The following is a 72089-nucleotide window of genomic DNA, read 5'->3' as shown; positions in this document are numbered from 1 at the left end:
CCTAAAGCAAACTGTTAGAATTTGCAAGAACAATTTGGGCAAAAAAACACACCTGTGAACCCAAATAAGCACAAAACCACAAAAACAGCAAAGGGAGTCGCTTCTGTTGGGCAGCTCTTCGCGAACATCTCTTTCCTTCCTTTCTTATGGTTCTTTTGGAAAACCTCCAAGATCTGCTTTAAGCACCAATTGTACCGGTCATGCCCACAGCTGGAATATTGACGCCAGCGGAAGAATCTGTAGCGTCTGGCAAACTGGGAGGCTAAGGAAGGTACGTGGTTGGAGCCTGAGAAAATGGCGGCCCTTTTTCCTTCCAGGAAAAGAGACTTCATAGGAGATAGTAGGTTTTACTTCTGGATTGTTACCAACGTCAGAGCTTTGCCTCTTCTCGGCCCCTTCTTTTGAAGGGAGAAGACAGACAGCCACTATTTCAAGAATGCAGTGAGCCAGAGGAGCTGTTACCCTGGCCAGTTGATGCTGATGTTGGTGACGATTTTAATGATAGTAAAAATGCCATCTAATATTTATGGAACAATCACAATATGCCAAACGCTAGCAGAACAGCTCTCAATCAGGAGTGATTTGCGTGCTCCCTGCATTTCCATCTGGAAATGTCTGGGGACATTTTTGACCGTCGTGAGGGAGGAGTGGTGGTAAGTGGTGGGGTGCCACTGGCATCTCTCTGGTAGAAGCTAGGATGCTGCTAGACATTCTGTGATGCAGAGGAAAGGCCCCCACAACAAAGGAGAATCCCGCCCGAAATGCCAAGAGTTCAGTAACCTTGCAGCAGACTGAGGTTTTTCCACATATTTGACTTTCAGAATGACCCCGTTAGACACATTGTCCCCACGCTACAGAGGAGAACATGGGCTTAAAGTAGCTCAAAATGTTTTGACCTTTGAACATACATTTTTAGGTTTCTTTTTGAGATCTATTTGGTCCTTTGATAACTGCAGAAAACTTAGGTTTGTTCTGTGGCTGAGAATTGGCTCCCTCACATGTCAGCATGAAAGTTTTCCAGCTCAAGCTGACTCAACTCCCATCCCGTTCTGGGAGGAGACTGCCTAACAGTTGGTGATGGGGGCAGGGGGAAGAATATATTATATAATGTCTACAAAAGTCATGAAAGGCCAAACTTAACTGCAAAGACAAGCAACCAGTAAGAGAGAGAATGCGAATCCACAGTGATTTAAAAATACGTTTTTGGGGCGCCTTAGTGGCTCAGTTGCTTAAGCATCCGATTTCATTTTAGCTCAGGTCACGATCTCAAGTCATGAGATCAAACCTGGTTGGGATTCTCTCTCCCTCCCTCTCTCTGCCCCTCCCCTCCCATGCTCTCTCTCTCTCTCTCTCTCTCTTTCAAAATAAATAAATAAACATAAAAGTAAAATTAAAATAAAACAAAATACATTTTCAAGCATGGTATCCAGCCTAGCACCCCACATCCCCTGCATTCTACTCCTAATCTCTGATAGTGGCATCTCTTTTGAGAAAACAGAGGCCCCAGCGCCATGACATTCAGACAAGGGAGGCCATCTCTCTTCTGCAACCTTGCACAGAATTAGGTCATGGAATTTCAAGAGTGTTGGGTCCCAACACTTCCAACACGTCTTGGAAGACAACTTCCGCTTTTCCTTTTTTTCCGTTTTGATAAATGCTAAGCTCCGTGTCAAAATATTTAGGATCAGAGCCAGGAAAATTGGACGTTTTCTTTTGACTTAGTTCTCTGCCTCTGGTTGGGTGTTCTGGCCACTTCTCTTCTCACTGCTCATTCCTCTTTCCTCCTTTCCACTTTTCCAACTTTTCCTCAGTTCCCGCTATTTCCATCTTTTCCTCTCTCTTTATAGTATTTCTCACAGCTCATGTACAATGCAGAACAAGGGAATGGGGAATAATTGCCTAAATAAGTAGACTGTCCAGTGGACAGGTTGTAATGGTTGGGTCAATGAGGGCCATGATCTCTCTCATGTAGTTAGGAGGTACCCACTTTGAAGACTTTTTTTGAAAATGAACTAAACCCTTTGAAAGTCTAAGCTGTAAATGGGTAACACTAAGGTACAAATTCAAATATTTTTTTCCCTCATGATCTTCAAAAACTTTCTGCCCTAACCAGCTGCCTACTCTGTCCTATCACTGATACGTATTTCAATTCTGTTGTTTTTTTTGAAGATTTTTTTTTTTAATTTTTTTTTTTTCAACGTTTATTTATTTTTGGGACAGAGAGAGACACACTGTCCTATCACTGATACGTATTTCAATTCTGTTGTTGTTTTTTTTTTTTTTTTTTTAATTTTTTTTTTTTTCAACGTTTATTTATTTTTGGGACAGAGAGAGACAGAGCATGAACGGGGGAGGGGCAGAGAAAGAGGGAGACACAGAATCGGAAACAGGCTCCAGGCTCTGAGCCATCAGCCCAGAGCCTGATGCGGGGCTCGAACCCACGGGCCGCGAGATCATGACCTGGCTGAAGTCGGACACTTAACCGACTGCGCCACCCAGGCGCCCCAATACTGTTGTTGTTTAAATTGACTGAATTCAATGAAACCCAAACTATAGGTCAATTTAGCAAACGTTTATAAACTTGTTTTATTGGGCAAGATGAGTATGATGTAACTTAAGTCCTGCCCTGGAGGAACTTCACATTTTGGTGGGGAGAATAAATAAATATATATCCATTTAGATAGATAAATGTATTAGTTATCTATCACTGTGTAACAAATTACCCCAAAATTTAGTGGCTTGAGATAATCCACATTTGTCACTGCACAATTTGTGTAAGTCAGAAATATGGGCATGGCTTAGCTGGATCCTTTGCCTCAAGTTTTCTTATAAGAGTAAAAAGTGTTGGTTTAGTGTCTGTGGTTCTTTCTGAAGACTCAACTATAGGAATTTTCATTTCTTAGTTCACCAATGGGGTTGTTGGAAGGGTTCAGTTCCTTGATGGTTTCTTAAGCTCAATTTCTCACCAGCTGTGGGCTGAAGGCCACCCTTAGTTCCTTGCCACATGGCCCTCTCCACCATGGCAGTTTGCCATCAAAGTATGCAAGCTGAGAAGGCAATAGAGATTCTGCTGACAAACCAAAGTTACCATCTTATATAAACTAATTCTAGCAATGACAGCCCATCACTTTTGTGTATTCCATTGTTTAGAAGTGAGTCATCAGGTCTAGCCCACACTCAGAAAGAGAGGATTACATGAGGGTCTTTAGACCAGCAGGGATGACCACTGGGAGCTATGTAAGAAGCTGCCTATTACACATGAAGGTTAAGAGATTATTAAAGTGAGGCTTAAAGAAGCCATGATTCTGTCAAAGCAGGGAGTGGTGGAAGAAATCTTCTCTCTACAAAAGGAGGTGTTTTCTGACTACACTGGGCTTCTCTAGGTTTTGGCATCTACCCAGTGATTTGTGGAATGATCCTTGACTTGCAGAATTTGTGACTGGAGCCTTGATAGCTAACCACTTAAGGTGTTATGTCCCTAATCATGGAGAAACAGGGTGCCTCCACAGGGTCCCGAAAGCCATATTTATAGTTGTTCTATTCAACATCTGTCTCAAGGAAAGTTTCGTAGCCCCTTGGTCATTTAGTTGTTTATTTATTCACTTATTTATGTATCGGTTAATGCTAGACAGTGAAACTCAAAGATGAATTACCTTTGAGGCACCTGGGTGGTTCAGTCAGTTAAGTGTCTGACTCTTGGTTTTGGCTCAGGTCATGATCTCACAGTTTATGAGATGCAGCCACATGTCAGCCTCTGCACTATCACTGCAGAGCTTGGGATTCTCTCTCTCCCTCTCTCTTCTCCTTCTCCCCAATCTCAAAATAAATAACTAACTTAAAAAAACCTTAAAAAAAAAAGATGAATTACCTTTGAGGTAATCAAGATCTAGATCACAGGACTCAGAAATGAGGTAATCAAGACTAGATCATGGGACTCAGAAGTGAGTAAGATTTACTTTTGAGGGTCTCTCCTCAGTCCAGACAAGGGTTCAACAAACTACATCCTGTGGATCAAATCTGCCCCTGCCCTCATCTGTTTCTGTATAGCTCATGAGATAAAAATGGTTTATACGTTTCTTAATGTTTGAAAGAACAAACAACAGAAGAAGAATATTTTGTGGTACATGAAAATGGTATGAAACTCAAATTGCAGTACCCGTAAAGCTTTATTTGGACGCCGTCATGCCCATTTATTTACATATTGTCTATGGCTGCTTTTGCAGAGCTGAGAACATATGACGTATAAAGTCTAAAATATTTGCAGTCTGGCTCTTTAAGAGGACGTTTGCCTACCCCTGCTCCGGAGAAGGATGGACATACAAACAAATGATTAACCGCCTTATGATACGTGATATTCTAGACACACATACCAGGGTCGTCAGGAGCACACAGGCACGAATTCTGTTCATAACTGCTTCTGGGTTGGTGATGAAAGGCTTCGTGGAGGTTTCCTTGAGAATAAGTAAGGGTTTTCCTGAAATGGGAGGTGTTAGAGAGAAAATTATTCATGGCGCTTGTTAAAGATGGTTCAGGAAGACTTTACCCAAAAGAGACTGCTGCAATGTGGATTTTGTAGAAAGGGAGATAGAGGGGACTCAACCCTGAATACAACAAGGGCTGGCAGAGATGCATAGCCAAGGAGCGGGGTGGGGTCCCTTGGTGGAAAAGTACTAGGAGGAAATATCAAGACTGGGGGGATTCTGGCTAAACCAACCCAACAAGATTTTTGCTGAAGACTGGCCAGGGTGATAAGATATCCAGGGTGCAGGATGAGGAATTTGATCAGATATCCAGGGTGGGGGATTTTTGCAAAACTGATCCAGCAGGATTCCTGCTGAAACTAGACTGAACGATCCAAGGACAGAGCCCAAGGTTGGGGCCGGGTCAGAAAGAGGATTCAGAACAGTCTGACTCAAGTTTGGTCAGAAGAGAGAGTCTTTGAGTGTCTGTCAGTAGAGAAAAGAGAGAAAGGACAATCTCTTTCAATACCCTTAAATTGGTGACTACGGGATCCTTAGAGGGTTTAAGGTACCCCTGAAATTGTTTGCCAAACCTGTGTTTATATGCATATGTGTGTTGCTTCCCCGCTAGGGAGAGGGTCCGGTTCTCACAACAGGTTGTTTTTTTTTTTTTTTAACTGTTTAAGAATCACTCTTGCGGGCAGACATGGCAGCCTGTGCAAAGCCACAGATGTGGAAGACACAATAATACACTTTTAGGGGTCAACAGTGAGAATACAAAATAGGTTTCTATGGGGTGTAGATAGAAATAAGGCTAAATAAAGCTACTCGCCATTGGAGGGATAGCCCAGGACCTGAATGGAGCAGAGGTCTGAGGCTGACTCAATATAGTTTAAAGGACTCACTAGCACAAGGATATTGACCAAAATCAAGTTAAACAGACTTGGTCTCTGCTCTCAAGTGGCCACTCCATCGAAAGCAGCTGATGGATAGGCTAGAAGAACTCAGTCACCTATGGAGAGGCTGTGGGTTGGCAGTTCACTGTAGTAACACTGGGGAAGTTGGCCAGATATCCAGCTCTGGAGTCAATCCCTGATCAAACCCCATCTCCTATTCCCCTCCAAACCAAAACAACATGGACTAAACCTGCCGTGGCCCTGTGAAAGTCTGGCCAAACAGCAAAAGGCAGGCACAAGAACCAGCTTCCTCTTCAAGGGCGGTGTGTGTGTGTGTGGGGGGGGGGGGTCTTTGTATTTGATGGTGCTGGGGGCACACAGAACAACAGAGAACTCTCCAGTACTGGCAGGGAGAGTCTGCAGGCTCTGGACGTGAGGTGTGTGGGGAGGAGGTAATGGTTTTCACTGAATTCCTTTTTATATTTTATTTAGATTAAGTTCTGCTCAGCGGGGTGATTTCTTAATTAGAGCCGCCCAGCCAGGCAGACCTCCAGCTCAGACCCCTGTGCTGCCTTCTAAGGTTTCATGAGGGACCTTGTCCTGCCTTATTTCCTGAGTTCTAATATTTGAATAGTGTGCAGTGGATTTCAATGGGAGGAAAGACATGTAATTTAATCATCTTTATTAGATTTTGCCTGTGGATGGGGAGAGGGGAAGGAAGGAGGAGGGACGTGTGTCCTCTCTTTGTTAATTTTTTTTCCTTTTTCTCTACCTTTCTTCCAGTGGTCAAAGAAGTTGGAGACTCAACGGCTGTTTCTTTTTCCTTCATTTTTCAAACAAAGAAGCTTCATGAGAACATTAAGCCCCAAAGAGAATTGTGTTCATTGCAAGACTTGTCAAGGATCGGTGGAGAGATTTATATAAACAAATCATTCAGTTCTTCCTTTGGTGACCTTGGTCCTGAGAGTGAATGCGATGGTCCTACAGCTTTTTGGCCCTTCATCAGTACAGAAGCTGCAGTCTGTGCTCAGCAAGACCTCACCAAATGCAGGAAAATTAAAGAGAGAAATGGTCCATGGCGTATTCTTACCCACCATAAATTGGCGTCATTTTGGCCACCATCCAGGGGAGAGAAACCAGCCTCCTGAAACAGAGAAAAAAGATCAGAAGCTGCTGTAAGGAAGGGAGGTTTGTCGAGTTGCTTTCCTCAGGATGGGAGAGGAAAACTGAGAAGGAATTAACAGGAGCAAATAGTCAGCAGGGGTCTTTTAGGGGAAATAAATCTACTGGAGTTTTCCAACAAAGAAAGACAGAATGCAGCATAGCACATCAAAAAAGTAATAATAAATAATAGAAAGAAGGAAAGAAAGAAGGAAAGAAAAAAGAAATAATCATGTCCAGAATTATCCCAATTGTCTTGCTCAATGCAAACACACACACACACACACACACACACACACACACACACACACACACCCTGCAGCCTATAATCCTCCCTCATGCCCCTATCCTGTTGATCTTTCTTCACTTAAAAATTATCGGCAAAGAATTTATTCATTTGGGAGAATTCCAGGCACTACATTTATGTTCGGTTCAAATGAAATGGGATCCAGACTTTTCAAACTGTGCTGTTCTGCAGATAAAACACAAAGGCAGGACCTCATTATCTGGAGACATGGTCCTTTCTTTTTCCTCTTGCCTTTTGTTTTTAAGCAATTTTAGGCTTGTTTGGAAAGTCTCATAACAGGGGCAGAGCATTTTTCACCACATCTATTTCAGGAGGGTTTTTAGTTAAGAATAATGAATTTACCTCTAAACAGATGGAAGAGTTTTACTAAAGCTAGAAAAGACACTTTTACTAATATCCCCGATAGGCTGATCTTAATCCTCTCATTGTTAAAAATGCTTGGTCTACGAGAGTCTTATTTATGTGCCAAATGTCTTTATTAAATCATTAAATTAACACAGAAAAAAAATCCTATTACAATGAGTTTCTGTGTATGATCAAAAGTTGTCCATGGCCTTGCTGATAGCCTACTTATTCCAAAATTTAAAAAGGTGAAATCCCAGGAAAGCCCAACGCTTGGCCAAGTTTTTAAAATTTCATTGTAATATGGCCGGAAGGGTTACTAGGCCCCCGCCAAGAAAAGTCCTAAATTTTTATCAAGGCAGTAGTCCCTAAAAAAAAGAAAACTGTGAAAAATAGGCTTCCCATTCACCCATAGACATGAACTCTTGGCAACATTGCAATATGATTTGACCTGTAGAAACACGAGTCTCTGATATCCACTTTGATTTAAAAAACCCAAGGGTCACATTCAAAGACCAATTGCACTAGTGAATCCAGGGCTGTGGGATTGTGAAAAGAGTTTAAAAAGTCAAGAGAAGCAAAGTTTGGTATATTGGATTTTGAAATTGAACTAAATATATATATATATATATATACATATATATATATATATATATATATTTGAATGCAAAATTAGTACATGTTGACCACAGGAGAAAAAATTCACTCCTGACCCTCCCACTGAGAAAGTACATTTGTTTTGGATTTCTAGACTTGATTCCTGCCTTTATGTGGAAGTGAGCATTAAAGATTCTGTGTTAGGGCATAGCCTAGAAGCACGGGGCCTGATGGACATTAGGAGAACCTAAAAAGAGAAGAAGAGATCCAACTTGGAGGGTCCAAGGCCTATGGCCTGTCAAGGGGATTCGGAGGGCTAGGTTAACCAAGTAATGGAAGGTGACAGGAGGTCCAGATGAAGCAGTACACGAGTTGAGACAATGCAGGGTGCGAGATCTTGGGTAGAACCAAGAGGTAGTGGGGGGCCTGGGTGGCTCAGCTGATTAAGCGTCCGACTCTTGGTTTTGGCTCAGGTCATGATCTCACAGTTTCATGAGTTCAAGCCCTGTGTTGGGCTCTGCACTGGCAGCACGGAGCCTGCTTGGGATTCTTTCTCTCTCTCTCTCTCTCTCTCTCTCTCTCTCTCTCTCTCTCCCCCCCTCTCTCTCCTGCCCCTCCCCAGCTTGTGCAGTCTTGGTTTCTCTCAAAATAAATAAACAAACTTAAAAAAAAAAAAGATCCGAGAGGTAGCAAAAGATATGTGGCTGATGTCGGAGAAAGAAAGGAAGCATGCAACGGGCTTGGTCCTGGAGATGCATTTAAAATCCTTTAGCCTTTTGGGGCCCCTGGGTGGCGCAGTCGGTTAAGCGTCCGACTTCTAGCCAGGTCACGATCTCGCGGTCCGTGAGTTCGAGCCCCGCGTCAGGCTCTGGGCTGGTGGCTCAGAGCCTGGAGCCTGTTTCCGATTCTGTGTCTCCCTCTCTCTCTGCCCCTCCACCGTTCATGCTCTGTCTCTCTCTGTCCCAAAAATAAATAAATAAACGTTGAAAAAAACATTAAAAAAAAATAAAATAAAATCCTTTAGCCTTTCAAAGACTGTTAACCCAAATTACTTTTCTTGGTTCTTCCAGATGCCTTAGTATCTCACATTATTACTAAGTACCTGCTATGTTCAAAATAAACATTTGGGAAGCAAGGGTGATTTTTCTCTTTTCTTTTTAATTGCAATTGTGATGCACTCGTGGCCTGACGTTACATGAAGTCTGGCTTAGATTAGCCCCTGGCTGAGAGATCCCTGCTAATTTAGTGACTGCAATTATGCCTGCCTCTAACCGTGGTCTGCTTTTTGTGGGACATGGCCTTGGAGTCATTTTTCTCCAACAGAAGCAATGGTTATGCTGGCCCTCTACACGTTTTTGCCCCATCGGTGAGACAACCGCCAGGATTAGGGGTATGATCTGTGACCCTGAAACAGAGTGAAATTAATTGGCAATGAGGGGGCTGATTCCATGAAAAAGCCCGAGCACCCGTAAGTACTCTCATAAAAGAGCCCAACTAATACAGGTGCACACCTGCCTTTCAGCCCTAACGATTCCTCCAATAAAAGCAGCAAAAAGGAACAAACAGACAAACATACAACCCTTGCTTTCAGTCTGCAAGGTTGGCAAAGAGGAAACGCTCGCATAATTTAATGCTGGCAGAGGTGGTGAGTGGGTGAGTGGGGGAGGGGGTTGGTGTCTCCCCTCTCCTTGTACTAATAAACTGCAGGAGCTCTAAGTTTGGGGTTTACACAATTTGACTCCAGAGGAAGGTAGAGAGCCTGCACGTTAAAAACACATTTTTTTTACACCAGTTCTAAAATCTAAATTAAAAAGCAATTTCTCCCCGAGTATTATTTATTAACAGAAAGAAGTGTATGCCACGTGCTATCTGTGAACCCACCTTCACGCTTCTAGATTCACAAATGATACCAAGGAAAGCCACTGGTTGAGTCTGTGCGTTTAGCGGCAACTAGGGATGTAGACTGAAGCGCGTTGAAAGCTCACTAAAAGTCAGCTCATCTTGCTCTTCCTGAGACGAGGAATGTGGCTGCGAAGCCACGGGAGGCTGGGGGTGTAGAGGCTGCAAGCAGGAAGAGGGGGAAGTGAGCAGGGGGGTGGTGCCTGGGAGGGCTCCGGGCAAGTAACCAACTCCTTCACTGGGGGCAGGTGCAAATCTCCAGGGTCAGTACAGGGCAACTTGGGAAGGCAAGGGAGGAAAGAGATTTCTGGAAGTCTCCCGCTGTCCCTCCTGCCCGCTTCCCTCCTTTTCCTGGTGGTTGATTGCAAGGAGCCGCGGAAGGAAGGATGTATCAAACCCGAAGAAGAAAGAACCCCTACCATGTTGCCCCCCATGACACCAACTCTGAACTGCAGCAACATCGTGGCAGCGGCACGTTGCAGATTAACAGCAGCAGGGGCAGGAGGCAAGTCGGGGCTGACTGTTTTCTTTAGCGCCAGTGTAGGCACAGGCTCCATATCAAAGGGAGAGGGGAGCGAGTCTGTGCAATCTCGCATCAGGTCCTGGACTAGGGGTGGGGGTGGGACCAAGTCCCAGAAGATGTCAGTCAAACACGGGCTGGATTTCTAGACCTCATCTCTGTGACCCTTTGAATGTGCAAGGAAACTTACAGTCCATCTGCTACAATTAGTTTGGGGCAGGGGAGGGGGTGGGCGTGCTGAGCAGCTGGGAGGGGCACTTCAGGCCTGCAAGTGTAACTTTTGTTTTATTCTGCTTGTTTTCCCCCTGCGTGGAATTTCTCCCTGGGGGACAGAGTAGGAGGGTCCCAGCTAGCATTATAATGGGTTTCCGCTGGCTCGCCTGGGTGGCTCAGTCTAGCTGAGCATCTGACTCTTGATTATGGCTCAAGTGATGATGCCAGGGTGGAGGGATCCAGCCCCACATGAGTCTCTGCGCTGAGTGTGGAGCCTGCTTAAGATTTTCTCTCTCTCTCTCTCTCTCTCCCTCTCTCCCTCTCTCCCTCTGTCCCCTCCCCTACTTTCAGACTCTCGCTCTCTCTCGCTCACATACAAATAAAAAAATAAATAAATTAAAAAAAATGGGTTTCCCCAGAACACAGGATGAAGGCACGGGAGAAAGTGCCCAGAGCCAACATCAGATCCTTTGTGGGGGATAACTACGGGTCCCCAAACTTGGCCACAATCAAGGGACACCTGGTAACATAGGTGACCGTGTACTTTTTATTTCCAGCTCTGTCATCTCCCTGAGCAAACGTTAGAGGGATTACACATCTTGATCCTGAATTATCAGGTGGCGTAAGAGAAGCCCCGCCAGGGTTGCTATCGATTACTTAGGATGAAAAGGAATCGCTTTGTGGTGGGAGTACTTCTTTATTTTTGCACGTTCTTGAGGACAGCTGGGAAAGGAGGGGGAAAGGACATTTTGGAATTGGCCATTTCTCATGGCTGTCCTGTTCGCCGCTGAGAACATTTTCTCCAGACCCCAGATCTCACTGAGAAGAAATGAGACTTGTGATCGGGCATCCTGGAGCCTGGGTATTTATTTCTAAGCCTTTCTATGTCTGCCAGGTCCCCTGAAGCTCTTACCACTGTAACTCTTCCAACTTTCCATTGTAGATGCAACTTTCCTGGGAAAGAATTATCCTTTGCTCCATTGCTCAGTCATTCAACAACCACCACCCAGGACATACATCGAGTGGAATAAGGCCTAACGCTGTCTTTCAGAGGTACGTTTCCCTAAATATCATCTCCCCGGCCCCCAAGACCCTGCCAAGCTTTTGAGAGAACTTCTTTGAGAAAGGGTGAACAAGGCTCGCACCCATCAGAAGAAACTCCTTCTGGCATTTCCATTCGGAGGTCATTACTGGCTTCCGTGGAACCACTCTGGGACTGGGAGGGTACCTCAGGGGATAGGGGATGTGAATTTTGAAACTAATAATAAAGACAGCTTATGTGCAGATAGCTCTTTGCAGTTCACACAGAGCTTTCACGTGCTTTTAACCTGTTACACAGCCAGGCATGAGCTCAAAGCCACGATTTCCCTCTCGCTGGGCCCTGTGATGAGCGCTGGGGCTCAAGTTGCCCAAGGCAGGCCTCCTGGTGACTCGGCAGCCCCACGGTGCTTGTGAGGCCCTGGGTACATGGTATGTCCTACTCAGAACTTAGCAATCACTCATATTTGCGATCTGTGTGACACACAGCCCCCAACGGTCAGACTGCCTCCATGACACATGAGGACAGCACCGAAATCCTCTCTACCTGGCTCCGTCTTCCTGTTAGCTACTCACCTAGCATGGCCGTTCACTCACAAAACAAAACCAACAGAATGAAAAAACGAATTAAGAAAATCACAAGAATGATGATTTTAGGGATCGAGCCTGGTTTCAGGATTTGGGGTTATTTCTGTTCTTGTGGGTGTTTCCTTGGACCGAGAATCAGCATTAAAACAAATAAAAAAAAAAAAACAAAGCCCAAACAGCAAAACTATAATGGTTCTCAAGTTTTGACCTTTGTGCCATTTACCATCAGAGGTCATGAGAGCCACAATTACAGGACCCAGAACGGAGTTTATCTGTGAGGGACAGATTGCAGCACATTCTGTTTTCTGGGGCTTTTTCAAATCTAAATATCTTCGCCAGTGATATATGATCGTCTGTGATTGTTTATTTAGTTTTGTCTTTTTTTATTTTTTTTTTTTTTTTTTTTTTGCTTTTTTTTAAAGGCAGCTTTTAGGGTCAGCCTTCACAAACAGTGGCTCAACATCTCTACAGTGTCAGCCCAGCCCCGGGCTTCTGCCTCGACCAACCCATGATGACCAGGCATGTGACCTGTCCCCAGCCAGCCAGGACACGCTGCTCCTGCCATTATTTCTAAAGCTCTGGGCGGGGGGCGGGGTGTGGAGAATCAGCAAACCTGACTGGTTCAAATGGATTTCCACTCTTCATGTTCAAGCATTTTGGGTTTGAGGAAATCCCAAACATTTTGAGCCCTGGGCACTTTTTCCATTAATATTTTAAACTGATGTGTATGTCAGGGGAAATTTAATATGTAGGTTTCTGATTCATTTACACTTAACCCATCAAAATATTGTTCTGCAAGAGGCATTTGGTGTCCAAGAAATCTTAAGAGCCTTTTTATAAGCTTTTAAACTTCTTTTAAATGTTAAGAAGCAGAAGTTACCGTCTCCCCAGTGTAAACACGAGTGAATCCCCGGTGGTGGGAGGGGAAGGGGAGGGTAGAGGGAGGTGGAAGGAAGGCGCCCAGACACACGGACCTCAGTCCCTGAGGGACACCAGCCCGGGGCGCCCCGTGCTTCGCAAGCCCCCTCCTGGTGCTTCATGCCTCCCCCACAATCTGGGGGAACAACTGGGCCTACCTTTTGGAATCCTGAGGGCAAAGGCAAGCTCTTTCAGGGGTCCCGCTGTTGGCAGAGAAAGCTCTCGAGTGTTCTCCAGAGAAGGATACAGACTCCAAGATTTTACTTCCAGGCAAGACCCTTTTTTTTCCCCTTCAAAGAAAGTGCTCATAATGTGTCCTTTCATTTATAATTTTATGAACGTCTCAATTGAACATGTAAAGAAAGTGGAAAAATTCTAAGTTGCCGTGGATGTTTGGCATTTTTCCTCGCTCTGCTAAAATTTACTTTCACCCCCAAGCGAAATGGTTTCAGAGCCTCTCATGAAAGGGGGGGAAGGCCCGTGGGGGCAGCCGTCTGGAATCAGAGTCTTCGTGAAAGACATTCGTATTTTAATTATTCCAGTAGGATCTGCTTGGGTTTTCACCCTCTTTCACTTGGCTTTCCATGGTGAAAGTGAACGTTACATTTCGCAATGCCTGTCACTTCCGTAAACAGGCACTCTCGTATTTTATCCTGTTTTACCAACAGAAAGCGGTAAAGGCTGCCGAACCTAGCATCCATGGTACAGGTTTGTTTGTTTGTGGCGTATTGTTGTTATCTTTCTGTTTTTCTAAAAATAGGGGGGAAACTTGAGACTAAAAGAAATCATCCGTGGGGCGCCTGGGTGGCGCAGTCGGTTAAGCGTCCGACTTCAGCCAGGTCACGATCTCGCGGTCCGTGAGTTGGAGCCCCGCGTCGGGCTCTGGGCTGATGGCTCGGAGCCTGGAGCCTGTTTCCGATTCTGTGTCTCCCTCTCTCTCTGCCCCTCGCCCGTTCATGCTCTGTCTCTCTCTGTCCCAAAAATAAATAAACGTTGAAAAAAAAAATTAAAAAAAAAAAAAAAGAAATCATCCGTGATAAAAATTTTGTTCCGTTTTTGGAATTTTTTTACGTTTGCTTATTTACTTTGAAAGAGAGAGAGAGAAAGTAAGCGGGTATGCAAGTGGGGGAGGGGCAGAGAGAGCGAGAAAGGGAGAGAATCCCAAGCAGGCTCTATGCTGTCAGCACAGAACCGGATGCAGTGCTTGAACTCACAAACCATGAGATCATGACCTGAGCCAAAACCAAAAGCCAGACACTCAACTGACTGAGCCACCCAAACACCCCTGGATTTTTTTTTAATCCTCATAGTTTCAAGGAAATACAGAAAGCATTCATATTCAGAAAAGAAGCCGAGGAAAAATGTTAGACGGCACTTCTCTTCAGATGTATCAAATATATTATTATACGGAGGCTTTTTTTTTTCTGGGTATCAGCGATATCTGTTTTTCTCCTGCCTCGTTTTAAAAAGATTCAGGCCCTCTAAAAACTGATGTTTTACAGGGTGTCTGGGTGGCTCAGTCAGTTAAGCGTCCGACTTCAGCTCAGGTTCGAGGCCCGCGTCGAGCCCTGTGCTGACAGCTCGGAGCCTGGAACCTGCCTCGGATTCTGCGTCTCCCTCCCTCTCTGCCCCCCCTCTGCTCATGCTCTGTCTCTCTCACTCCCAAAAATGAATATATGTTAAACAATTTTTTTAAAAACTGATGTTTTATTCCCATCAAGATATATTTTCTTCAGTTCTCTTACGTGATTTCAGGTGCAGAGACAAGATCGTGCGTATGCTGTAGGCGTTGGTGCTATTGGAGCTGGTCAAGAAATAAGGGAGGATAGAGAGGGAGCCAGGCAAATCCCTGGTCGCAAGAGTACAGGCAGAATGCGTTTGGGGAATGCCATGCCTTACCCGTTGGCTCCAATGCCGATATAGATTCTGTGCACTCATCCTTTGCAAGGACCTTTCGAATAGAACCTCTTGAGACACACGTTTTGTACCTGATCAAATGCGTGTTGCTGTCCTTCCAGCCTCGTGGGTAAGGAGTGCCTTACCCTGTGTTGCCCGTGTTATCTGACATGGATGTCGATATTTTTGAGGAAATCAGATTTAGAAATTCTTCCAGAAGTTCCAAAAGGAACGTGGAAAACATCCTTCTGAAAAGCAGAGTAGACTTTTGGGTACCTTAAGGTAGTCATCTCTCTCTTATTGTGAAAGTGTCTCTTTCTTCAGTAAAATTTCAAATAGCATCGTTATCATTATAGGGCCTCCAACTATGCTATAGTTTATTGCATTGTTAAATTTTTTGTGTTCTTTTGATTTTTCTTCTTTTGAGAAAAAGGTAATATAACTTGTGTACCTTTATAACTGCTTTTGCAGTTTTAAACTCTTTTGACTATTTAATTTTACAGCATCCCCCAAAGCTTGGCTGGAAGGTGTGCCTGTGACCATGACAAAATAGCAGAACCGTGACCTCCCAATATTGCATTTGTGCGACTTGACTTACGGGTTGGCAAAGGAAATTCTTGTCTAGGAAGAATAGGACTAGACATATGTTCGTCAAGTTTTTTTATTTACTTGATTTGTTAAAGTTTATTTATTTGTTTTGAGAGAGACAGAAACAGTACAAGTGTTAGGGTGGCGGGGGGGGGGAGGGAGAGAGAGAATTCCAAGCAGGCTCTGCGATGCCAACACAGAGCCAGATGGGGGGCTCAACTTCACAAAACTGCCCCTCCCCTGCCCACACTCTGTCTCTCTGTCTCTCTCTGTCTCAAAAATAAATACACATGAAAACAAAACTATAAACGTCACCTCCACAAAGCATCAGATGAGCGCAATTCAAACTATGATTCTGAATTCTGGAAATATGTAAATGAACCAAATAATATGCTTCATTTTCAGTTCTTTCATGGCTCTTAGTTACCAGCAGAGGAGGGAGTCGATTTCCAATTTACTTCCAATTTTAAGAGCTTTATTTGAACGTCGAACATTGTTTTCCATTCTAGTTAGAGCTACAATCCTAAACTTCTCTTAACAGCTACAGTAGAAGACCCTTCCCCAAATTACCCTCTTTTTTATGGACCATTAAAGGAGCCGAAAACACTAATTAAATGATCATTAGCTTGAGGATGAATAATTATACTTAGATTTACATGTTGCCTCTTATGTTCAAAGAACTGCTTAGGCACAAGCTAATTAATCTACAAATGAAGAATACTCCAGCATTATTGTATAATTAGACAATCTCAGGAGGAAACAAGAGAGTTGCCAGGGGGAGGCAGACAGTTTTGCAGGGCTCCGTGGCATTTATTTTTTCGTTGCTCAGGTGAAATGGTCAGACCTGAATTCAACTGCCAACTCATGACTTCTATTTACAAATATATTCTTTTTTTTAAATTTAATTTAATTTAATTTAATTTTTAATGTTTATTATTGAGAGACAGAGAAAGACAGAGCATGAGCACTGGAGGGGCAGAGACAGGGGGAGACACAGAATCTGAAGCAGGCTCCAGGCTCCGAGCTGTCAGCACAGAGCCTGACGCAGGGCTTGAACTCACAAACTGTGAGATCATGACCTGAGCTGAAGTTGGATGCTTAACCGACTGAGCCACCCAGGTGCCCCTAAATATATTCTTTTTTAAAAGATTGAAGTTACCCAAATGATGAGGAATTGGAAATGAAAAAACATGAATAACCCAAAATATTGCCTTTAATATGAACTTTTTGGGCTATTTTTTAAGACTTTGTTCCCCATGAACAGTGAGTCTATTTCATGATATGTGGTGAGTCTATTTCATGATATGTGGTGACTGTACATTCTTTTCTTCACCAGTGTACTCATTTGCAAAAATTATTGCTGTGTGTGTGTGTGCACAGGCGTGTGTGTGTGTGTGTGTGTATATGTGGTGGGGGTAGAGAATTGCCATTTCTTTCAAATCTTGATTTTCTGAGAGTTAAGGATTTCAGATAGCACAGATTCTAAATATATATGGAGAAAGTGACAAAATTTTGAAATGGTTTTGGGAAACAAATGTCTGTGGTCATAAAAATCATTTATTTGTATATTTATATGTTGGATGTTGGGCATCCCTTTGGTGCAATGATGAATACAGATGAAGTGGATGATATATTTATAAATTCTAGAACAAATTATTAAAAACAAGGACTATTACTAAAAGCAAGTTACTATTACTAGTAACAAATGATGGTCCTCAATGTTCTCATCTGTATGTTGGGTTGGTGGGTATGTAATATTAAAATGTTTGCCCTCAAGGTGTCTGGGTGGCTCAGTTGGTTGAGCGTCCAACTTTGGCTGAGGTCATGATCTTGCAGTTCATGAGTTCGAGCCCCACATTGGGCTCGTGCTGACAACTCAGAGCCTGGAGCCTGCTTTGGATTCTGTGTCTCCCTCTCTCTCTGCCTCTCCCCGACTTGTGCTCTCTCTCTCTGTCTCTCTCTCTCAAAGTTAAATAAACATTTAAAAAAAATTTTAATGATAAAATAAAATATTTGACGTCTGTGGTCAAATGGTTATCAAAGTTTCCCTGAAGCACAATTTTCTCAGCTTCGAGAAATAGAGGGGTGTAACAAGTGAATTCGGTTCGATTGTCTGGTTTTGGTTGATTTCAAATGTGCTTGTATTGAATGCTAACCCTTCTTCAATTCAGCAACTAGCTTATATATGAAAATTAAACGTTTGGGGGGGAATTTCTTCTATTCATTTTTAAACTTGTAGCTCAGCACTTATTTGTATTAAATTTTCTTTCCCTCCTTCACTCACTTGCAGTAGATTAAAGTGTTGATCTTTTCTTTTTGAAATCATAGTTTGGTAAGTGGATGTCTTTGCAAATAGTAACTTAATTTTCTCTCTGGGAGTTTGCAGTTTCCAATCTGCGGAGACAAACACAGAAACACCGTGCCACACAAGCATTCTGATATGAAATTTGGAAAACTGGGATTGTTGAAAGAGCTAGGAAGCACAGATTGCACTCCCTTTGGACAAAGGTAAACAGGAAACATGCTTTTTTATAAAGTCAGAGATTAAATGAGTAAGTAGAAGCAAGCCTAGACATCCACATAAGCCAGAGTCGAAAACCATACACTAAAATACATCTGATAGCAAAGAGAATGACCCTTTGCAAAAGCCCTCACTTTTTATTTGAATCAAGGATTCTTCGTAAGTTCAGCAACCTGCAGGATTTTAAAAAGAAAACCAAAATCCTCAGAACAGCAGGCTTCCATCCAACACTTTTGCGATTGTCAAATGACCAGATTTGAAACGGTCATCATCTCACACCTAGGGATTTTCTTTTTTTTATGTATGTTTTAATTTGTGAGGCATATCCACAGACAAAATGACTCGTGAGAAACAGAACCCTCCAGTGCTCCCAATTGGCCCTATTTCTCTATCAAGTCAAGAAGGTCAATTTTGCCTTGGGATTTTAGAGTGTCCTCAGGTAGCCCTTAAATGTACGCAGTGTTCATCTCGCAGCTATGATCACTGGTTTCTTTTGAGATGTACTTAAGCTTTTCCGGAAGTTGTTCAGGAAACTGGAAAATCCTTTTCTACAAGGAAACTTTCTTCCTGGGCCTTCTTATAACTTGAGATGATGACCCCTTTGGGTCACGCAACCCATGGATCCCACTCTGTGAGTCTGTTTTATAAAGACAGTATAGTAGGTGATATCTATGAAATACATTTGGAAAGTGGGTAGGAGCTAAGATAATGTCTTTTGAGAGTCACTGGTGGCCTCTGAAATTATAATTCACAGAAAGTCACTGCTAGCCAAGATCTCTTTTGAGTGGAAACCAGAAAAGACAATATAATAGAACTCATCTCTTATGAAGCAAGTCTTGATTCTCTTGGAGTTGCTAACACTAACGTCATTGTCCTTTTTCCTCAAAGATGGAATGACACTGGTTAAAAACTAAAGGTCTATTAATTAGCATTTCAGATATGCCCTAAATCACTTGGAAGTATAACAACAATGGAACAGAAAAAGAAGAATAGTATCAACAACAGAGAAATGCTGCCTAACAGAATATTAAACCCTTTTTAACAAGGAAAGCCATAGCTAAATTTACTCATTTGCTGATGAGCCACAACTTCCCCCATAGGAAGAAGCTCTTTCTTAGCTAGTATGTTTTTTTAAGTTTTTTAAAGTTTATTTATTTATTTTGAGAGAGATACAGACAGTGCAAGTAGACGGCAGAGAGAGAGGGGGGGAAAGAGATCCCAAGTAGGCTTTGTGCTGCCAGCACAGAACCCGACATGGGGCTTGAACTCACAAAACCGTGAGATTGTGACCCGAGTTGAAACCAAGAGTTGTATGCTTAACTGACTGAGCCACCCAGGCGCCCCCTTAGCTAGTATCTTCTAATGGTTTAAAAGCATAGGTTTAAAAATCCCAATTAACAAAGTGCCTGGATGGTTTAGTTGGTTAAGCATCCAACTCTTGATCTCAGTTTGGGTCATGATCTCATGGTCCGTGGGATAGAGCCCCACGTTGGGCTTAGTGCTGACAGCTTGGAGCCTTCTTGGGATTCTTGCTTTCCCTCTCTCTCTCTGCCCACCCCCACTCATGGTCTCTCTCTCTCTCTCAAAATAAATAAATAAACATTAAAAAAAAAAATCCCAACTAGCCAGCTAGCTGTGTGAGCTTGGGACTCCTTAAGCTTCAAATCTTTCATCTGCAAAATGGGGTGCAGAAAGTACTTAACCTTGTGTAGGGTTGACCAATTGTCCCGGCCTGCCTACACCTTTCCCAATTTTAGCACTGAAAATCCCAGGTTTCAGATAACTCCTTGGTCCTGAGCAAACCAGTACAATTGGTCACTCTATTTATGAGAAACAAATGAGAAAATGCATGTAACTTTTATGGCATCATGCCTGGCACACAACAAAAATTTAATTTATTTTAGCCATGGATTGGAAGGGGTCAAATTTTATCCCTTTTCCCCCTCATACATTTTGGATGTGCTTCTGCCAAACAAGAAGGAGATATAACCTCCCACGACCAGCTGTCAGATTTGGTCAGAACCTTGCCGTGACCATGAGGGACTTGGGGCAGCATGTCATCTACCCTTGTGCAGATATTCCAAGGTAGAGTGCGGGGTATAGACGGCACAGGAATGGAACAGCTATAAGATAAGGGCATGTTGTTTTCCTTGTTTGCTTTCTCAGTGCAAGTATGATATGGATTTCACCTCAGCTCAAGTCTCCTTCCCGTGGATATTTTCATCCCTAAGTATCTTGGGTCCCAAATTTTCAACTTTTTCCCCTTCCTCGTATTCACAATAGCCAACACACATCAAACACTTGGTGTGTCACAAATCATCTTTAAGCATTTTTACACTTCTACATTAACTCATTAAAAGTAACAGCAACCATGAAGTTATGGCTGATGTTCTCCCCCATTTTCTGAGGACACACAGAAAGATGGAGAAATTTGCCCTGGGTTTAAGAGTTAGTGGGTGGGAGCTGGGATGCAGATCGAGGTGGGCTGACCTCCTTCTGCCTCACTCTCCTCACCTGTAAAATGGGCTAAGAGGAACTACTCATGTAGCTCACAGGGTTGTAGAAAGAATCAAGTGATTTGGTACATTTGAAAACACACGGTCAGCTTGCAAATTTTAGGCAAATGTGCCTTCATTATTCTTCTATTACACTCTTATCTGCTCATCCTTGCTTCCTAGTCATGCAAACATTTTGAGAGCTAATGAGATTATCCTAAGTGTAATCAGGGTCCCCTCTGTGATCAAGGATACAAAGACTTATTTCCATGGAAGCCACTCCTTGGGATGAAATTTAGAGTGGAGAATTGCCCTAAATTTCTCAGATCAATGATGACCCCGACTTTCCCCCCTGTTAAGTAGCACTTGTTGCCGAGACACAGAACATGAAATGAGGTCCCTACCGTCACTATCGTGCAGTACAAAAATGGACCCTGCAGCTTTGAAGGCGGGGAAACAGATGATGTGGCTAGGCGGGCGCTGAGTTCCCATTACGCAGACTCCCACTGCAAGCTAATTAGAATGCAGGACTGTTCCAAAGAAGCCAACCAAGCCACGGTGTCCTTAGAACACCAACTAAAAGGAGCATGACACGGGAGCTTGGGTTTGCTTTGGATGAGAAGGCTCAGAAGAGACGGTGTGTTCACGCTGCAGATCATTCACTATCCTGCAGCCCCGGGGTGAGCACGCACCCCACAGCATCACTCTGATTAATGGAGGCCCTATATGCACACTGACATCAGTATCGGGGCTCCAGAGCGTTAGGAATCTCACCAGGTGTGGCTAGTTTATTTTCAGGTGTGGACAGGATGGTCATTAAAAACAGAGCCAGATTTGGTCTCCTACCTAAACTCAACACCTCGGCTGCCCCGCCCCTGGCAGCATTTCCACGCCTGCAGAGGCTGCCTTTTTCTTGTTGGGCATGCAAACCTTTCACTCATCAGAGGCCCAGAGGACTTTGGAAGACTCCAATGTGTCAGTATCGGTCAACTAATGGAAGCCATGTGTTTGCAGAATGGAAAAAACCTGGCATCCTAAGGATCCAGACATGTCTCATCATAAATGGGTCTAAAGCAGAGATGCTTTTTTTTTTTTTAGTTCTTTTTTTAGGATGTTGGCCCCCCCCTCCTGATTAGCTATGGATAATGCTATCCTGAATGACCCCACTCCTAAACACGAAGCGCCCTTTCACCAAGGGCAAGGGAAGCAGCTAAGATTTGTTGACTACATACAAGGTCCTATGCAATTTCTTAATGTAATGCTGATCACAATGGTTATATCAATGGCTACAAATTTAGTGCATAGACCTGCGAAGAGCTCTCTATGTTGGCCAATTTACTTACCAGGTGGGGAAGTAGGTATTGTCATTCCCATTGTATGGAAGGGAACTGGTATCCTAGTTGTATACTTTTCCTCCCATGGCACAATAAATCAGAGATATAGGAATTACAATTAATTTTCTAGCCACAGAGGCTGAGATTTAGAGAGTTTGAGTAAACTTTCCAAGGACACGTGATTGGCAAATGACAGTGGAGGGATCTCAGTGTAGTGTTTAAAAGTCAGGGAGGGGGAGCCTGAGTGGCTCAGTCGGTTAAATGTCCAACTCTTGATTTCGCCTCAGGTCGTGATCTCATGGCTCATGAGTTCGAGCCCTGCATCAAGCTCTGCACTGACAGTGTGGAGCCTGCCTGGGATTCTCTCTCTCTCCCCCTCTCTCTCTCTCTCTGCCCCTCCCCTGTGCTCTCTCTCTCTCTCTCTCTCAAAAAAAAAAAAAAATGAATAAACTAATAACAACAAAACAATATCAGTGAGGTCTGCTGTGCTTACCAGAGGATAGAATTTCTAAGGTGAGAAGGATTTGATTGCTCAACAGACAGGTACGTTGCATACTTGACATACCACTGTCGTAGCATAAGCATCAAAAGAAGGAGAGAAATTCTTGAAAGAACTTGATTATCTCATGGAAGTGCCAAGCTATCAAAGTAGTCACTTGGGAAAGGAATCCTGCAGACTCCTTTCTTACGATTTTATATTTTTGCATCTTCAGTAAAAAAAAATGATGTCAAAATCTCCATGGCTGAAAGCAATAAAGGTGTATTTTTAATTTGTATTACACATTCACTGTGGGCTGGCCAGGAGGGACAGTGGATCCCGAGACGGAGGGGGCGGGTGGTTCTGTACTACTCAGCCTTCGCTCAGGGAAGCAGGACGGTCACAAACAGCCCTGGCCTCAGTGGCAGAGGGGAGACAGCATGGGCAATTGTTCATTGGCCGTTGAAGTTAGTCTCCTGCCAGAAAACGTCTGCTCACATTCCATTGGCCCAAGCCAATCTCGTGGCTTATATGACTTTAAGGAGGTGAAGACTGGTGGTGCTGCCATGTGTATGGAAGGAAAATACCGAGCCTATTGGGGAACAGCCTGACAATCACAATTCTGCAGACAGACAGAAGATAGGTAGGTAGGTAGACAGATAATGATGGACAGAGAACAGATAGATACAAAGATAGACAGACAGTGAGATAAGGAGGACAATAATGTTTTCAGTGTTTGGGGCTCTCAAATGTCGGAATCCTTCCCAGAAGGGAGGGAGAAAAGGCTGGTCGTCCCTCCTTGGAGTTGGATAAATGCAAACAGTAAGATCCCACAATCTCCTGTTCTCCTCCAGACCCTGTGATTCTGATTCCTTGCTTTCTGCCTCCCACCTCAGTTCCAACGGATGAAGACTTGTTTTCTCGCTGGAGTGGGAGCAGGACTGATGACCTCACTGACCGTCTCCAAGCTGCTTTTGGGGGCAGGTTTGTATGCAACCTCGAAGCCTGGGTTGTCTTCATTTCGGACCAGAGCTAAAGGGTCCTGCGGCTCTTGGTGTGAACATGGCTCCAAGCCAGTGGTTGATCTTCTGCAGGGTCACGCGGGGTTCCAAGCTTCCCTTCTTACTTCTTTCCCAGCCCTTCCTGCTGAACATCTCTTCCCACATTAGCATCTGAATCCTGGAGCATGGGAGGAGGGGGTGACCACTTTGGGGGATGAGGGGTTCTAAAGCCTCCTTACAGTTATGAGGGCAGGTGAGCCCTGGGAGTCCTCTGTGGGTCTCATTCTTCCTCACTAGCCTGTGGGGTATGACCCCTTGCTTCAGATGCATAGATTATAAAAACAGACTGCTTTCCCAAGGAGCAGCCCACAGTACCCTCACCCCAAGACAGTTACCTCACAATGCAGTTGGGCACCTAGGCTCAAGGCTCCCTTCTTTTGCACTGTATCACTGGCTCTTACCAGCTTCATCCTTCTTAGAGATAAAAGGCTGTGTCTGAAAGGTCAGTTCTGATGGTCCTGGGCCCTTTCATGAAAGTCATCTGAATTGCTCATTTCTTTATCCCTCTCCTCCTATGGCCTGGTTTCGCTCTGACATAGCTCCCGAAGGAATCACTTTGACATTTCGTCAAAAATTGGTTGCAAACTGAGCTCTTTTCAAAAGTAAGGTCTTATTTAAAAAAAAAAAAAATACTTCCTTCTTTTTCTTTTGTGGTTCATTAGCATCTTCTATTTTTTTTTTTCTTTTTCTCTGTCTCTTTCTACTGGAAACCAGAAGTATTTCACCCTGGCTTGCCAAATGATTTTTATCTCAGTAGAAAAAGAACTTGCTATTTCCTGAAAATCTACCACCATCACGACCACCACTACCCCCCTTTTGAAAATACATTTTGTGCTGGGAATCAAAGTCAGGTAACTTGATAAGGAGTTAATGAAAACAAATTAATTCTGTCTGCATTGAAAAGAGAGACAGCTTGGCCTCACAGAGTTATCTTATTTGCTTCCCGAAGTTGGCACTTTCTCGATGTAACACTGTTGAAAACTCTAGGTAGTTGGGGGAAATAAACAAGGGCACACAATTTTCCCACTGGAGTAAGGTGATTATGTGTGTGTAAATTATTCAGATAATTTTTGAGGGGTTGTGGGAGAAATTTCATTCCAACACATCTGGCTAATTGCATCTAAATTGTCATTTTGACCCTCCGTTATATGGACAATTTGCATTAAATCCTGGGATACAGAATACGAATTCTAAATAGTGTTTGTGTGACAGCTGTAAAAACAGTATTTTAATCATCCGAGGTCTCTCCTTCTGGAATGGGATTGTATAACTGTAGGAGAGGTGTCATGACCCTTACTCCCTCCTCCCCTTTCTAAGCCCTGTGCTCCCAAGGATAGAACATGCTCACTTTATAATCATTCTGGACTTGAAGGAAGGCTTCCCAGTTTGAGGAAATATGTATCATTCAAAGCTGGCAGCTTTTATATTCTTGTAGAGTCACTGAAAAAAAAATGTCGCCCTAAAAGTGACATCACAAGGGGGTAGTCTAGGGGACAAGAGACTACATTTTATATCCAGTCATGCATTCTTATGTAGCTACCAGAAGAACAGTAGCAATGTATTGGAGATCATTGTTACATGCAGTATTGTGGGGAGTGGGGGCCAGGGTCTGGGCTTGCCAGTGTCATTGTTTGGGGGTTTGTCCATTCTCTTGACTTCCAAAGATGATCAAATCAAAGTAGAGAGGATCAGAGGCTAATAAATGTAGGCATCCTAGGAGCCTTGTGTGGCTTTCTCTGGCCCAAAATAATTACATATCAGGATTCCCTTCTTTTTCTTCCTCCTCCATTAGCAGGTCCTTCTAACTGATAGAAAGTACGTGATGTTAGAATCGGACAGTACAGGGCGCACGGGGGGAGAAGTTGGAGCTGTGTCTGATGTCACTCCAACTCTTGGTCCAATGAATTTTCTTTTCCTTGTAGGGACCTCAAATGAAGCTATCCTTTTCTCTTTATCAGTTGAAAGAATTTTCTAAAACTCAACTAGAGATTTAAGGGTCTCACAGACTGAGGTGAAAATCCTAGGCTAAAGCTTAAATATTTACAGAAATGTCTAAGGTGGACATTTCATACCCATCAGGCTTGAAGGTTGCTTTCTAGATCATTTTGCTTCTTTATGGATCTTATTCCAAAAGGTGAAGCGAGGGGCGTTCCATATCTTTATGATCTCAACCAAGACATTATATAAATCATTCCACCTCTTTTTAGGGTCCCCTTCTTGTACTGGGTAGCCTTTAGACAAGATGTTCATAAACTGCTTCAGCAGAAACCGCCTGAACCTTCCTCCAGCGCTGGATGTTTCAGTGAGGTGACTGGGAAGAGGGATGGGTCTGTGGTCTGATCCTAAAATCCAACAGCCAGCAACAGTTATTTGCCTCAGGATTTTGGGGTTTGAGATGTTTGGCTGTTGGTTGAAGATGACAGAAAGGGAGAAACCCAGTAGACGGATGGGAAGATGCTAGCAATGCCAATGGAATTCAGATGGGGGGGGGTGGCAAGGACTCTAACATCCTCCAAATAAGGCTCCATTCAAGTAATTGGGCATTTGTGTCTTGAGTTTCTGGATTCCATTCTCAATATGCATGCTGAGTCATTCCATTTTCTTCCTAGGGCTTTTCAGTTTGCCTTCCAGGATTACAAATTGATATTATCTGCTAAGGCAGACCCAGGCTTGTTAGTATCAGAGCTATTTAAAGTTGAGAATGGCCAGGAGATCCTGGGGAAAGTGCAATAGAGAATTATGGAAACATCAATTTAGGTAATCTAAATCAAAATCCTCCTTGTCCCAAGTATCTGGTTATCTATTTCTTTCTCTTTTTTTTTCTTTTTTTCTGAGTTATCAATGAGTCAGAAAACCAGCACTGCCTTTTGATGATATGGCTTAGCCTACAAACAATCAAGGTAGACTCCTATATTCCCTTTACATATAGTATCACGACATAGTTTCTTGTGGCCTCGTTATTAGGGCTTTCTCTTAATTTCAGCCAGTTTTCATAGTAAGTAGGGATTCAGGGAAATGATATGGGAAGTTTAGGATAAGACATTAGAGAACTTGAACTTGAGTTTCTGATTTACTACTAATAACTTGTATGATCTCAGCAAGCCATTTAACTTGTCTGAGGGTCAGAGATCTCCAGTGGAAACTGGACTAAGATGTTACTACCAAATATGTAGGAAAACCAATGGGAGGGGCCACCGATGGCTATTGTCTCTGTGTCACTTGTGCACAGTTCTTTTTATTAACCTTTTATTGTAAAAGACTTAACCACACTCGCACCAGTACATTTAGGTGAGGAGCTATGATTATTTAAAGGCAATTGTAAACCACAGGTAGTTTAAAGATGAGACAGGGATGCCTTATCTATGGCAATCTTTCTCTTTCCAGGCTGTTCTGGGGCACTCTTGTGATTTTATTCCTTTGGGTTCATAAAGTTTTCCCTCAGGAGTCTTTGGCAGGCTGCCTGTATTGGTTTTCTATTGCTGTCATAATAAGTTACCCTAAACTTTGTGGTTTAAAAGAACACAAATCAATACCTCATAGTTTCTGTAGGTTGCCCATCCAACATGGGTCTCACTCACCAGGCTGACATCAAGGTGTCGGCAGGACTGTTTTCCTCACCAGAGGCTCTGGGGGAGAGTCCCTTTCAGCTTCATGCAGTTGTTGATGAACTTGGTTTCTCGGGGTTGCAGGACTGAGGCCCCTGTTTCCTTGCTGGCTGTCGGCAGGGAGTGGCCAGCTGTCCTGGGCTCCCAGCTTCCTTCCTCCTTCTTCAAAGTCAGCAACAGCAAGACAAGTCAAAATTTAAGTTTTGGCCTCCCCTTTGGCCTCCTTGTGCTGGATAATCCAGGATCGTCTCCCTACCGTAAGGTCAGATGATTAGTAACTTTAATTTTCTCTGAACATTAACACAACAATACCTAAATTAAATGTTTGAATAACCAAGGGCTGGAAATCATGGGGTGTGGAGGAAGCATCAGATTCTAAAGAGTTGGCCTACAGGTAACATACTTATTATCAGTTATCAGCACCTTTAGGAAATTAGCCTAATAGGTGGGTTTCCAGCATTGCTGCCAGCTAAAAGGAGTAGGATGATTTTTTTTTTTTAAGGCTAAATGGGACATTACATGGGAGATTACTTCAGTGTTTAGGTTCAAGGGTTAGAAACTTTTGGCAGGGAGTATATGAGGGCAGTGAAGATCTAAGCTAGGTAGTAGAGACAGAGAAAGGCTCACTTATTGGAAAAAATAAAATAATAAAATAAAATAAAATAAAATAAAATAAAATAAAATAAAATAAAATAAAATGAAATAAAATAAAATAATAAAATAAAATAAAATAAATAGAGATGACCAAGGGGGAAAATCATTTACTTAACACTATGCTGCTGTGTTTGAGATTGAGATGTATCTACTGATTTGTAACTAATACAATATCTAGAAATATACAGCATGCTCACTGGAAATATAGCTTTGAAAATAAATGGAAAAAATATTCAAATATGTTAAAAAAGATTTGAGAAAATATTTGAAGAGATTTGCTTGAGCTGGGTATGGAAGAAATCCTCCCTTCTCCCTTTCACCCTCCTTAGATTTTATAATTGTGCCCAATTTCTATTTAATGTACTCTTTGTCACTATGTAAGTAGTTTTACAGAGATACATGCATAATGTTTAAATAAAATATATATGCTATATCAAAATATCTTCAGGAAGTAAGACTCCACTGCCTTGTTTGGTGACATTATGTACATATACTGTATATACATTCTATTTGTCCGTGAGTATTAGTATGGAGATGATAGATAGATAGATATGGATAAATGTAGAAATTGACGTAAGTATGTTATCATTATACAGGCATAAATACAAGACCTCACATTCTCAAATAAAACCAATTGCAATACCACATTAAAAAAAACAAAACAAAACAAGCCTATAGCAAGTTTCATTTTCACCCAGATTCCATTATTCCATGACCCTTTCTCTTTTAATCTGCCTTGGAGTAGATGTAGATCTCATTCAAATATCCAGAGTCTTTCCCGTTACAAGTCCTTTCCAGGACAATGGGAAATATATTCAATTTACGTGTTCATTTTGTGGTCATCAAGGTTTCCTGTCCGTGGTCCTTCTGTGAATTCCCTTTGGGCTTAGTTTGGCCCATGCTTCTAGAAGTGACCGGAAGACACACATGCACAGAGTTTGACCCACCCACAGTACCTGGGGTTTTTCAAATCATACATCTGTCTGGGTCAAGCTGACTATTGTCCGGTGTTCAGGTCCTTGACTGGAAGTAACAAGACTAAGGGAGAAAAGAAATCATATCCTGTCAATAAGCGCTGAAAATATTTAGTGTGGCAAGCTCTGTGTTTTCTTTCTTATGAAAAGCTGATTAATATTCAGTGGTTGAAGGTTAATACCCCATTCATTTTATTCACTTTACATCCTGCACACAGCAGTGACTGTTCCAATTTCAACTCCTAATTCATACAAATCTGGTTCCAATCAGGAGATTAGTAACTTACTGCCTAAGCAGAAACAAATCACACAATTGCTAAGCTTATCTTTCTACCCATGCACAGACGTGTACATGTGCTTGAAATGGACTCATTCATGGGCAGATGCAAATGCATACAGACCTGCAAAGTCCAATCAAGGTGGATATATCTAGAAAATTTTATTTGCTTGTGCAGGCATGTGGTAAGAACAGATAGATGAAACGGACCCCAGAAAGCGTTGTCTAAATAAACTCGTATGTGCAACAGTCTTCAACCTTACTCAATATTTGTGTCTTTGCAAAGTTTTCTATATCGCAAATATTCCTGTGCTGAATCATATTTTCAAAGTATTAGGATGAGACATTATTAAAAGATTCTTTATACTATGTCCTTTCATAGAATATGGTATTATTTTGTAAATTATCTACAACCACCCAATCTATTTGTTTATAAATTCATTTTTATATTTGAGAAGTTTTCGTAAAGTTGGACAGATCACTTTTTTTTTTAAGAAGACGAAATTGCTACAGGAAGGATAGACTTGAGAGTAATGATAATGAAGGTTTTTCTGATCCTATGAGTAAAGCTTCAAAACAGGTCACCAAAGTAGGGAGGGCATTTGCATTTTCTGATGACCTTTTGAAATCGTATCTCATTTGTCTAGAAAGGATTAAGGAGGGACCTGCAGGGGTCCGTCTTAGGGCTCCTTCCAGGTTAGTGAGCCTGTGATTGGGAGAGATCTGTCTGTAGTCACTGTAGGAAAGGTAAGTTTAGGTGGACATCTGTATTCAGGGTAGGAAGGAGAGGAAGGCAGGTACATCAAGATGTTGCATTTTTGGATGATGGCACACAACAGTTGACCTAAAGAATTCATCATCTAGGGGCACCTGGGTGGCTCAGTTGGTTAAGTGTCCAACTTGGTTTTCACCTCGGGTCATGAACTTGCGGTTTGTGAATTTATGCCCCGCATCAAGCTCTGTGCTGACGGTATAGAGCTTGCTTGGGATTCTCTCCCTCTTTCTCTGCCCCTAAGCCGCTTGCTTTCTCTGTCTCTCTCTCAAAATAAGTAAATTTTTAAAGATTAAAAAAAATGAATTAATCATCCCAGTGATTGGCAATCTAACGGTGAGAATAACTGGTACCAAGGTTTTTTTTTCTTTTAAAAATTTTTTTTAAAAGTATTTATTTATTTTTGGGAGACAGAGACACAGAGTGCAAGCAGGGGAGGGGCAGAGAGAGAGGGAGACACAGAATCTGAAGCAGGCTCCCGGCTCCCAGCTGTCAGCACAGAGCCTGATGCAAGACTTGAACCCACGAAGTGCTGGGTCGTGACCTGGGCCAAAGTCGGACGCCCAGCCGACTCAGCCACCCAGACGCCCCATACTTTTTTTTTTTTAGTAAGTTTTTTATTGTTGTTGTTGTTTTGTATTTCTTTCTGCTTTCACAACATGTTGTGTTGCTTAAAAAAAAAATGATTCAATGGGATGAAGAAGAAAGTCTTGGTCTTAAAGACTAAATGCCTTATTTGAGGGCCTCAATTCTGGTTATAGTTTTTTCCTAAAAAGATATTTCCTAAAGCCTTGCAGAGCTAGGAAGCAATGAGAGACTCTTCCAGCTTATCTGAAAGCCTGAATCTCATCTATCACCTACAGACTTCTATGATTCTATCCTTTTTTCCTTTCCTCTTTGACCCTTACATTAGGAAAAAAAAGGCAAAATACAGAATTTTGGGCTAAAAACATGCCACAAACAAATAAACGATTCTGTCTTAGAATCCTGTCTCTTCCACTTACCAGCCTGGATGGTCTTGGTCTCTTCAAACGTCCAAATCTGGGCTCAAGATGAAAAATTGCAAGAGATAAAGATGATGACAAGCATATCATGGGCCCTCGGTGGTGACGATCACCATGGCTTTGCTGTGAGGGCTATGTGGTCTATATCTGAGGAAGCATTTGGAAATTGGTACATTGCAGAGAAAATTATGCATCCTCATTATTTCTCCGTGTAGTTATATTTCAAATGGCCCGAATGGCTTTCATCCGCCCTGTGTCTGTCTACTTTCCAGACAAATTCCAGCTCTGGTCAGTGACCATCTGTGTTCTCTTTGAATCGTAGGGAAACACAACCCCTCAACTCTTGAGCTAAGTCAAACATCTTCTAGCTGTTGCTGAAGCCCTGGGTCGGCAACGGCCCGAGGAACTGGGGAAGTTTCTATCAGTGAGGACTGTATTTCTAAAAAAATTTACAATGTCCTTGTCAAAAATGTTTGAGGGACGCCTGGGTGGCTCAGTCGGTTGACCGTCTGACTTCCGCTCAGGTCATGATCTCGCGGTTCGTGGGTTCGAGACCCGCGTCGGGCTCTGTGCTGACAGCTCAGAGCCTGGAGCCTGCTCCGGATTCTGTGTCTCCCTCTCTCTCTGTTCTTCCCCCACTCACACTCTTTCTGTCTCTCTCTCTCTCAAAAATAAGTACACATTAAAAAGAAGTTTTTTAAAAACTTTTTTTTAATGTTTGAGAATATGGAAGTCCAGATCCCAGATTAACGTCCCTGGAAACCAGATGTCATCCTTACTCGGGGAAGAACTTGGAGTCTCAGGTGGGACTTTTCTAACCACCTGGCCTATGTCATCCTTTTAAATTGTGGCAACATACACATAACACAGAACTTACCTTGTGAACCCCCTCTAAGTGTAGGGTTCCGTGGCACAAGTACATTCACATTGTTGTGCGGGATCGCTGCCATCCTTCTCCAGAACTCCTTCCTCTTACAAAATGGAAACTCTGTCCCCATTAAACACCAACTTTCCATTTCATCCTTCTCCCCGACCCTGGCGGCCTCCATTCTACCTCCCGTCTCTATGAATTTACCGACTCTTGCTACCTCCCAGAAACAGAATCGTACCTATGTGTCCTTTTATGACTGGCTTGTTCCACTTAGCATCATGTCCTCAAGGTTCACCCATGTGGTAGGTGCCTTTTCGTGCCAGGAGAGTGAGAGTGATGTCCCTCGAGGACATCTGGGGGGTGTCAAGGATCCAGCATGTTTAGAGTCTCTGCGAGGTCACTGGGTACCGACAGGAGCCCAGGGGGGTGATAGCAACATTCGCTCCACTCCTTATTGGTGATGATAAACCACCCTTAGCAGCTCCAGACTTGCAGGGCTTCCGAAGAGAATCCTAGAAGACACGGACGGGATCCTGACAGAAAAGCCCACACCCTCAGCGATTCGGAGGTGGCGATCCCTTTGGGGAGACTTGGAGGCTGTGTCGTAATGGGGTTTCTCACTGCTTAGCACTTAGCACTCTCTTTTTATTTCGCAGATGCCATCAGGAGGGACTCTGGCTTGTGGAAATACTATGTTCTCTTCCTGCCTTCGGGTGACTGTACAAACTTAAAAAAAAAAAAAAAAGCCCAGGCTGCAGCTCCACACAGGGTGTCTAGCCAAAATGCAAAGTTTTACCACAGCACACAAGTAGACAGTGTTTTTCAAGTGCGGGAACCGAGTGAGGTGCCTTTCAGCACCTTTGCCGGCACCTTCTTTAAAAATGATTTAAATTGGAGGCAATGGCATCGAACGCTGAACATCTGACATTCAGACAAGACTTAATGAATCATACACTTTAACAACATCACTCTCCTCCAGCCACTTCACTTGGAGTCCATGGTGGTTGTTTCTCCCCCCCCACAAAAACATTTGTTCTGCAGACCATTTGCTGGTTAGAGTGTCCTGGGCAACTCTTCATTCATGGCAGGGAGAGCTGGTCCAAGAGAGACTGCAAACCTGAGCTCCTCCCGTGTCCAGTCTCTCCAGCTCTGGACTTCAGACTCAAGAGACAACAGTGGTCCTTCGGAACCCGACTTAGAACCACCTCGGTCTCTCCCCAGCGCGGTCTACTGCAGAGTATTTAAGCTGCGCGACCAAATGTCCCCAACCTACAACAGCCAGTGCTGTCATTTGACTGATTTCAATCAAACTAACAAAAAAGCTATGACTCTGTGGATCGGAAAATACCAGTGTTAGGGGGAAAAGACAACAATTCTGATATTCAGGTTGGAGCAAATCATTATCTTCAGTGTTGTTATTTAATCCTCTCCCCGTGGGGGGTGACAGTATGTCTCATAGCTTGCCTGACAACTGCTAAGGACACGGGCAGCGTGGTCAAGGCTGCCCAGCTTCACCAAGGACCATACGCTATTGTCTCACACACCTTTTGGACGGGCTACCAATTCAATGCCATTGGCAGAGAAAGCGGGAAGGGGGGGCATTCCCTCGGGGCTGCGACGTATGCAAACAATTTAATCTTCCAATCCAATCCTTAATGTAAATGTTTAATATAAACCTGATGTTAACACGATGTACATGAATTTACTGGCCGGCAAAGCTGGGATTTACATCATTCTGAAAATCAGATGTTCTTTGCAGCAGGGATTGGGAAAACCTTTAAATATGGCAAGGTTTTCCCTCTGAATGGCAGGTGCATCCTTAACGCGCACAGGCCCAGGGCTCCCCCGGGGGACCGGGTGTTCACAGATGCCAGATCCCGTGTGCAAGTTAAAAGATCCTCAGCTGTTGCTTTGTATACCTCCCCGTGAATGGCAGGTTACATTCTAGACCGGTCACTGGCAAACTAAGGTCTAGGGGCCAAATCAGGCCCACAGATTGTTTGTCTTTTTAACACCTTTCATGAAATATAATTGATATACAAGAAATAGCACATATGTAATGTATACAATTTGATGAGTTTGGACATAAGCACACACCTGCGAAACTGTCACTACAATCAAGGTGATAGACGCATCCATCACCCCCAAAAGTTTCCTTGTGTCCCATTGGGGTTTTTTTTGTTGTTTTGGTTTTGTTTTGTTTCGTTTTGTTTTTGTACTTTGGGGTGAAGAACACTTAATGTGAGATCTATCCTCTTAACACATTTTTAGGGGAAGGCGTTTAATGGAAATAAGTTTTGGTTATGGAAGAAGAGTACCTTCTAGGGATCTTCTGTAGAACACAGTGTCTGTCATTAACAATACTGAATTGCCCACTGCCTGTTTTTGCATGGTACACAAGCTAAGAAAGGGTTAAAGGGTTGAAAAGAGTAGACAAAAGGGAAGGGGTACCTGGGTGGCTCCATCTGTTAAGTTTCTGACTTCGGCTCAGGTCATGATCTCACAGTTTGTGGGTTCAAGCCCCAGGTCGGGCTCTGTGCTGGCAGCTCAGAGCCTGGAGACTGCTTGGGATTCGGATTTCATGTCTCCCTTTCTCTCTACCCCTCCCCCACTCATGTTCTATCTCTCTCTCAAAAATAAATAAGCATTTAAAAAAATTTTAAAACAAAGGGAAATAGCATTTTATGACATGTGAAAAATCTATGAAATTCAAACTCCGGTCTCCATGAAGTTTCATCAGAACACAACCATGCTCGTTCAATTATGTGGGGTCTGTGGCTGTCTTTTCAACATAGTCGTAGAGTTGCGTAGTTGTGGTGGTGACTCTATGGCACAGAGAGGCTAAAATATGTACTCTTTGGCTCTTCGTGGAAGAAGTTTGCGGTTCCCTGCTCAATGCAGTCTGCATAGTGATAATGACAATGGTGGCTAGCAATTATTGATGGCTTCTTTACATTGTGCCCACTGGATGCATACTGCCTGCCCCTTCAGCACACGGTGTGCAGTATGTTAATTTCCACATAAACAATTATATTTGCTAAGTGTTTGTGGGTTTGCCATCCTTATGGACCTTACCTTTGTTTACTTCTACGCCTCCAGATTTGGACTTTTCAAAATGTTAACAATTATCAGGAAGAAATAAAAATAGTAATAGTTTTTTTTTTTTTTTTTTTTTTTTACTCCTTCAAATTTTACCATTGCTCCAGATATTTGATGCTGGGTAAATTAGGTATTAAACAAAACTGGCTACTCATCAGTATGACCAGGGGAAACTTAGAAGATGCCTGTACTTCATGAAGCAGGGTCTGAGGATGGAACCCAGAACTTTTGTTTGTTTGGTTTTCATTTTTAGGCTTTACCAGTGATGCTTAGATTCAGCCTGATTTGGGAAAAAACGGCCAAGATTATTATTTTATTGTATACCCTTCAGAAGGATAAAGCCTGTATTGTGAATACCACCTGATTGGGAACTCTTTGAGAGTAAAACTCGTGTCCCTATTTTCTTAATCTCTGGCCTCCGGAGCCCCAAATTCCCCCACCTCCACCCCCCCCCCTCGCCCCATGCCTGCCACTGCCACAAGGGTAATGAGATAGGACTTTGCACATAGGAGGTGCCCAAACGTGGTTACTTGACTGACTAGATAGCACGGTTCCTGATAATAAGTGTTGACTTCCTCCCCCTGCTTGGGAAAGAACTTATCTATGAAAATAAAACAGTACCCACGGAACACTGAATGCTTACATGAAAATATTTAGGGCAGTCTGGGACTGGCCCAGGTTACAGCTTTTGTTCCTGACCAAATTTTCACAAAGGAGTCAGACTGACCCTCACTGAGACTGAAAATTCCTATCTGGCCTTAATGTAACCTCCTAGAAAGGTGAGGAGTCATTATCAGCAGATTTAATATCTGTAGTTTTATGATGGGATCCTAATTTTTTTCCTCCAAGCTTTTAGGATTAATATCCCTAGTTTATAGGCTGCATGGAAACGTCTCTTTGGCCCCTGTGAATGAAATAATTAGCTACACATGCTATCCAACACTCTTCTATGCTTTGGCCCCTCATTAGTTTCAAATCTCAATTTAATTTCCAGGAGAAATAGTTCAGGGTTTCCTGAGACTTAGCAATTGAATCTGACCAACGGCAGGGGGTCCAGTACCCAGACTGCTTTTTTTTTCCTGGTCCCGCCTCCGCCTCTCCCCCCGGCCCCCCCCCCCCCCCCATCAGATCTCTGTAAGATTCTATTTTGCTGCCTCTGTGTTTGCAAATGGGACAGACCAGAAATTGTTTCCTGAAATACAAATGCTTCCATTTGTTCTCTTCCTAATTGCTCCTGGAGTTTGATTTGGAGCCGGTAGCTTTCTGGAATAGTTTTTCATAGGTTGATCTGTGGTAAATTGATATGGCCCTAGAATCAAACATCTGAATTGCTAACTCAAGAGAAGTGATGCTAATTTGCCATTAATTCATTTGATGGTAACTGTATGTAAATGCCGGTTTTGTCCGTAACTCTGCTGCTACTCCTCAAACCCTGAAGCACATGGGTAGTTCTTTTTTAGTTTCAGCTTGCAGATGTACACATGGGTTTGGCCATCCTGGAGAAGGAAGATTGGTAGGCTCTTATCCATGAGCTCTGAGCCCCCCTTTTGACCACCAAGTAAGTAGTAGATTTTAAAGAAGATAAGCATGTTTGAAGGCAATGCTTTGTTATGGTGATAAAGCATCAAACTTTAAAGACTATTTGGTAAATTTAGGTATTTGTCTTAGAGAACCTCTTGTCCTAACAAAAGAAAAAAAAATTTTGAGATGTGAAGAAGCCATGAGAAAGAAATTGGGTACGAGGAGGACAGCATGTGAAGAATGGTCTTGCGCTACCTTGCAAAATTATGAAATGACACTGGCCATTGGTCATGTCTGGGAAAATGTTAACACGTCTCGAGTGCAATGCTTTGAGTATATAATTTATATAGAAATGGGAAAATGTACTTCATGAGCACTCTCCACTAAGTGCTACCTCTGGAAATTTCCTTGGCATCTTTGATCAAGTGGAGTTGTTTTATTTTGTTTTTTCCTCTTTGTCAGGAGGAAATTTGAGGCTTCTGATAACTATATTCTTGCCAGGCAGAGATATGAGGAGAAAAGTATAGATTTCAGTGTCAGAGAGAAATAAGTTGGGTTCTGAGTTTTACCGTTTATTAGCTGTGCCCAGTTAGGCGAGGCCCTCAACCTTATAAAGCCTCAATTTCCTCATGGCTATATTATTCCTATATGTTGGTATTGAGAATTAATGGGAAAAAAATTATGTATACAATATATTAGTAAATATTACTTCCATATCAGGGCTCACATTTCAGTATTTCAAAATGTGGCCATTTTTTGTTTTAGGCACTTAAATCCTCCTTATCCGTCCCTGGACATATTGAGTTCTTTTTCTGCTGTGTAGTTTTGTTCATTGTTTTTTTTTTTTTTTTTTAACAACCTAAGTTATTTAAATTGTGGAAAAAAAAATCATGGAGTACTTGCCTGGTCAACCATACCCTGAAATTGGAATAGTATGGATATGATTAGTTGAGCTCCTAAAAGAATAGTCCATGGATTTATGAATCTTTTCAAAAACAAAACTACATGATACCTTTATGAAGCCTCCATGGAATTTTCCATGAAGCTGGGGTTGTCAGAAGACGGGACATTGAGGTGTTTTTTTTAAGTTTGTTTGTTTGTTTATTTATTTATTTATTTTGAGAGAGAGAGAGAGAGAGCAAGTTGGGGAGGGGCACAGAAAGGGAGAGAGAATCCCAAGCAGGCCCTGCATTGTCAGCACAGATCCCAATGCAGGTCCCAAACTCAAGAGCTATGAGATCATGACTTGAGCCAAGATGAAGATGCTTAACCAACTGAGCCACCCAGGCACCCCTGTTTTGTTTTGTTCTGTATCAGGGAGAGAATGAGGGGGGAAGGGAACAGCAGACTCAGGTAAACAAGTGAGGGCAGATAAAGAGGTTTAAAGACAGAGGATATATGGAACCCTCTTCTTAAGGACTAAAGGATACTCTCAAGCAGGGCTATATTTGAGAGACTAGAAGTGGTTCAGCTGCAAAATAGAGAATCGGAAGCAAGAGGGGTTTGCTTACCCTGAGGATTAGCATCCTGGCAGACCAAGGCAAGACGCTCCATTGGCTTGCTCCGTGCCTGGCTTTCTTTGCTTCTAGTAGTACCTATCCAAATGGATTTTCCTGCCCAGGTCTGGGTCTTCAATCCATACTCACTACGTCATTTGCAGGTTCAACACTTAACCCTCCAAAAATTTTCCCTGACCAATTACATTTCATGACCAATCACTTAGTCATTGTTCTGTTCATACTTAGGTATGTAGAATGAACTATAGTATAACACTGCCATTTTCTTTCCAGTTATAATTATTAAACACAGACCTATTTCCTCTTTCCCTCTCAACAATAACAATTCTGAAAGCAAGAGGTTGTGTTCAGATGTTATATTAATCACACAGTAATAGGACCTAGCATTATACTGATCACATAATAGGCAACTTTGTAATGCCTGTTGGAGTGAATTTATTTGATTGTATTAAAACAAAAAAAACAGTTACAGAATTACCTATTTGGTCTTGTCCTATTGCTTGGTTCACAACTAACTTTGCTGCTCACTTTAGACTATATTGGCTGAGAACAGAAGATTTTGATTTAAAAATGCCATTATTATGCATGAAGGACAGCAAAGCAATTAGTTCTCAAATATCAGGCTAAGTTTTGAACTGAAGTGTGTCTTCTTGAAACTTAAGGAGATAAAAGCGGAATCTGGTTACCCTCTTGGAAGTTTGCACCAGCTCCTGGCCTACTGAAATTACATGGCTTTAGGATTCAACTTTTGTACTCTATTCTTGCCTAGTGACCTGTAGGTTCTGGTGCAAAGTTGGGGATGCTAACTGGGTGCATTATCCCCAAATGAACAAAACATTTTTGGGGTGATGTCACAGTTCACCATTGGATGTTACCATTAGATTTCAGTTCAATGGTAATTTAAATCTTTTTTCCTCCACATGTTATTCATCAGAGCCCCTCTTCATCTTTGGTCCTTTACAATCCTGAATCAGTGCTCATCCTAGAAATGGACAGCAAGAGAATTGTATCAGAATCCCTTAGGGCTCAGGGGAAAGAAAATCATGACACAATGGTCTTATTAAGAAAGATTTATTATAGGGGCTCCTGGGTCAGTTAAGTGTCCGACTTCGGCTCAGGTCATAATCACATGGCTTGTGGTTTCGAACCCTGTGTTGGGCTCTGTGCTGACAGAGCCTGGAACCTGCTTTGGATTCTGTGTCTCCCTCTCTCTCTCTGCGCCCCTCCCCTGCTCGCACTCTGTCTCTCTATCTCTCTCAAAAATAAATAAACATTTAAAAACTACTTAAAAAAAAAAGAAAAGTTTATAAAGTCATACAATAAAATGACCTGGGATAAGGAAATGAAGGTGTGATTAATTCTTTTGTTTAGAAATGGTCTTCCAGGGTTTGGATTCCTTCTGACGGCTTTGTCAATCTTAGCATATCTTTTAATACCATCTTTGTTCTTATCCAACTCGTCTTGCACTTGAAAGATGACTGCCACAGCTTCAGGGGTCGCAGACAGACCCATCGCCATGAGGCAGAAAGGGGCCTCCGCTTTCTAGCTCTTCTTAGTTACAAGGAAACTCTTCCTTGAAACCTCTCCCTTCTCAGACTTCCCTTCCATCCCATTGGTAAGAAGTGGGCCACATGTCCTTTTCTAAGCCAATCACTTATTATACACACAATTATACAATTGAGTGAGACTAATCAGTATTCATCCCCCTTTGGTCACAAGCTGAAGGAATGAACAGTTGAACAAAATCCAGGCAGGCTGGCATAGAAGGGTGAGGGATGGGTGGGTGGGTGGGTAAGGCCATCAGTAAAGGATAGTGCTTGCTATATTGAAGAACGTACCACAAAAAAGGCTTACAGAATGTCTCCATTGAGACAAGGTACAAACAGCCCTGCTAAAAGTTGACAAAGGCTAGTTGACTTCTTAAGAGTTAGCCACATACCCTTGCTACAATATTCAGGGCTGTGGGCTTAGATGAGTGGATTCCACATTCTGCATTGTTTGATTGCCTCTGTCTCTCCCTTGTAAGACCATGACATTGGGTGGCTCAGTCAGATGAGCGTCTGACTCTTGATTTTGGCTCAGGTCATGATCTCACAGTTTGTTAACTAGAGCCCCATTTCAGGCTCTGCTAACAGCATGGAACCTGCTTGGGATTCTCTCTCTCCCTCTCTCCCTGCCCCTCCCCCACCTTGCTCTCTCTCTCTCTCTCTCTCTCTCTCAAAAAAAATAAAATAACAATAAAAAAAAAAAAAAGACTGGGGCACCTGGGTAGCTCAGTCAGTTAAGTACCCGACTTCAGCTCAGGTCATGATCTCACAGTTCATGCATTCAAGCCCCACCTCGGGCTCTGTGCTGATGGCTCAGAGTCTGGAGCCTGCTTCTTATTCTGTGTCTCCCTCTCTCTCTGCCCCTAACCCACTCGCATTCTGTCTCTCTGTCTCTCAAAATAAATAAACATTAAAAAAAATAATAATAATAAGAAGAAGGCTATGACATTGGGTACTGTTAGAGGAAGTGATATTGAATTCTTGCAATTTGGTTATTGCCAAAGCCACAGCATGATGAATCGGAGTTCTTTCAAGTTTTTGCTGGATACCTACCTCCAACATGAACAATAGTAGCAATGCTATATAAGACCTGCATTAAGTTTCAAGCTTGATTTAGTGCCAAATCCTCCAAAAAAGAACCAGAATTGAGGGAAATGGAGATAATCAGAAGTTTAGACCTCATATTGAGTTGTTTTTATTGGCTGGCATAATGCACGGATTATTTCCCTCTTCATGGAACAAAACATGATACCACATTTCTTTACAATTAAATTAAAGCTAAAGAACAACAAAGACATTATCATTCATATGATGCATTTGAAAGATATTGCTAGCACTCGATTGGAATAAAGGATAGAATGCCTTTACTTTGTTGCCTTATGAAATGCCAAGTTTTCAGGGCAAATCCTATTAAGGGCTTTAGTTCCTGCTTAATATTTTACTTTGTTCTCTGCTAGCTGCCACTGCATGGAGATGTCTGAAGATTGCCCAGGCTCTGGTTGGACTTAATCCGGAAACTGAAACTTCTAAATGGGGGAAATTTGCCCATTCCTTTATTCTGTCATCTATTTATGAACTATCTACCATATTTATAATAATTTTATTGTAATTGCCTGCTTACTTATTGAGTCCCTCCGCTAGTCTGGAAGCTTCTGGTGAAACTTGTTCCCAGTTGTATCTTCAGTGCCTGGCATAATAAGCACTCAGCAAATATTTATTCAGTGTTGGAACTCTCAGTGACCTTATAATCTGGGAAGGTAGATAAGACATGTAAACAACAACAACTACAAAAATATTATGTTGGGCTGAGGGGCTGCCACAAAGGAGTTATTAGAATTTTGAAGACAGAGGGGTACCTGGGTGGCTCAGTCAGTTAAGAGGCCATTTCTTGATTTCATCTCAGGTCATGATGTCATGGTCATGAGTTCAAGCCCCATATCAGACTCTGCGCTCACAGTGTAGAGCCTGCTTTGGATCATCTGTCTCCCTCTCTTTGCCTCTCTCTCTCTCTCTCTCAATCTGTCTCTCTCTCAAATAAATAAATAAATAAATAAATATTAAAAAAAAGAATTTGGAAGACAGAGAAAGATCCCAAATAATATACTCATTCATGTTTGGGGCAGGAGGGAATTATCTATCTATCTATCTATCTATCTATCATCTATCTACCTACCTACCTACTTATACAGCACACTTTAGTTCTCTATTTAGAAGTCATAAACAAGCCAAGCAAATAAATTGATACAAAAGTTTTGAGAGAGTATAAATATATTTATTGGCAGTATTTACTCAGTTTGTTTTCTATTTAAAATATAGGCAATCTATATGAGTTCCTCACAGATAGCAGATAGTAAGGTGTTGCTTTTCTATACAATTTAGCACACCCTCTACTCTGAATATTTAGGCCATTCACATTTAGTATCATTATTGAGACCATACACATAGCCATCTCGCTATGTGTTTCCTATTTGTCCTATACATTGTTTCTTTCTGTGTTCTTTTTTCTTCTTTTTGTGGTGAGGCTGGGATTGGCTGAATACTTTTACTTACCTATTTTACTTCCTCTATTTTGATAGTCTAGTTAGAATTAGTGTTATACCACTTCATTTACCATACATCATAAATATAAGAACTGTATTAGTTAGGATTCTCCAGAGAAACCTAACTCATGTTTATATAAAAGGAGATTTATTATGAGGAATTGCTTAATGTGATTGTGAAGCCTGAGAAGTCCCACCATCTGCTGAATGTAAACTGGACACCAGGTGGGTAATTCTAGTCTGAGTCCAAAGGCCTGACAACCAGGGGGAATTGATGGTATAAATCCCAGTCTGAGGGTAGGAAAAGACTGATGGTCCCAGTTCAAACAGGTAGGCCAGAAGACAAAGGGGCAAATTTCTCCTTCCTCTGCTTTTTTGTTCTATTCAGACTCTCAGTGGATTGGGTGATGCCCACACTGCGGCGGGGGCAATTGCCTTCACACATTCCATCTCTAATCTTATCCAGAAACACCCTCATAGACACACCCCGAAATCACAGTCTGGGCACCCCATGGTTCAGTCACATCGACACATAAAATTAACCATCACAAGAGCCTGATAGCAGAATAATTTCAGTTACCACGCCCTTAATCCTTTTCCCTATACTTTACTTGTACATATGTTATAAACCCTAGATTGGATATTATTTCTGTTGTAAATAGTTATTTGTCTTCTAATGAAATTAAAGAAAAATAGCTGATATTTTATGATATACCCCTATAGGTACCATTTTTTGTGCACTTTTTTCTGTAGATTCAACTTCTGTCTTGTATTTGCTCATCTTTAGGTTGAAGAAAGTCCTTAGTATTTCTTGTAATGTTGTTCTCTTGACATTCTTATTTTATCCTCATTTTTGAAGAATGTTTTCCCTGCATAAAAAAATCATATGCAATGACCCTTTTTATTTCTTTCACTTTAAAGGTGTCATTCCATTGTCTTCTGGCCTCCGCTGTTCTGATGAGAGGTTGGCAAAATTTGTGCTGGCAGTCACCCCTGCATAACATGCTATTTTTGTTTGGCTGCTTTCAAGATTTTCTCTTCATCTTTGGTTTTTAAAGTTTGACTGTGATGTGCCCTGGAGGGCTTTTCCTTGTATTTATCCTGCTTGGAGTTTGCTCAGCATCTAGCATGTATAGATGGATGTTTTTCACCAAATTTGGAAATTATTTGACCATTTTTCCTTCAAGGCTTTTTTTTCTTTTAGTTTTTTTAAATTAAAAAAAATTTTTTTTTAGTTTGTTTTTGTTTTTGTTTATTTTTTTTCTCATATGCTATGTTTTCCTCCTGGGATACCAAATATATATATATATATATATATATATATATATATATATATATTAGACTCCTTAGTATTCTCCCACAAGCTACTTGGGTTCCATGTATCTCAATCTTTTTGTTTTTTTTTTTCTCTCTGTGTTCTTCAGTTTAGATTGTTATTTATCTGTACTCAAAGTTGCTCACTTTTTCTTCCTCTAAATCCAGTGTGTTGTTATGCCTCCCCATGTTTTGTTTTTGCTTTTTAAAATTACAGTTCTAGAATTCCCAATTGGTTCTTTTTCTTATGACTGGTAGTCATTAAGACTGTAGTTTTCTCTAAGTTCTTAAGCAAACGTTTAATACCTATGGTAAAGTCCTTGTCTGCTATTTACAACATCTGGGTAACCTTGAGATCACTTTCCGTTGCCTGTTTTTTTGTTTTTGTTTTTTCCCTGACTATGAGTCACATTTTCCTTTCCTTTGCATGGTTAGCATTTTTCTTAGTCATTTGATGAATATTATGTATAATACATTGTAAGGAGGCTGGATTATATTGTCTGGTTTAAAAGGTGTTAAGTTTTACCCTGGCAAGCAAATAATATACTAGATGTTCTCCTCGATCCTGTTGGAGCTTCACTTTAGGCTTTCTTAGGGCAATCTAAAGTTGTCCTTACTGTAGCACATGAATTGACAAAGTTTTCTTAAAATATAAATATTTCAAATAAATATTTTAGATTTGTAAGCTCTATTGTCTCTGTTGCAACTGCTCAACTCTGCCACTGTAGCATGAAAGCAGCCATAGAAATATATAAGTTACTAGGCATGACTGTGTTCCAAGAAAAGTTTATTTACAAAAACATATGGTCTGTCCACAGGCCGTAGTTTGCTGATCCCTGCTGTAGATCACGGGCCTTATTCCTAAGGAATGGCCTCACAGGTATCCAATAGCATGCACGAGACATTAATAATATCTCTCTACTCTGGGTATAACAATAATTCAGTGTCTCCCAGTACTATGTAACCCCTAGAGTCTCCCTTCCATTCTTTTTTCTTTTTTTAAATGTTTACTTTTAAGAGAGAGACAGAGACAGAGCATGAGAGGGGGGAGGGGCAGTCCCTTCCATTCTTAATACTGAAGTAGCTTCTCTCTGTAAGGACTCAGCGTCTCACCAAGCAAATCTGCAGCCCAGCCCTTGGCTAAATAAGGTCGTGCAGAACCCTACACAGGCCACTTGTACCATTCCTCACTCCCCCTTGCCACATGTACTTTAACCCTTTCTAGAACCCTGCCCTGAAATTTTCTACTTGCATTAGTATTCCTTTATTTATTTATTTATTTATCTGTCTACCTATTTATTTATTTATTTATTTATTTATTTTGAGAGAGGGGGAGACAGCATGAGTGAGGTGGGGCAGAGAAAGAGGGAGAGAGAGAGAATCCCAAGCAGGCTCTGTGCTGCCAGTGCAGAGCCCCGTGCAGGGCTTGAACTTAGGAACCGTGAGGTCAGGACCTGAGCTGAAACCAAGAGTTTGATGCTTGGCCGACTGAGCCAGCCAGGCGCCCCACATTAGTATTCCTTGACTCTGATCTCTGCCCCCTCAGCTCAGCAGGACTGCCAGGCTCTTTGGGTTCTACCTCTTTGTGCCATGCTTGGGAAAGTCTCCCTGGCAGAGAGCCCATTGAATGTGGGGAGCTTATCTCATACACTTCCCTTATCTCAAGGATCTTAATCCAGGGACATTCATCTTCCAATGACTGAAAATAGGTACCTTATGTATTTTGACCGATGATTTTATTTTTGTTTACAGGAAAGAGCAACTCTCATAGCAGCTGTGTCATCAGGGCTTGGAGAAGTCATCTCTCATTGTTTAAATGTAAAAGTCAATGGCTGTGCTGTATAAGAAATGAGAAAGACTAATCCCGTTCAAATGGTATCTCACATGGCTATAGTAAGGAGGGCTCTGAGCCAACAGAGCTTGGGTGTGGCCTCCTTTATCACATTCTGCAATGATTACCAGAGCCCTCTATGTATGCTCAGCCTAAAACAGATGCTCTTATGGGAAATGTAATGTTTTCAACATTTGAATAATGGCTTCTAGTCAGAAGCCAATATGTCAACAAGAAATTCCAGAGGATTGTAATTGATTAAAACCCACCACAACATTGATCTCCCGTAGATTCACTGACATCCCTCTACCTATTAATTCAACAAGAACAAAATTTTCAAAGCTCCTTCTAAGTTCTAGGCCCTACGCTAGGTTCTAAGAATATGAAAGTGAAGAAGGCACAGAACTTCCAAGACCTCATAGCCTGGGAGAAGACAATAACCTTGAAAAACAGAGCACTGTAATAGTGTGAAAAATCCCATAAGGGAAGTGAGATGGGATGTGGCACAGACAAGTTAGAAAATGCTTGAACTAAGCCTTTACTAGTTGGTAGCAATTTATCATTCAAACGTTCTCTGCACATGTAATGAGCATTTCAGGCAGGAGATCATCTGAACACGGGTGCCAGGTAGTAGAGAGGGAGAGTGTGTGCTCTGTGACTCAAGTTCATAAGCAAGAGATGGCAGAAGAGGCTGGACTGGTAAAAAAGACCCAGCTCATGAACGACATAACAGGACGTAATAGGGAGTTCACGTTTTATCCCTAGAGAATGAGGAGCTGTTGAAGGATTGTGGAGAAAGGCACTGATAGGACCAAAATGAGCTTTTAGAACGATCTAGAAGGTGAATAGGAAAGGTTCGGCTGAGTGGGGGACTCAAATCAGAGGGGCCAATCATCATGGTGAGCCAAGAGAAATCTCTCAGCTTAGGGCAGCGACCTGGAGGCCATGAGGAGGACGTCCATTTGAGAAGTATTTCAGAGGAAAATTGGAGGAGGGGGGTAATTTTATTACTTTTTTATTTTTAATTTTTTATGTTTATTTTTGAGACACAGAAAGAGAGAGAGGGAGAGGGAGACAGAGTCTGAAGCAGGCTCCAGGCTCCGCGCTGTCAGCACAGAGCCTGATACAAGGCTCGCACCTGAGCTGAAGTTGGCACTCAACCGACTGAGCCACCCAGGTGCCTTATGATGGCATTAGGAAGGAGGAAGTACCAGGAAGAACCCTTATTTGAGTTGGAGTAAGTGGATAATGGCAGTAATATTTGCTGAGGAAGAGAAATAATGGGAAGGACAGATCTGTAGGGGATGATGATTCATTCACAGTGTCATTCAATCATTCATTCATTCATTCAGCAAATATTTAGTGAATGCCTACTATGTATCGAATGCTGTTCCAGGGAAGTAGTGACTGAGGCAGGCCAAGCTCTTGCTTGCATGGGCGGGGATCGGGGAGGGGGTTTTGGATAAATCATTTAAAAAATGAGTAAGAATTTTAGATACTGAAGACTACAGAACAGGGTCTAGTGAGTGACAGAGAATAAAAGTAAGGGAAAGAAGAACGCTTTAGGTCAGAAAAATCCTCTTGGAAGACCTGGCATTTGAGTTGAGATATATGTGCTGATCAGAACTTAGATATGCAAAAATCCAAGAAGCATCTAGAAAGAGTGAACTGCAGGTGTCAGCCCTGGGGTTGGAATAAGGAGGACTTACTACTAAACTAACGGAAAGGTCCGTGTGCCTGGAGAAGAACGAGTAGGAGGAGACGATGGACCTTCAGGGGGTCATAGGAGAGGGTAAGGATGAGGCTGTTGTTCAGACTGCAGACTCGTCCTTGATATGCACGTCTCAGGGCATTCACTCCCCTTGTGAAGCCACCCTCATTTACGTTTTAGAGACGCTGATGCTTGTCAGGCACCCTAAATGGTGATGTTCAATGTTTGCCATGTGGTCAGATGTAGTCCTGAAACTCTGCAGAGATACAATGCCTGGAGAGGTAGATCTGAGAGTTATCCACCAATGGCATATGGGTGACAGTTGCAAAGGAGGGTGTGGCTACATCCTCCTAGCAAGAGTCTGTCCAAGCAGAGTCCCAAACGAGGTGTCCATATGCACCTTGCGGACAGGCATTTCTAAGCATTAAAAGTCAATGAGAGATGGCAGTATCGTTTTTAGTTACAACATGAGTATCCAGCCAGACACCTCTGTTTTACATCTGGTTCGCTCCATTTATGTATGTATGTATGTATGTATGTATTCTTATTCATTGGGTTTGTTTTTTAGATTCCACATATGACTGACATCGTATGGTGTCTGTGTTTCTCATTCTGGCTTATTTCACTTAGCATGATAACCTTTAGGTCTATCCATGTAGTCACAAATGACAAGGTCTCATCCTTTTTGAGGGCTGTGTAATATTCTGTTGTGTGTGTCAGTGTGTGTGTGTGTATATGTGTATATACGTACGTGTGTGTGTATGTGTTACACATCTTCTTTGTCCTGCTACATGCAAAGGACTAAACTTGACCCCTTCCAACACCATATACAAAAGTAAACTCAAAATGGATTAAAGATCTAACTATGAGACCTGAAACCATAAAAATCCTAGAAAAGAACATGGCAGCAGTTACTCTGACATCGGCAATAGCAATGTTTTTCTAGATCTGTCTCCTAAGGCGAGGGAAACAAAGGCAAAAATCAAGCATTGGGACTACGTCAAAATTAAAGCATTTGCGCCAGAAAGGAAACCATCAACAAAACAAAAGGCGACCTACCGAATGAGAAGATATTTGCAGGCGATATACCTGATAAGGGGTTAACGTCCAAAAGATATAAAGAACTTCTACTGCTCAACACCAAGCCACAACAACAAACCAGTCTTATTTGAAAAATGGGTTCTATGCATTTAAAAAGCAGTACATATCGTTCTCGGGAACTCTGACAAAAAGGAGGAGAAGCCAGTGAAAAATGCAATCTTGGAGAACACATTTTCAGATTGGCCAAGCTGAGTATGAAAATCAGGTGTAAACATAGGCAATTCATATTCCTCCACTCTATTCCACTCTATTATTTTATTCTGCTATCCTACCCTGTCAAAACTAGCATCGCTTGGGTAAGCAAAGAAGCTATTTTGTGTGTACTATTAGCTGTAGCCTGTGGTATTACACCTGTTGTATACCTCAGCAGAGTATTGGTTCGCAACTCTTGTGGGCTGAGAGTTTAGGATTGATTCCAAGTCTCTCCTTTCTTTCAAAACTTTAGCCAAGTTGCTTGACTTCCATAAAGCCTTCCTTTATTTATCTTCAGTGTTTCACCTCTCTGGAGTACTAATCATTTTATATCACCATATGGCTCTCCTTCGTTGTATGCATGTGTACAAATTATCAAAGTCTTCCCAAATTGGGTAATTTTGATTTTGAGATTATAAAAAAAATGCAGATTATTAAAGAAAAAAGTTCTGTTTAGCATTATCATTTTTGTTTTTTTTTTTACATCTTCCTGCTGATATAGTGGGAATTTCCTCTAAACTAAACAATAAAACCACTCTGTGACTCCACTAACTTGGAGGGACCTGGAAGGCAATCTGGTTTCTCCATCAATCCTCTGATTGATTTCTTTCTGCAACTCATTCCATCTAAGGAACATGTTTCTCATCCATTAAATTGATGTAACAGCAAATTAAATCAAGCTTTCCTGTCTTAAAACTTGCCTAGAATTCTGCGACGGTGATATTTTGGGTTGCCATGTACTTTCTTAAAGACCGAATGTCAAGTAAAAGTAAATAGAGAAAATAGGGCGTCAGCCAATAAGCACCCTTAATAAAGGAGGGTGCATGTTAAAAGCAACTATTTCCAACAGTGTTATGAACTACAAGGATTGATTCGTCAATCTTAAAATAAAAAGTGAGAGAAATAATGCAAGCATGTTGCCATGAGGGCTGCAGATTCTGCCTGATTACTGATAGAGCAGCTCTAGGGTCTCTATTGATATCCACAGCATCTTTTTTCAAGAAGCACTTTTTAGAGCAGGGTGAGGGAGCAGTCCGGAGGAAGTCATGAGCGTTCCACTGGGAATTCTGTTGGTATTGATTCTGGCCTGTAGGCAAATTCCAGTGGTATCTCAGGGTCCCCAGGTCTGAGAACTAGATTCCTATAGGGACTCTGACTGCCTTTGGCTATGACACACCCTCTGGCAGAAACTCTCAGCAGTTGTCAGTTGTAGTTTCAGTGTGGAAATAAATGATTTATCATCCCCTGAAAAGTGGTGGTGGTGGTGAGCAGGACTGACGGGACAGCTCCCTGCAGTTTTACAGATCTAGAAGGGGCTCGGAGGATGAGGAAATTTGCCTTTTGCTCGCTTTAAAAAAATTTTTTAGGGGCGCCTGGGTGGCTCAGTTGGTTAAGTGTCCAACCTCAGCTCAGGTCATGATGTCATGGTTTGTGAGTTCGAGCCCCACGTTGAACTCTCTGTTGTCAGCACGAAGCTGGAGCCTGCTTCGGATTCTGTGTCTCCCTCTCTCCGTCCCCCCACCCCCCAACTAGCACTTTTCCTCTCTCTCTCTCTCTCTCTCTCTCCCTCTCTCTCTCTCTGTCTCTGTTAAAAATGAATAAACATTAAAAATTTTTTAAAATTTAATTATTTTTTAATGTTTCCTTTCAAATAATGGCGCTTTTTTTTGATGGAGAACAGACAGAAATAGATGAAATATTAAAGTATTATAGGAGAAGTATATGAAGCCAAATGTTTCTTTGCACACACTAGGTGATCAGTGTGCATTATTTATAATGTGGGGATTTAACTGTGGATGGATGATACCCTGTATAAGTCAAAGAATACTCTTCCCCTGAAAATGTGTACCTTATCTGCAACAGCTCAGTGTAGCTAAACGCTTATCTAAATAGAAATGCTTTCTCTTAGCTGTGAATCACAAGACATTGTATGTCACACGGCTCCATCCATAAAGTCAACCGACAAAAAGTTCAGGAAAGAAATACCATCAAACTTTTTACTGAGTTTACACAACAGAGGGAGCCTGGGGAATGACTGTATTGGACCAAAGGAGGCTGGTTACATGGGATTTTTTTATGACTTTTATGAATTATAGAAATCCATTTCAGGAATTTAAACATTAATAAAGTATTAAAAGGAAGAATCCAGTTCTGTTTATCTCGAAGACAAGCTATCGAGAGGTCAGTGACAATCACTGGTTTGTCAACTGTAGATTCAAATGATCTTAATATAGAATCTTCAGAGAAATTAGAGGCTATAGTTACTACTTTATGTTTTAGCTTCTTGGAGGTAAGAAAAGGAGGATTTTACTGATAAACTAAAAAGTAGATCCTGTTCACTCTGCTTTCCCAGGATGCTTCTGGATTTTCTAATGAGGCTTAAAGAACACTGACTCCATAACACAGAAAATAAGGTTAGCTACATTCTTTTAAATGTCCCCAAATTATCATAGTGTGAATCTAGCTTCTTCCAGGGAGGAAGGGAAACAGCCAACAGACTCAGGGTCATCCCGAAGTACGCAAGTGTCCCATGAATCTTCCTCCCATATTCCTTCTCAGGCCCCTCAACCTACTGTCCCATTGGAGTGAGGCTCGCTGTTTGCAGCGTCTTACATCTAAGGGCCTCCTGGTCTTAACTGATGAGGTTTTCCAATCTGTGGTCCAGGCTGCTGGCAGAAGTTAACCATTTTCTGTCTACCCCTGATGAAGACAGGAGTGGAGGGACACAAGACTATAAAAAATCAAAGTACAGATGGATGATAATAGAGGGTCTTCATGTTATCCTCCAATGCTAATATTTATAGAATCAGGACAATAGTACCATTTGTCCTGTTTTTGTAAGGAATCCAAAAATATGTTGCTCCCTTTGAATTAAAGTTGGAAAAGACCCTGCCTGGGGTCTACCTATTACATTTTGACTCTGTTATTTTGATAGATCTCTAAGTATAGGCTTTGTACACACACACACACACACACACACACACACACACACACCTATCTATCTGTCACCAATGTCCAATGTGTCCATCTATGTCATAAATATGCATGACATATACATATGGCTTTGCTCTCAGCTTTGCAGGGAGGCTCTGTCTCCTTTGATCTTTAAGGTGAGTCTTCCTTGGATGTTCACTTGCTAGAAAAAATTTCACGGTTGTGTTCATTGAGAATAAACTGGTCAGGGAAGGACATTAACAACACCACCTGGATGGAAATGTGAGGTTCATGTCTTTTTCTGGAGGCTACATGTGAGTTTGGAAAAAACTGTTCTTTGCACTATTATCCCTACCGGAGAAGGAGCTTGGATTCTGAGCTCAACTATAATCACTAGCTCCAAAGGGCTGCATAATTGTCCTGGGACATTGGTGACTCCACTGTGTGATTATATTTGGGACAAGCCTAAACAGCACCTGTCGAGAGGCTGGCTCTCCTGGGTGTGATGCTTGGGAAGCACCCTGCAGCCTCAGTGTGAGGCTGTCCCTAACTTTCCTATTTGTGCTGTGATGGTGTCAGGCCTCATCCAAGAAGCCTACTTGGGCCAGGGGAATAGTTGACTAGGAGATCTTCAAGGAATTGCTTAGAAAGGGGGTTTTATTGACGTCAAATTGTCCTTGGCAGATACATCCAACAGTCTGTTGAGGGAGACAGTGGAGGACACTAAATGTATCCTATCGTTCCTGCCACTGCACAGTCCTGTTTATGAGAGTTTGGGTCATATGAGGCTTGGCCAAGTAGACACCCCATGGGTGGAGTGATACTCACCCAACCACACCTCTGGTATGCTGTGACACCCCAAGGAGCATGTGTGGCAGGCAGGGACACCACACCCTGAGTCAGCTTCCCTCCCTGCTGTGAGAAAATAGAAAAGAGCCTCCAGAAATCATTCTTGCTTTCCCAGAGGTCTACCCTACCATCTTGGAATATAATGACGAGAGAGAAGACTGGCATGTGGGAATGTTTTCCTGGGAAGTTAGTTGGAACCCTTATTCTCCTCATATATTTATCTGAAAATAGTTTAAGTAGTTCAGATCTCATGGGACCTTGAACACATTGGCATGTGAGACTTGGGCAATAAAGTTCTGGTTGTTTTCTTGAGGAGCCCATTAGTTGTTCTGTACATGAAATATGTGTCCAAAGGATTCTCTCTCTCTCTCTCTTTCTTGATTTTTCTTTTCAGATGTGAGTTGAGATACTTTGACAGAAGAATATTCTTTTTACTTTCTACCTTCTGGAGAATCAAATACAGCTAAGAGGTAACATTTGCAATGCGCTTATTATATGCTAGACACATTGGTTATCACTTTACAGGCAATATTTTAAAAATCTCTTTTACAAGGTAAATGCCACAATTTTCTCTACTTGACAGATGAGGAAATCAATACTTAGGTTTGGAGAGTGACTTATGATCACTCAGTTCATAAGACACTGTTTTGGTCAAAATAATCTAGGTTATGCCATGGTGGTCAATAATCCTCAAAGCCCACCAAACAGTCCCCAAAGTTCATGGTTTAAACCAAGTTTATTTCTCATGTACACTACAGGTCCACATAATTAAAGACCTAGACTGAGGGAGCCTTTACCATCTTGAAGCTTCAAAATCTGGGAACATAGCCCTCTGGTTACAATGGCAGTGAAGAGAATGCTAGAGAGTTTCTCAATAGCAGTTATGTTCTGGAAATGACATGCATCACTTCTACTCATAACCCATTGGCCGCAACGAGTCACATGGCCCTGCCTAAAGGCAACCAAGTGCGCTGGTACTCCTCCCCATGCCTTGGTGAAAAGATGAACCAACATGGCTGACTAATAGAAGTTACTACGTCAGAGGCCGATTTTGAGCTTTTAACCACAATGTGATACTTGCCTTCAGGAGAATGACTTACTGCTGGATAAGAAGATCAAAGTGGGTATGTGGTGCTTCCTTATTCATTCTCCCTCACCCATCTTAACCTTACCATGCCTGTTATTGGATCCCAAAGAGGCACAGTATGACCTCCACTCAGTGGTCCTTCTGGCCTCTACCAAACTCCCGTGTTATTCAAGACCAATACTCAATGCCCTGTGGCCCATGGTTCACCTTTGGGATTCACATGATTAGCACCCACACAGCTGGGAATCACTGAGTCACAGGCTGAGTTGCTGCTTGCATCTTTTGTCCCTGGAAACGAGATTTGTAGGGCAGAGTATGTTCGCCTCCTACACTTCTGGCGGGTTTCCGGGGCTCTGCATTCCTGCTGCAAAGCCCTATGGAGTATATCTTTGACATCTCAGGGAAGCACTTATCAAATGCCACCATCCAGAGCTGACAGGGCACAACAGTCTTAGATATGGGAACCTCAGATGTAAACATCTCAGCAGGGATCTCCACCATGTTTCTAGATATGGGGTTCGGGGAATGTGCCCCCTTACTACTGACTGGCTTATGGATTCATTCACTGTTTGAACTTATCCTCCAGCTAAGATACAGCTTCAACCAGCCCAGAAGTGAACAGCAGGAGAGTCTAAGAAGACTCCAATGTTGAAACTGCTTGAAAACACTGCTTTTGTACAGAACTCTCTTCCTTCTATGACAAGTGCAGAGAGGGGGGAAAAATTAACATCATGCCTGTGGGAGACAAATAATCAATACAGAGAAAACAGAACTGTATCCTGAGAACTAAAGGAAAAGCATGCCTCTGAAAATTACTTCCATAGGAAGTTGAATTAAAAACAAGTGAAAAAAACTAGCTCTTTGTTTCTCGATCTTTCCATTTTAACTTGTTCTCTCTTCCTGGTTTGCTCTTTTGTTTCACAGAGTGCAAGTCATTTTTGCATCCTTGGAGTAGAACCAAGTCAATGGACAGAGAATATAGAGGATACTGAAGAGAAACACCTCCAAAGAAATAGAACTCGCAATGTTAGAAATGTCTGTCTCAGAGATAGTAAAATCATAGACTTGACACGGTAATAAATGAAATAAACCAACTTAAGAACAGGGGCACCTGGGTGGCTGAGTTGGTTAAATGCCCAACTCTTGATTTTGGCTCAGGTAATGATATCCCAGTTCATGAGATGGAGCCCCTTGGGCTTTGTGTAGACAGTGTGGAGCCTGCTTAGGATTCTCTCTCTCCCTCTCTCTCTGCCCCTCCTCTATGCTCTCTCTCTCTCTCTCTCTCTCTGAAAATAAACATTTTTTTTTTAAAAAGAACAAACTTAAGAAACTGTAAGAATACAGTTGGATAAAGAGAGTGAGAAAATCCAGAAAGGAAAATGATCAATATGAAAAAGAGAGAACAAAAACTCAATAAAAAATTCTGGATACTTTTTTAAGAAGGAAATATGAGATCCAGTCATTAATGGTTATTGGTATAAAAAATCACACATGAAAACACGAGTAAATCGTGTTCCCAGAGCATCAATCCCTAGCTAGTAAATTTCTAAATTCTCAGTCCAAATAAAGAAATTTTTTTGAGACCAACTATGATAAAATACTAAAAAAAACTTACTAAAAAAAATCCAAAATAAGGTTTGGATATATATTCCTGGGCAGAAGATAAGATGGCACAAAGGTACACATTCTTCCTATATTATACTATAATTTAACTAATTTTAATAAAAATCTGAATGGTAAGGGCTAAAGGGATGCCTGAGAAAGCGAATCTAGCATTTATCTGGAAGCAGAAATAGTACAAGTAGCCAGGACATTTTTTAGGGTTATTAGAATAGATTGTAATCAAAACAGCATGGTGGTGGTAGAACTGATAGGCAGAGAATGAAGAAAAGATGCCCCAGCATTATTTAATGATTCTTTCTCCACTAATTTTGGATGCCAAATTTAATCACAAACTCACTCTTCTATATATACCAAAGTCTATTTTTGGAAGAAGTGGTTAGCCATTGGAAATAAAGTTGGCATCATTTCTCAAAGCATCCACCACAATACAGAGACCAAAAGGGCTAAATAGTTAAATGCACAAAAAGAAGCCAAAATAAAATGTAGATGGATATATCTCTGATCTTGAGCTTGGTTTCGTTTGTCTACATATAATGAGATGGGGAAAATTTTATTCACCACAATTCCAATGATGAATGGAACTCATTTGTTGGAGAAAGTTCATGAAGTGGAGAGGGAGGCGAGAGAGGAGGCCGAGTAGTAAACATTGCTCAGCGGGAGACAAAGAGAATTTCCTTGAAATTCCAATAAGGTAGGGAGATTGAAGGCAAAAAAGAACGAGGAAAAAAAAAAAACCCCCACCTGAAAACAACAACAACAACAAAAAGACATCATAATGTGTGTGGAGGGGAAGAGGAAATTCTGTCTAGAAGAAGTGAGATGTTGAACTGTTACCAACTACCAAAATCAGAGTTTGGGCCAGTTTTCAGCAACCTCTACAGGCCAGGAAGTGCCTATCAAGTATCTGGGTTATATGAGTATAAAAGCAGTGGAGAAAATCTCAAAGAGGAGCAATTGGTGGATTTTCTAACATAAGATTAGAAATTTTTTTTACATCGAGGGTCTGCAAACTACAACCCATGGGCCAAATCCAACCACACCCATTAATTTATGTATTATCTATCCCTGTTTTCCGGCAACCGGGCAGTGTTGAGTAGCTGTGATGGAGAACATATGGCCCGCAAAGTCTAAAATATTTACTGTCTGGCCCTTTATAGAAAAAAAACCTTGCTAATACCAGCTCCGCATAAAAACATCGTAATTAAAAGGCAAGCTGCAAACTCAGAAACAAAATGAAACATGACACAAATATTCCAAAGCAAAGAAAAATACCCTAAGTATACAAAGGGACCTTCCAGATTTGTTGAAAAACTCCCAGACCACAGGAGGGAGAGGACATAAATAGATGGTTCATTGAAGAAGAATATGAAGGTAGCCATGCAGGGACAAAAGGAAGCTCAGACCCACTGGTGAACAATCAAAAGGAGCAAAATAAACCCCCATCGTATCAGTCTTTGGAGTGGGGAGGTCACAACGTGAACAGCTTCATCGACTACTTATTGTTTGGGGGTGCTTCTCTAAAGCAGTTTGGGAGTACACACTTGAACCTTAGACCAAATTAAAAAAAAAAAAAAAAGGTTATATCCTTTGACCAAGAAATTCCACTTTCGAGAAACAGTTTGCAGATACACATGTGTAAAGGTGAGCATATTCCCTGAAGTAATAATGGCCCCGGCTCCACCTCTTACTAGCTGGGATGGCTTTGTGCAAGCCACCAAACCTCCCTAAGCTTCCGTCTCATCATCTGTAAAATGTGAATTGAAAAGCAGTACCCGGTTGTAGGGGCTGTGGTGAAGGTTTGGTGCAACAGTCCATGGACTTTTTTATGAAGAAGACATATCACCTAGTAGCAACTGTCTCAAATCCCAATGACTTTTTAAAACTGGAATAATAAGGAAAGAGTTAAATAAATACTGGTGTGCCCTTAAAAAGGAATATTATCAGCTGTGAAACTAATGCGTCTAAGTCATACCAGTGATAGAGAAAATCATCCATGGTGAAAACGAATCCAAGTGCAAAAGTGAATATGCAATATTATTCCAACGATGGGTAGAGAATCCATAAAGGCATGTATATGCACATAAAAGAACTGGAAATAAATACATCAAATATTAAGAATAATCCCTGACTGGCAGGAATAAGGTTGACTCTATTTACTTACTATTGTTTAAAAAGCATTCTAAATATTATTTTTCAGAACGAACCAACAAAGCAAACATTTTTCTAATGGAAATGAGAATAGGTAGGAAATGACTAGAAGATTATATATTGTTGAGAGAAGGAAAAACGACAAACATATGTTGACTCTTAACTCGGCAAGAGTTGGCGGGAAAAGCAAGGTCAGGCTCCCATGAGTGGAAATCAGTCTCTTGTCTAATTTCGGGCCAGTCGCCCGTGTGTAAGTTGCACATGAGGAATGAGGAAAGGTGTGTATCGGGGTCTGGGTTGATCATAATTCATGTTACAAACTTCTCATCCTCTACTTTATTTTTTTTTCATTTTTTTAACATTTATTTATTTTTTGAGAGACAGAGCATGAGCAGGGGAGGGGCAGACAGAGAGAGAGGGAGACGCAGAATCCGAAGCAGGCTCCAGGCTCCGAGCTGTCAGCACAGAGCCCGACGCGGGGCTCGAACCCACGAACCGTGAGATCATGACCTGAGCCGAATTCAGACACTTCACCAACTGAGCCACCCAGCTGCCCAATCTCATCCTCTATTTCAGAAAACTGGGGTCCTCAGACTACCCCCCATCTATCTCCACCAGATTGTTATCATTCCTCCAGGCTTCTGCCAGGCAAATTTGCCTTCCACTCCTTCACCCAAGCGCTCCTTGAGCCTGTGGTTCTCCACTCCAGCTCACCCACCCCACCTCTTCCATCATTAGGGCACTTTCTTGGATCTCAGCCCTCCCAGACTGACTTGCCAAATTAACCAGGAATGAAACTCTGGTCCACTGAACAGCCACCCATGCTCCCCCCATGGATTACCACTGAAATATGATTATAAATTGTTTTACTTTACCTATAGGATTGCGTGGACTCTTTTGGAATTTAATAGTTCAGTTCACATCACTGAAGTCAGATTGTAAAATTCCTCAAATTAAAACTAAACTCCTCACCCTGGTCTACAAGGCTTTAGTGGCCTGGTGTTTGCTAATCTTTCTGGACTTCTAGTCTTTCAAACACCCCAGGCCCATGCACTTTCATTCCTTGTACAGCCATTTCCTTCCCTCCAGTCTTTACATGGCATCTCCTTAGAGGGACTTTCCCTGGTCCCCTCATCTTAGGCAAGGTACCTCCCTAATCACCCAACTTCTTCTTCCCCAGAGCCCTCGTTATACTATTATTATTTTCATGTTTATTTCCTGTCAACTCCCATTAGAAGGTGAATCCCTTAAGGGAGATGCTCTGTCTTTTGTCCTGTGCCCAATGACCCAGCCCAATGTAGCACTAAACAAATATTCACTGACTGAATAATAGACATTATTTCTAATGGCTTCAACTTGTCCCATGAAGTACTTTCATGTAAAGGGTAATAGCTAGCACTGAAAAATAAAATACATGTAATAAGATACCAATAACAGGGCACCTGCATGACTCAGTTGAGCATCCAACTTCGGCTCAGGTCATGATCTCATGGTTCATGAGTTCGAGCCCCACATTGGGCTCTGTGCTGACAGCTCAGAGCCTGGAGCCTGCTTCAGAATCTGTGTCTCCATCTCTCTCTGCTTCTCTCCCACTCACACTCTGTCTCTCTCTCAAAAATAAATATAAACATTAAAAAATTTTCAGATAATATACCAATACTATTTTTCTAATTACTGCTGCCATGCCATTCATGTCTTGGGATAAAAAGACATCACCATAACATTAAAAGTGGGAGAAATGGGGAATAGACAGTCCTAAGAGGTTGGATAGACCATGAGATCATTGGATCCTGCCCTTGCTATTTCAGAGGAGAAACTGAGAAGGTCCCACAGATGGCTGATCAGAGCCAGACCATGAACCAAAATCACAGCAGATCTTGCCTGAGTCACCCATACCGGTTCTAGGGCCTTCAGGAATTCCTCCTATCCATGGATGCTTCCCTACCTCTGGTGGATCTGGGAGAGTTCAGAGAATGCATCATTTGTTGGGCTAAAAGAAGACTACGAGGCTTCCGTTCTTGTTCCGTGATCGTAGGCACCAACAGGACTCACTTCTAGCCCAGTAACTGGGTTTCCTGGACAACTGAGCATAATGGAAGGAAATGTTTGTTCAGGGCCTGGCCCAGGGACTTGGCTTTCTGCCCTCTAGAAATTGGTTTCACCTAAGCCAAGAAACCAGTTATCAGATGGGAATGGCATTCCATCATCTCAGCCTTGGGTCACCAGAAGCCTAGAGGTAAAAGCCTTTGGGACATATTTCCCTGATTAAACCATCATGGTATCCTTCTGACACACATGCGTGGAGGGAAGGAATGCATTATGGAGACTCAGTGAACTAATCTTTTTACAGCATGACGTTGGGCATGAGGATTTGAATGCCTGAACACTAACAGCATTTCAGAAGAAAAAAATCTTCAGTAAAGAGCTTCCCAAATGCCATCCGTGTGACATGGAGGGAACAGTCTAAAGAACTGTAAAGAAATAACGTTCTTTGTAAAGCCAAAGATAAGGTGCAGTTTGTGTCCCTGCTGCTGGGGACAGAAACAATGCTAATGGACTGGAGATCAGAAGGCTAAATAAGGGCCAAGGAACACTGTGGAAGTGGAATCTCCTGTTGTAGATTTTTAAAGTTTATTTATTTTGTGAGAGAGAGAGAGAGAGAGCGAGCAGGGGAGGGGCAGAGAGAGAGGGAGAGAGAGAATCCCACGCAGGCTCTGAGCTGTCAGCACAGAGACTGACATGGGGCTTGACCCCATGAATGGTGAGATCATGACCTGAGCCAAAATCAAGGATTGGACACTTAACTGACTTAACCCAGGTGCCCTTAAAGTTTATTTATGTATTTTGAGACAGTGAGAGAGAGAGAGAGAGAGAGAGAGAGAGAGAGAGCACAAGCAGGGGAGGAGCAGAGAGAGAGAATCCCAACGTAGGCTCAATTTCACAAACTGTGTCAAGAGTCAGACACTCAACAGACTGAGCCACATAGATGCCCCTAATCATAGTCACTTTTGAAGGCAGAAGCCTAGACCCTAGCTGGGGGATCAGGACCAATATGGATAATACAGCTTAATCTGGTGGGAGTCAGGAAGGGTTGAGGCAAGGAAATTAAAATTTATGGATGGTCCATGATGTGCTGGTCATTTTTCAATTGCTGACCCATTAATCTTCCAAAACTTACCACAAGCTCACTATTATCATCTCCCCTTTTCAAAGGAGTTCAGTGAGGCTAAGGGAACCTACAAGGGGGAGAGGTGGGAAGCAGATCAGGGCTCTTCTTATGTTATGCTGAGAACAAGGACAACCCCCACTGTCAGATACTAATCAGGACCATTGTTATGAAACTGGGTATTTTCTTAAAAGGAAAAAGTAAGCAAGGAGGCATCCTCTGGTTTATAGCCAAGCATCAGGGCCTTTCCATAGTTCTGACTCACGCACAGTTTCCATGGCCTTCCAACCTGGAGTCTTCTGCATTCCCAGGCCCAGCTCTGCTGGGGCTTTTCCCTGTGAGTTTCACAGATGGGGCCACGATCACCTGTAGCCTGTACTCGACTATCCAAAGTAGCATCACACCAGGATGACCTCTGCCCACAGGCAGGTAGAAAAGTCTCAGTACGAGTATGTGCAGGCTCAACCCAACTTTCCTGGCTGATGTTTGTGGTCCTGATCTCCTTGGGGAGCCCTGGGCTTTGTGGTTTCTTTTATTAGCGGTTTGTTGAAGCTGCATTTTGCCAATAAATGGGAGCCGTGAGTTCACTTGCGCGGCACAGCCGTTACCCTGTCTATGTGCTCCGCAGTGGGGCCCCGGAACCCAGCACTGGCCTCAGAGGGGAACTACTGTTTAAAAAGGTAGAGGGAAGCAGAGAGGGTCCAGGTTCATTGATATTGATGTGACCATGACAAAGAGAGGTTCTCTAAGCGGCCGCAGGGAAATTAGCTAAGCAGGGAAATCCTAGAAGCTCTCCATTTTTCACTGTTTGGTGATTCATGGGCACAACGTGATAATTTCCAGATATGCTCTGGACATGACCGATGGGAGCTTAGCCAGAGTTACCAGACTGAATGTTATCTATCTGTATTGGTTTTGTACGGTTGTTGTAACAGATTATCACAGATTTAATGGCTTCAAACAAATTCATTATTTTACAGTTCTGGAGACCAAAAGTGCGAAGAGGGTCTCACTGGGCTAACATCAAGGTGTCAGCAGGCCCGAGTTCCCTCTAGAGGCTCTGGCGAGAGACCCATTTCCTTGCCTTCTCCAGCTTAGAGATAACCTGTGTTCCTTGGCTCATAGGCCCTTCTCCATCTTCAAAAGCAGCAACAGTGGGTTTCATCCTTCTCTTAACCACCATCTCTCTGACTTCAAATCCAGGTAACATTAAGGTGTGGATCAACTAGAATGTGCTTGTAAGTTTTCTCTCTCCCTGTTAGGGACTAAATGTCTGTGTCTCCCCCCACACTGCCACCCACCCAAATTCATATGTTGACATCCTAGCCCCTAATATGGTGGTATTAGGAGATAGGGTATTCCAGAGGTGGTTAGATTAGGGCCCTCATAAGAAGAGACAAGAGACAGCTAGCTTCCTCTCTTTTCCACCAAGTGAGGCTACAGTAAGACCACCGTCTGTGAACAAGGAAGCAGGCTCCCATCAGACACCATGTCTGCTGGCACCTTGATCTTGGACTTACCAGCCTTCAGAGCTGTGAGAAGTCACTCCGTCCATGGTAATGTGGTATAGTAGTCCAAACTAAGCCACTCTCCAAGGTATTAATTAAGAAAAAAGGAAGAAAAATAAACATTCCTTGTTGGAGCTATATATATACCTCCTCTGGGGCACGGCTGGAGTCCTCGAGAATAACTCTAAGTCTCTTTCATGTTCTCTTTCTGCCAATAACTAAATATTTGACCATACGAGGTCAAGGTGACTTACCTGCAAGCCATGGTTTGCTCGTCTCTGTAATGGGCACAATCCCCCTGGTCCTCCTACCCTCTAGGACTACTATAAAAGTGAGTAAGATAAAGAAAAAGTACCTTGGAAAGGATGTCACTGTTGAGTCGAGCAGTTTCTGTGACCTCACCAAGACAGGAGAGAGGCCCATCCATGCCCCCACCACATGCCCCCCACCCCCACCCCTTTACCAAGTACACGGTTGCTCTCTTGCTACAGGTTTTAAGTTGAATTTATTATTATTATGCTTGCAAATTTGATTTAACTTTCATATTTAAATACAGCAATGTCTCATAAGAAGGAAGGCATCAGCCGGACCATAGTGGTCACTCGATGGATATTTAAGGAGTAAGAAATGAACAAAAGGGCAGGCAAAGGGGAGAAGGAGGAATAAGGCTGGGTGGCAGATGGTGGAGTCCCTCCTCACTACACTTGAGTAGAGGACGCTCACTTCCACTCTCTTTGGGAGATTTCTTTAAGTTCACCTTCCATCTACGCCCTCCCCGTCTGAAAGAAGGGGCACGGTCTCGGGCGCCTGGGTGGCTAGCTGGTTAAGCGTCTGACTCTTGTGTTCGGCTCAAGTCATAATTTCGCGGTTCTGAGCCCGAGCCCCAAGTCGGGCTCTGGGCTGACAGTGTGGATCCTGTTTGGGACTCTCTCTCTCCCTCTCTCTCTGCCCCTCCCCTGCTCCTGTGCTCGCGCGCGCACGCGCGCACGCTCTCTCTCTCTCTCTCTCTCTCTCTCTCTCTCAAAATGAATAAAGTTTTAAAACAATGAAAGAAGGAGACAGTCTTGAGGAAACAGGTGGTACAGAGGAAAACAGCACCCCCCCCCATACCCGTTGCCCCCGTGACCGCTTTGTTAAAAGAGCCTCGCTGTCCAGGGCATTTGTTAATCAAGGAAGCACCAAGTGACCTCAGGCTTCCTTACTGAAGGCATCTAGCGCGTAGTAGGCCCTGGAAATAACATTTGAAAATTGAGTGAATGAATGAGCTCAGGACTGATGTGTGTCTGGACACCACAAAGCACAGCCAAGAAAACACAGGACCACATTCAAATCGCATAGCACGGTGATTACTGATGGCGATGGGTCGTTTCAGTACTTGGGCGCACTCGGCGGTGTTATGTGGGGTTTTCACTGTTAACTCTGCTCCCGACGTTGTTGTTGCTGGGCTCCCAGGGGGGAATCTGATCAGTCTCCACAGAAAGGAGCTGAGCGGGCAGATTGGACCCGTCATGGGACCCACGGGCTGCCAGAGCCCGTCCCTTCTGCAACCTTTCGAGAATCTGAAACAAGCACTCTGTTCCCCTCTGCAACTGTCTTTCCCTCTTCCCTCCTCCCGGCCTCTCCCTGGAGCTGGGCAGCCACTACTTCTGGCAGGGGAGAAAGGAACCTCCTCTGAGTCAGGGCTGAGTGAATAGCTGTTGTTTCACCCTCAGGCCCTGAGGGCTTGGAGAGAGCCGACCTGCTTTGTCCACAGGAAACTGCTAGGCTTGGGCCCGTTTGTTGTGAATAAGCAAAAAAAAAAAAAAGTGTTCTTCAGATTGAATTTAAATAAAAACCACCCCCCCCCCCCCAAACTCTTTCCTTTCCTTTTGGGCAGCACTATGGTCCGGTGTCTGCCTTTGAGTCAAAGGAGGGAGCAGAGGCTGGCACCCTAAATCTAGAAATGGAGGCCTGGAGTCCAAGGGCTCAGGACCACAGGTCTATAAGAAAGATGTGGGTGTCAGAGCCCCCAGCCCACCCGGGCTTCCTGCCTCCAGCACTGGAGTGAAGGGGAGCGGAGAGCTGGGCCAGGCCAGGAGGTGGGGGGCGCCGGGGAGCCCGGGAAGGAGGCCCGGCTCCCCTGCCCCAGCAGACACCCGCAGGACGAGCGAGAGAGCTTTCCTTCCAAGCATTGCAAAGAGTCTCCAAGAAGGAAGCGCTCTCGCAGACAGGCCAGGAAGGCAGCATTTGAAGCTGCTGCTGGCACCGGGCGGGGCGCGGGCTGGGGCTCTGTTCTCCCACCCTCTGGCTCGCCGGGAACCCCAGGCCTCTCTGACATCATGGCTGAACATCAGGCCTGGCTTTCAAATGTTGGGGCTGCCCCGCCCAGCGCAGCCCAGCCAGCTGGACCCTCCCAAAACGGGATCTCTTGTCAGCTGCCTTTTATAGAACCATAAAACCAAAAGTTCAAGTAAGAAGCCTTAGACCAGGCATCAGAAAAGGCAGGCTTTGCCTCCTTCCATACTCTTCCTGACTTTTCCCCACGGCTGCGGCTCCTAGCATGTGACAGAGCTGCAGGGCCGCTGGCTTCCACCTCCCAGCTTCATAAAGATCCTGCAACTCCAAAGGCACAGTAACCTGCCAAGCAGAGGGCTCTGGACATGTGCTTTGGAAGTAGAAGAAGGGGGAGAGATGGGGGGAGGGTGTGCCACAACCACCCTCCCCCCCTCCCCAGGGGAAAGGAAAGATTCCTCCATAAAGTAGTAAAATGGAAGACAGAACTAGAAAAAGGTCAAAGAGGCAGCACAGGACCACAGTCAGTGAGGGCAAGACTTTTGTCAAGTGTCTGTGACCTCTGCTATTTCAAGCTCGGTCTTACGCATTTCATCCTTTGGCCAAAGAATACACGAGTTGGGCGTGGGGGTGCACCGCCAGATGAACTTCTGCTCAACTGAGTGTAGAAGGGAGAGAGCATTAGACATTTGGAGCTTGAGAAAGGAGTTGAATCTTTGGGTCAAGAGCCGACCACAGTCGACCCTAGGTCAATAATGGCGGCAGAAAGAAGCAAATGGGTAAACTCCGGTATTTTTGCCTCCTTAACAAAAAAATCGAACTAAGTTCAATGATAAAGGTCTCTGTGGTTCTTGGGGAAATGAGACTCCTACAGTTTGGGAAGGCCCTTTTATGCTCTAAGCATATGAGAAGAAAAATCAAAACCACATGGAACTCACCCGAAGGTCCAAGACGGTGGCTGAGTCAGCACGGCTTCCCCTGTGGGACCATCTTGTCCCTTGGCCTTATCTTTTAAGCATGGAGTCTAACTGCAGCTTAAGGGATTGATGTGAAGAGGAAGGAAGGGTATTAGTAAAACCCTTCTTTGCTCAAATTAGATCAGTTATCTTGACCTGATAAAGAGACTTTTTTTTTTCAGGTATAATACATGGGACCTTTCTTCTCTTGGCCTTGGGATATTAGCATGTACATCAAGCATTAACATTCCTGCGGGCCCCTCAGATTATATCAGACTGTTATGTAACGGGCATTATAAGATTGGAAAGGCTCTTAAAGATAATACCTGGGTCAAAGTCTTTATGAATGAGGCTGAGGGAGGTTAAATCACTTATGCTTTGTACACACCTACATTTATTCATCAAAGGTTATTATTACCATCACTCTGGTCTTGCTGTTGTTATTATTCAGCACCTACACACGCTTAGCATTGTTCTGCACACTGGGGAGTCCTCGGTGAAAAAAGGGGAGCGATATTCTTTTTTTGTGTGTGGAGCTTGCAGACTCCTTGGAGAAACTAACAAGTGAACAAGTGTGAAAATGGTATCTTTTCAGAATATGATGAAGACAATGGTGACAGAAGGACGATTGGTTAGGTTATGATGGGCAGGGAAGATCTCTCTAATCAGGTGACCTCTGAGATGAACTCTCTGAGACGAGACAGAGCTAGCCACAGGAAGCTCTGAGAGAACTGTTTTCTAGGCAATGGGGTGGCAAGTGCAAAGGTCCTGAGGCTGAAACAATCTAGGTTTCTTTTTTTTTGAGGCAGAGATAGACCAATGTAGCTGAAGTGTAGCAACTAGAATGAGTGAGGGGAAGAGCAGCATGAGAGCCACTGCCTACTGCCACCCTACCCCCAGCTGTCTACAAACAAGGTCCACGAACCTTTGTATAGTTCTGGAATTAATGTGAGCTTTGTGAGACCACCTCTCTCCTATTGTAATACTACTCAGGTTGCCCTACAAATTCTCGCAGAGAACAGCTCCAAGATCAAAGCTTGTTACCCACCCCCACATTACATTGCAGTTTACCATCAAAAGTCCAAGCCCACAAGAACATGTACTGTCACTGAGACCTTCAGACCTTGTTATAAGTTGGATTGTGTCCCACCCCGCCCCCCAAAAAGAGATATGGTGGAGTACTAACCCTTAGTACCTCAGAATGTGATCTGATTTGAAAATGGTTTTTTTTTTCTTCAGATTTAATTAAGTTAAAATGAGGTCATCAGAGTGGGCATTTTTCCAATACAACTAACATCCTTATAAAAAGGAGAAATTTGGACACATAGGCAGTCTTTCATTTTTGTTTCTTTTTTTCCCTTTATTTATTTTGATAGGGAGAGTGAGCAGGGGAGGGGCAGAGAGAGAGAGAGGGAGAGAGAGAATTTCAAGCAGGCCTCACACTGTCAGCTCAGAGCCCTATGTGGGGCTCGAACTCACGAACTGTGAGATCATGACCTGAGCTGAAACCAAGAGTCAGACACTCAACCGACTGAGCCACCCAGCAGTCTTTCAAAATCCTTCCATGTGACTGGTAACTCAGAGTCCCTCCTTTATCAAAATGCCCCATTTCTTTACCCTTTTCCATGAATGTTCTCCTTGAATGTCTTCTGTGACTAAAACCAGTCACCCCTCGAGGTGACCTTTCAACCTTCTGTTCCAGTGGCTTTTCCTTCCTCCCTATGGACACAGGGCCTAGAAGGGGGTTATGTCTTCCTTGCACCACATTCCATCCTCTATCCTTTATCCTCCCCAACCCCAGACCCTTTGATGCCCATAGCATCAGACTATACATGCCATTAACCACCCTTTCTTGGGTGGGTTAACCCCTGCCACCCTCTGAGCTTCCCCCCCATCTATGGAAGACTTGCACTGGCTACCTTTTACCGCCAACACCAGCTGCAGCCGTCATCTTCTTGGGTTATCTCCATGATCATTTAGATGGGCCTTTCGCTACTCAGGACTCTCAGGTTTTTGGTCTGTTCTCTTCCAACGATCTTGTCTTCTACACTCACTGGCTCTCTCCCATGGTCACACCCAGCCATTCAGTAGACACTCTTCCTCCTAAATCTCATTTTTAAGAATCTCACTCTCCAACCACCATTTGCTATCTTCCAGATAATTCCCTCTACTACCCTGACCTCAGCAATTCTTTGGTCCTACGAGACCTCTAAACCACCAGCTGGTCCATTTGGCATCATTCCTTCAACCCTTTCATGGCCTCATTCTCTTATTTCTGCTGTTACAGTCAATGCCTTGCATAAATTTTCAGCTTTCATCTCTCCCTCCAGTCTACTGACCTAAAAGCCACCCTGCTTCAACCCAGCTCTTTACCAGCTTGGAATCTGCACAAAATATTTAACTATGGCTGGAGGAAGATACCAAGCAGGGCTGTCTGGTCGCGTGTTAGTTTTTGACCACAAACAAACTTCAGTCGGGCCCTCAGCACTGCCTGGCCATTCCAATACGTTCCCCTGGTCAATTTACGATCCTGTTCTCCAAGGCCACTATTTCACATGTCCTCTCTCCTTGCATCCACCCCCTCACTCTCCGTTGATGACTTCATCTTTTATTCTCCGAGAGAACAGAAGCAGGCAGAAGAGAACTTCTTCATCCACCTGTGAGTGAGTCACCTACCACCTCCTCCAGTCCCCATATATTCTGCTTTCCCTACAGATGGTGCCTGCTCCCACCTGAGACTTTGTTGCTAGCATACCAGGTCCTGCCCTGAATTGCACCAGATGCTATCTCGGATCACACCAGATCTCGCCCTGAAGTAAAGGCTGCTCAGCAATGATCCCTCCTTCCCTCAATATAATCTTCTTTCTAGTGTCCTGTTCTTGCCAACTGGTAAATGTGCTGGAATATCTCCTGTTTAGATAATCTCCCCCTTTCTTCCTATCTTCCTATAGCTATCACTTGACTTTCTTGTTGACATCTCTCCAAACTCCTTGAAGCTGTTACCTGTACTCTGCCTCTCCCTCTTCACCTCTGCATTATTCGCTCTTCTCAATCCCCTTCCACAAGGCTTTGTCCCCATTTTTCTGCTCTTGTCTCAGCCCTTGGCCAGATTTAAAGACCAATTCTCAATCTATGGCCGCATTTGGAATGGCAATTTTTCCTCACTTCGTTTTTTTGGGCATTATGCTCTCCTGATTTTCTTGCTTCCTCGATGGATTCTCTTTTTCCATCTCCTTTCCTTTGTCCTTCCTCTTTTTCTCCTGGTCTCTAAATATGTGTTTGCTCTGGGGCTTAGCTCTGGCCCTCTTCTCTTCTGTGTCTATACTACCTGGCACTTCCTATCCGAGATCACAGCTTTAAATGTCATCTATGTGTTAATGAGTCACGAATTTTTATCTCCAGACCCAATCTCTCCCCTGAATTCCAAACTTGCATATCCAACTGCCTACCAGACATCTCCACCCAGACATCTAATAGGTATGTTGAATATAACATGTCCAAAATGGACATATTGATCCTCCTCTCCCCCTTTCCTCCCCAAATATGCTCCTCCCACAGATTTCCTCACCTCAGGAAATGGCGTCTCCATTCTCTAGCTGTTCACGTCCCATTGGTAAGAGTCATCTTTGAAACCTTTCCTTCTCTCCTATCTCACTGGCAGATCCATCCACAGGTCTGTCTGCAGTACATGTTAATGGAAGGAACTGACCGATGCCATGAAGAAAAATAAAGCAAGGTGTGGGGACAGAATGTACCAGAAGGGAAGAGAAGATAGACTCTGAAAAAGTGACATTAAAGCAAAGACCTTCCTGAAATACAGGAAGGAGCAAACTCTAGCAGGATCTGGGGAAGAGAGCATTCCAGCAGAGGGAAGAGCAAGCATGAAGAGCGTGAAGTGGCCAAGAGTACATCGCGTCTGAGGGGCGTGTTCAGAGTGGCTGAAGCTGAGAGTTATGGCTCCACATTATGAAGGGTCTTGTCAGTGTAAGCCCGAGGTTTGCATTTTATTCTAATCATTATGGGAGATGAATGGAAGTTTCCAGCAGGAGAGTGTCACGATGGTTTATATTTTGTAGGTAATGCTGGCTGCCTGGTGGAGAATGGGTTGTAAGAGACCAAGAGAAGAAGCCATGGGCCTAGCTAGGACCTTACTGCAATATTCTCGAGAAGATATCAGTAATTTTTTTCTGTAAAGGGCTAGGCTATGGACTGAATGTTTGTCCATTGGTGAATTCCTCCCCCCAATTCATACACTGAAACCCTAATCCCCAGTGTGATGATATGTAGAGATGGGGCCTTTGGGAGGTAATTAGGTCATGAGGGTTGAGCCCTCTTGAGGGGATTAGTGCCCTTAGAAGAAGAGATATGAGAGCGTCCCCCCCCCCCACACCCACATCGTGTGAGAATACAAGAGGATGGCTATCTGTAAACCAAGAAGAGGACCTTTCTCAAGACCACACCCATGCTAGTTCCTTGATCTTGGACTTCCCAGCCTCCAGAACTGTGGTAAATACATGTTTGTTGTTTAAGCCAGCCCCCACCTCCAGTCTGTGGCATTCTGTCATAGCAGCCTGAACTAATGCAAAATAATAAATACTTTAGGCTTTGAGGCCACACACTTTCTGTCACAACTACTGAATTCTGCTGTTGAGCAATAATTTGGCCATAGACAATAAACAAATTAATGGGCGTGGTTGTGTTCCAACAACGCGTATTAACAGCTGTGGGCTGGATTTGGCTTGTGGGCCATAGTTTGCAGACCTCTGTTTTAAACCAGAAATGCTGATGGTTTGCCTAGGCCCACAGCACTGACAGAGTTTTAGTAGCTCTGGAAAGCCGCAAAGGGATTAAATGTGGGAGCTAAGGGGGTAGTACAGAATCAAAGACACCCTCTTGAGATCCACTTTTTAATCTTTCCATTTTATTATGTGACTTCGTAGGCTTTTCTTATTTGTCATTTCTCAGCAATAGTTACGTTTATATGTGTATTAAGGTGAACAGGTAAAATCCGTTTGCTATCAATGGAAAAAAGTAAGAATCAAGTCCACGTAATGGGAAATTAGGTGACCTCCACCTGGCAAGCCCCGGTTTTCTGCTACACAATATTCTCCCCCAAACCAACCTTCTATCCCCATTGGGCTCAGTAACTCACCAATGGGTGATGGGGGAGATGGTGGGAGTGGTCTTCTGGGGGGGGGGAGTCTTGTAGCCCTCAAATTGTTTAGAATTGCCAGTGCAAGGGCCAGTAAAATACAGATGGACTGTTAATTGTTTTCTAGGCTGCTCTTATATTCCTCACCTTTACTCCACCTTTTTATTGCCTGTGCCCAAGGCAGACACACCCATTGACCCCATTTCCTTGGTAATCATTGTTCTAGCCATTCAGAGAAAACAATGAGGGCCCCTGACTCACACTTTTGCATCTGAACAGTGAGAAGGGGATACTCACTCCCTGTTCTGCCATTAAATTTTACGCGTGATATTGAGATGAAAGAGCAGACCTAGACCGGCTGACTCCATTTTGTTCTGTGTCCTCCATCTTGAGTGACTATGTCCCCGATATGGCCCCCTTTCCGGAAAAACCGCAGAAAGAAATTCCCGCTCACACCTCAGACCACGCCTCCTCCCCTTGAGTAACTTCCCGCTCGCCCGTTCAAACTTCCTGTTCAAACCACGCCCGGCAACCTGCGCAGCGGGACTCTGACCCTTCCCCAGCCAATCGGCTAAGGCCACGACCGTCACCCCCCCCAACTGCCCCTAGATCCCTATAAAACCTTTGTGCTTTTGAAACAGGCTCTCTCTCTGGCATCTCACCGCTGCATCGGTGCAGGTAGGGGATTGAGCTCGAGCTAGCTCAAATAAAGGCTCTTTGCTTTTGCATCGGACTCGGCTCCCTGGTGGTCTTTAAGGATCACGAATTCTGGGCATAACAGAGAAAAGACTCCCATTAGGAAAAAGAGAAAGGAGAACAAGAGAGCAGGAGGGAAAAATCTAGTCATTGAAGGAATTAGTTAGGTATCACTGAATATCTGAGTATCTAGAATTTTCCCCAAGGACTGGCGCTGATGGATGCGGAGTAACAGCTATAGGGAGGTGTCGTCCACCGCTGAGCTGAGCGTGAACTGAATGCAGGAGGGAGAATTCAAGAGGGTAGCCTGTGTCCCCAGCAGCTTCCTTTCCTGCACCCGTCCAGGTTGCCATTCCCTCACTGGGAACACACTGTGCTAGGTAGGCCTGGCTGGAGAGCATTCTCGGTGTGGTAATAAAGTGCACACTTATAATGTTGGGCTCAGTGACAAGAACAACACGCAATAGCGCTCTACCCACCCACTGAGAAAACCGAGTGTGTCACACTCCTCTGTGTCACGGTTTTAAAAATATCTCCACTGACGGTCCAAGTCTCAGGTTGGGTTTGAGGGGTGTTTAGTGCCTAACTGTGCCAGGTGGAAAATGTTTTCATCAGAATCCCAAGGACCCGAGTGATGGACGTCTGCTGGCTTGGCGCACGTGTGTGTGTGCGCGCGCGTGCATGAACGTGTGTTTAAGAAAAACGGGGGTGGGTGGCTATTTCTTTGCTCACTTTTTCCCCCTTTTTCTTTCTTTTTTAATTACATGTTCCTGACAAAGAGGTGTGGTCGCTGGCACTGCAGCCGAGACTCTCCTCCACCTCTAACCACACGGGGAGAAGAATATAGAGGGCTTCTCAGCACTCAGCGTGATTCTCGGCATCAATGGAAACACAAACTGCAGGGCCAGTGAAGAGCCAAGGCTTCTTGGGAATGAGGGGTTTAGAAGCTTGGTGAGCGTCTGGAGAAAGAGATGGGCTCTTCCCCAGGGTTTATATCTTGGTTTCCCTCTATCGTGCTTTCTTCCCTAAGAAGAGCACATCTACTGGAATTCTGAAGGGGGCTTCAAACAACACGGTGAGCCTTTTTTTAACCCCTTTGTGGCTCAGTCTTACTTTGGAATCTCCAGTGCTTATCAGCAGGGCAACTCTGGCAAGTGGTTTAACCTTTAAGTCTGACCTTCCCGACTTATAAAAGGGGATGATAATAATACCTATGCGTTAAACTTGCAGGGGACAGTCAAATGCTATGACTCAAGGCGAGCACTTAACACAGGACATGGTGCATAGCAAGCACTCAAGAAATGTCAACTGTGTTTGCAGCTTCAGAGCTTTGCAGATAACAAACATGTGGAGGGAAAGTCTTTCACTTGAATGTAACACAGGAAAGATGTACGTGAGGCTGCCTGTGCTCTGGTCCCCACCTTTTCTCTGATCCCATCTCCGTTCCCTCAGATGGACGCTGGCTTGCTGACCTTCTGGAATTTCTTCATACACATCAAACATCCAGGCCTTTACTGTTGCTGTTTCTTCTGCCTGGAATATTCTACACCCTAATAGCCTCTTGACTTACTCCATTACTCCATTCTGATACTTGCTTAAACTTACTTTATTGAAGAGGACATTACTCTTCTAACATTGTAAAATGGCACCTGGGGTGCCTGGGTGGCTCAGTTGGCTAAGCATCCGGCTCTTGATTTGGGCTCAGGTCATGAGCTCACAGTTTGTGAGTTCTAGCCAAGCCCCGCTTTGGGCTCTGTGCTGACAGCATGGAGCCTGCTTGGGATTCTCTCTCTCCCCCTCTCTTTCTGCCCCTCATCCACTCAACACTCTCAAAATAAGTAAATGCACATTAAATAT

The 72089-nt window shown here is 43.1% G+C and overlaps 4 long non-coding RNA genes across 5 annotated transcripts in view; 3 read left to right on the top strand and 1 right to left on the bottom strand.

Moving 5' to 3' along the window:
- The window catches only part of LOC121015361 (uncharacterized), a 26272-nt gene extending 13687 nt beyond the window's left edge, over nt 1-12585 (top strand). The window contains exons 2-4 of the long non-coding RNA XR_005783794.1: nt 6140-6544; nt 11339-11448; nt 12444-12585. This is a non-coding gene — a long non-coding RNA (uncharacterized LOC121015361). The remainder of the gene's footprint in view (nt 1-6139; nt 6545-11338; nt 11449-12443) is intronic.
- A 9649-nt stretch (nt 12586-22234) lies between these two features.
- On the top strand, nt 22235-33197 carry LOC121015360 (uncharacterized). The gene is made up of 2 exons (XR_005783793.1): nt 22235-23235; nt 32126-33197. It is a non-coding gene; the product is annotated as an uncharacterized LOC121015360 (long non-coding RNA).
- Nucleotides 33198-37346: 4149 nt separating this feature from the next.
- On the bottom strand, nt 37347-61569 carry LOC121015358 (uncharacterized). Its single transcript, XR_005783790.1, has 3 exons — nt 61170-61569; nt 40775-40902; nt 37347-38588 (listed from the first exon to the last, which is right to left on the bottom strand). It is a non-coding gene; the product is annotated as an uncharacterized LOC121015358 (long non-coding RNA).
- LOC121015359 (uncharacterized) lies at nt 51856-53568 on the top strand. 2 transcript variants are annotated; one of them, XR_005783792.1, is made up of 2 exons: nt 51856-52095; nt 53299-53568. It is a non-coding gene; the product is annotated as an uncharacterized LOC121015359 (long non-coding RNA). The 2 variants fall into 2 exon arrangements; XR_005783791.1 differs by lacking the exon at nt 51856-52095 and adding an exon at nt 52560-52749.
- Nucleotides 61570-72089: the final 10520 nt, after the last annotated feature.

Source organism: Herpailurus yagouaroundi, unplaced genomic scaffold (genome assembly GCF_014898765.1).
Source record: "Herpailurus yagouaroundi ecotype Mexico unplaced genomic scaffold, PumYag 206, whole genome shotgun sequence".
Classification (NCBI taxonomy): Eukaryota; Metazoa; Chordata; class Mammalia; order Carnivora; family Felidae; genus Herpailurus; species Herpailurus yagouaroundi.
This window is presented reverse-complemented; position numbering and strand designations above follow the sequence as displayed.